General features: G+C 32.9%; 6 protein-coding genes across 7 annotated transcripts; 2 read left to right on the plus strand and 4 right to left on the minus strand.

Annotated features, from left to right (window-relative positions):
* The first annotated feature begins 2,641 nt into the window (after positions 1 to 2,641).
* LOC133308431 (fruit protein pKIWI502) lies at positions 2,642 to 6,271 on the plus strand. Its single transcript, XM_061509052.1, has 5 exons — positions 2,642 to 3,445; positions 3,738 to 3,837; positions 3,922 to 4,017; positions 4,108 to 4,188; positions 5,925 to 6,271. Exons 1-5 carry the CDS (start codon positions 2,892 to 2,894, stop codon positions 5,985 to 5,987), a joined length of 894 nt encoding a protein of 297 aa, XP_061365036.1. The 5' UTR covers positions 2,642 to 2,891; the 3' UTR covers positions 5,988 to 6,271.
* A 1,500-nt stretch (positions 6,272 to 7,771) lies between these two features.
* Positions 7,772 to 12,397, minus strand: LOC133308430 (uncharacterized). Of its 2 annotated transcripts, none has more exons than XM_061509051.1 (3): positions 12,251 to 12,397; positions 12,055 to 12,128; positions 7,772 to 9,380 (listed from the first exon to the last, which is right to left on the minus strand). In XM_061509051.1, the coding sequence occupies exon 3, from the start codon at positions 9,353 to 9,355 to the stop codon at positions 8,339 to 8,341; it is 1,017 nt and encodes a 338-aa protein (XP_061365035.1). In that variant the 5' UTR covers positions 9,356 to 9,380; positions 12,055 to 12,128; positions 12,251 to 12,397; the 3' UTR covers positions 7,772 to 8,338. The 2 variants fall into 2 exon arrangements, with proteins under 2 accessions (XP_061365035.1, XP_061365034.1); XM_061509050.1 differs by having other exon boundaries at positions 7,773 to 9,414.
* Positions 12,398 to 21,056: 8,659 nt separating this feature from the next.
* Positions 21,057 to 29,175, plus strand: LOC133308425 (vacuolar-sorting protein BRO1). The gene is made up of 8 exons (XM_061509038.1): positions 21,057 to 21,805; positions 22,121 to 23,071; positions 23,158 to 23,247; positions 23,813 to 23,881; positions 27,154 to 27,294; positions 27,736 to 27,784; positions 28,089 to 28,192; positions 28,394 to 29,175. The coding sequence occupies exons 1-8, from the start codon at positions 21,122 to 21,124 to the stop codon at positions 28,910 to 28,912; spliced, it is 2,607 nt and encodes an 868-aa protein (XP_061365022.1). The 5' UTR covers positions 21,057 to 21,121; the 3' UTR covers positions 28,913 to 29,175.
* Positions 29,176 to 30,649: 1,474 nt separating this feature from the next.
* LOC133308414 (loganic acid O-methyltransferase-like) lies at positions 30,650 to 36,909 on the minus strand. Its single transcript, XM_061509026.1, has 4 exons — positions 36,817 to 36,909; positions 32,093 to 32,224; positions 31,241 to 31,900; positions 30,650 to 31,009 (listed from the first exon to the last, which is right to left on the minus strand). The coding sequence occupies exons 1-4, from the start codon at positions 36,907 to 36,909 to the stop codon at positions 30,650 to 30,652; spliced, it is 1,245 nt and encodes a 414-aa protein (XP_061365010.1).
* Positions 36,910 to 51,136: 14,227 nt separating this feature from the next.
* LOC133308415 (loganic acid O-methyltransferase-like) lies at positions 51,137 to 52,823 on the minus strand. Its single transcript, XM_061509027.1, has 3 exons — positions 52,731 to 52,823; positions 51,770 to 52,411; positions 51,137 to 51,487 (listed from the first exon to the last, which is right to left on the minus strand). Exons 1-3 carry the CDS (start codon positions 52,821 to 52,823, stop codon positions 51,137 to 51,139), a joined length of 1,086 nt encoding a protein of 361 aa, XP_061365011.1.
* Positions 52,824 to 65,336: 12,513 nt separating this feature from the next.
* On the minus strand, positions 65,337 to 71,270 carry LOC133308416 (loganic acid O-methyltransferase-like). Its single transcript, XM_061509028.1, has 4 exons — positions 71,178 to 71,270; positions 66,785 to 66,916; positions 65,932 to 66,591; positions 65,337 to 65,696 (listed from the first exon to the last, which is right to left on the minus strand). Exons 1-4 carry the CDS (start codon positions 71,268 to 71,270, stop codon positions 65,337 to 65,339), a joined length of 1,245 nt encoding a protein of 414 aa, XP_061365012.1.
* Between the last annotated feature and the right edge of the window lie 819 nt (positions 71,271 to 72,089).

Below are 72,089 nucleotides of genomic sequence, written 5' to 3' on the forward strand. Positions count from 1 at the left end.
TCCTCTTTATAACCAGTCAAATCAATGTCATGAGACTACAATTTCCCAAAACTCGTAAAAAATAAGGAAATATTGTTTTTTATGTTACATATATAAATTATTTCATTTAATACATAAAAAGTTGATAAAAAAATTTTTTTTTTTTTTTTTTTTTTTAGAAATTTATTTCTTTATGTGTTATATAATGAATTTATCTCACACAACATAAAAAATAATATCCCAAAAAATAATAATGGAAAAGTGAAAATCCATTACTTATTAAAACGCACCAACTAATTACATGATGCCTGCTATGCACAGGTAATTCTATATTTTATATTCATACCTTATATTTAAAAGTCATCATGTTTGATTATTAATTTAGGTAATAATATTTCATAATTTATATTTTAAAACTAAAAATTTCAAGTGTGTGTACATAAAATGTTGAAAATAATTTTAATTTGACTGCTTGTTATTAATTTTGTTTAATACTTTTTTCTAATAAAATTGTTATGCTTAATTATTATTTTAGCCAGGTTAATTTATAAAAACATATTTTTTTCTTTTCAATACTTTTTTTTTGTAGGCATTCTTATCAACACGTTTACCCTATATTTAATGGTATTATTTATTATTAATTAAAGGTAATAATAATATAAAATGGTATATATCGGATGATTTATACAAAAAATATTGTATTTTTTCCTTTTTAATTTATATATTTTATTTGATAATTATGAAAATATCATTTTGTTTATACTTTATTTGCTTTCAATTTTCCACTTTCATTTGCTTTAAGAATTATAAAAGTATAATTATCAAAGTAAAAAGAAGATAATGTTTTACTTTATTAATTATATAACCAATCAAATGTATCATCTTTAGGTGCTTCTTAAAAAAAATTATATAATAATCATTTTCCCATCCCCACACATAGGGGCGGAGACAGGGGAGGCTAGGGTGGGAGGCCGCCACCCTCAACCCAAAAAAAAAAATTGAAAAAAAAATTAATGCAGTTTAAGGCTTAACATAGTACTGTTGTTACTGTTAAATGTGCTTCTTTTGGAAGTTATGCATTGATATCCAAGTTGAAATCTATCTCCACTTCACCTAATGTGTGTGTGTTATATGTAATCTTTTCTGCAATTTTATTTTAGTTTCATATGCTATGTTTTGGTTAATGAAAGTTTTGGCCTTTTCGTCACCCTTTTGCTCTTTTTTTTTTTATAACGTTGCTCTCTTTTTATTTGCATGGTTGTGTTTTTCTTTTGTAGTGGTTTCATATAGAGAAAATGAATTTGCATTAACTTAAAAGATTCACTTTTTGGAGTAACGTGGTTGTAGTCTTTTATTTTATTTTATTTAAAAAATGTAGTTAAAAGCATTGTTTTAGTTAAGACACTCTTTTTTTAATTATTGCTTTAAACTACCTTTTATGTCTGTTGGACCGACCAGTAGTACATTTTTTCAATCTTTCAAATGTTATTAAATGTTTATATTTTGGTATGAAATTACCTAAATGAATTCCTACAAGCTCAATAGGTAAGAAAAAATACTGATATTATGCAAGACAAAAAAATTAATTTTCGCCCTCTTCCCCTCCAATTCTGACTCCGCCATTGCCCACACATATATAAAAAAGATTATGTTTCTCATATTGCATGACACAATTTTGTCTCATGCAATACATATAAAAGTAAGTGGAAATGAGTAAAGAAAAAAGAGAAAAAAAATAAAGTGGATCCAACCCACTTTTTATCTGTATATGAGACAAAAATATCTTATGCAAATGAGAAATATATTTTCCATATATAAAAAATAGACAGGTTGAAAATTCATACATTCTTACACGTTTCATATGCCATGAAAGAGAATGATTGTCATGCATATCCTAATTACAATTAGTATATATATATATATATATATATATATATATATATATATATTAAGGCAAAATGATTTCTGCAGCTGCTGTACCTACAGCCAGCAAGGATCCGCGTCCGGATCCTAGGATACAGCACCGGATTTTGAGTTTTTTTTTTAAAAGCCGTGGGGTCCACTTTTTTGTGTCAGCTGTAGATAACACTATCTACGACAGCTGCAGAAATGTTAAGCCCATATATTAATGGGAATTGTTACCTGGTCTTCAATGGCTTGGTTTTGTAAATGTTTTTAGTTTTATAAAATCAATTTATATTCTTAATAATCATTTACAATCAACTAAATATAAAATTAGAAATTTGAGGCAATATTTCTAAAAATATTTTGATTTTTTTTTTTTGTAAATGAAAATATTTTGACTAAATAAATAATTTTTTATAACATTTCTGAAAAAATTCTTTTTTTCAATATATTGCTGGCTTAGTGATTCCCTCTAACTAAATTTGTTTTCCTCTACCCTAAGTATGAGAGCATTTAATATACTCCTATAGCACCATTTTTTTAGTGATCCATTTGTGAAAATAGGGGAGTAAAACTAAGAAGAAAAAAGTAATTGAGATAATTTTTTTTTTTTATTTTTTTTTTTTTTTTTTTTTTTTTTTTTTTTTTTTTTTTTTTTTTTTTTTTTTTTTTTTTTTTTTTTTTTTGAGCTTTTAAGAAAGAGAAGAGAACAACGAGTCTTTGGGTGGTCCTTATTCTTAAAAATATTTTCGCCAAAATATAATGCTGCAGAGTACAGGGAATCTGGTAAGTTTTCTGTACCTACTTGTGTGTCATCACTCATCTGGAGTCATCTTGCAGCTCTATAGGACCTCAAGAAAGCTTGACACGTGGAACTCTGACAAGCCTCAATTCACTAATACGCACCCAAGGCGCATTTTATCATAAACCGCCACTTCCGCCGCCGCTTCCGACTCTGACCAACGCCTCACTTATAACTCACCATACCCAAAAACAAAAAAAATAACATGTTTCTCTCTCTTTTACCCTCACATCACTCCTTTACCCTTCACCCCCATGCGCACTTTAGCCCATCACCACTTCCCATGTCCATCCTACGCCGCCTCAACCTAAACCTTCGCAACTACCACCGCCACCGCCGATTCGCCACCGTTTCCGCCGCCGTACGCCAGGACACCACCGTCTGGACCAACGCCCCGCTCTCCGAGGTCGAGCCGGTCGCTGAGTCCCTCTTCCACGTCACCGTCGACTTGTCCGACGCGCCCGATCTGGCCGCGTCCCACACTCGCGCCGGCCAGTACCTCCAACTCCGAGTCCCCGACGTACCTAAGCCGTCGTTTCTGGCCATAGCGTCGCCGCCGAAGCTCGCTTCCGCGCGTGGCGTGTTCGAGTTCCTCGTGAAGAGCGTGGCGGAGTCCACCGCGGAGGCCCTGTGCGCGTTGAAGAGAGGGGATGTGGTTGAGCTCAGTCAGGTCATGGGAAACGGGTTCGACATCAGTCGGATCGACCCGCCCGAGAAATTCGGTACCGTTCTCGTCTTTGCCACTGGATCCGGAATTAGGTCAGTTCCACTGTTCACCACAATTTGCATTTAATGTTAAAAATGTTTTCTTTTTAAAATTTTACTTCACATTTGATGTTGCTGTTGGTGGTGGACAATAATATGCTAATTATATGTTGCAGATATATAGGTCTAACAAAGCATTGTCTTCTAGTGTGTGTGTGTGTGTGTGTGTGTGTGTGTGTGTGTGTGTGTGTGTTATGTTAACGATAATGCAATGTGCTATTGATCCTAGATTTCCCCTTTACAATCTGTGATATTTTGTGTGAACCATTTACTTACTTGTGTGCAGTCCAATTCGGTCACTTATTGAGTCAGGATTTGGTGCTGGCAAGAGGTCTGATGTGAGATTATATTATGGGGCCAGAAACCTTCAGAGAATGGCTTATCAGGTTAGTTCAGTTGTTTGTTGGCTTTACCATATGAAACCTTGTACTTTTTATTCGAGCTTATTACAATGTTCTTTTGTGTTATAGGATAGATTTAAAGACTGGGAATCTTCTGGTGTGAAGATTGTGCCTGTATTGTCTCAACCAGATGACAGTTGGACTGGAGAAAGTGGCTTTGTACAGGTAATGTGTGTGGGCATGTAGGATTAGATTTTCACATGATTACTTTCACGGGTTATAGATTGTTTTCTCACATGATGATTACCTTCACAGGCTGCGTTTACACGAGAGAAACAAATATCTAACCCTTTGTCAACTGGTGCTGTCCTTTGTGGGCAGAAACAGATGACTGAGGTGCGCTACTATTCACATCAGCTTTAATTGTTTGTCTGCATAATTATGAAAGACATTTATTTTCTAGGTTTTTGTTAACTCGGTCATTTGCCACTGACTTTCTTAGTTAAGTTATAGGAAGAAACCTATGATAGAGAGTGGGAGAAAGATAACAGTGATGGTTGTTTTGAGGAAACCAAACCTCTTTAATCATTAGAATTGGTCTAGTGGTGAGGAGTTTGAGTAATTTGCATGAAGTTATAAGTTTGAACCTTAGTATCACCGTTGTATCTAAAAAAGAAAGAAAGAAAGAAAACTAGTATGTAGACTTCAATTAGAGCCATAACGACTGAATTTAAAACAATCAGATAACTGACACAATGAATTACTCAAAATTCGCGGATATGGTAATCTCCAGAAGTCATGCATCGTGTTCATTACATTCTATTAATTTTATTTTATCTTTCCCTGCCCTCCCCTTTTCTTTTATTTTCAAACTTGGCTAAGGTGTTGTACAACTAATGGATGAGAAAATAAGGTGCGTGAGAGAAGTGGATGAAATATTTTTATTTATCAAGGTAGGATTTGGGTGCATCCGTGCATGCACAATCCTATGTTCCTTTAAACAATTAAAGTGGACTCAAACTCAACTAGGAATTGGTTTTCTATATGGAAGAGTGTATTGTTGCATATCATTATCTGTTAATGTTTGTGTGTGCTTGCATGTCCTTGCGTGAGGGGGAGAGAAATGAGAATGGGAGAATTAAACACTGAAAGAAGAACAAGATGAAGAACACTTGAATATCTCTAGAAAAGCAAAGAGAGATATGGCTTGAGATAAAAGGCCACCCCTCAAAGCCTGAAATCCAAGATAGAAGCAATGCCACCACTCAGTCCAAGATAACAAGATTTTCAAAACAAGTCTTTCAAAGAACTTTGCAAACACTCCAGCTTTATTCATCAAATCCGTCTCCTTCGGTTTACAAGTCCTTCCTATTTATGGGGGAAACAAAAGCAAAAATGCATAGAGATATAAACTATTAATTGACCTTCAAGTGCTTAAATTAAGCAAATAAATAAGAATACTGAAATTAAGCAAATAATCAATAAATCAGGCATTAATGCAGACTTTTGTCTACCTAGGTTGACTGAGAAATAAAAAGCAATTTAATCCTCTTCATTGAACTTAAGTGCTGAAATTTTGACAATTTTTTTTATCCATTAAGGGAGTTAATTAAGCTTAATTTGTACCAAAGCAACTTGAAACCCGATTGAAATTGAGGCTTGAAGTTGGCTAATACGCATAGTTTGGGCTTATAATTTGATCTTCTCCATTGCCATGAGGCTATGGAGCAGTGTCTGTCTAATAAAAAAAAAATCCAAAAAAGAAAAGATAATATCCTTTAAATCCCTACTGATGAGGATGGAGTGATTTTATGTAGTCTATTCCTTTATATATTTAGAAATAATTTCTTTGCAATTATGCAGTGGTAAGATCATATGTATAAAGATTTTTCTTATCCCACTCTTATTAATCGAGGTTTAAAGAAATATTGATTTTTTTATTTTATTTTTATTTATTTACCAGAGAGAGGCTGCTTCAAAGCCTCTTGGCAAAGGGATGTGTCACATTGTTCAAATTAACTTAGCTAGATTTGTTTTCAATGTTTACTGAAACACTTTGTTTGTTGTTTATGTTTTTCTACAATGCTCTGGTTGCGATGCGTGACCTTTTAATACTGATGTTATTGTTGCAGGAAGTTACATCTATTCTTGTTGCTGATGGAGTTTCAGCTGAGAAGATATTGAAGAATTTCTGACCAAAATGGAATTTGGGCAATGTTGTATGATTTTTGAATTATATCGATAATTTTTTATTTATTTTGGTGAAAGAATTATACTCCATAATTATTTGTTCATTGCCGTTGCTGAGGATCAAGCATCTCAGCATGGAATGTACAATAAAAAAACAATTTTGGAATGTAGTCCGATACAAGACAGAAATAATCCGATATAAGACAGAAATAATCCCAGGATTAAAAAAAAAAAAAAAACTTCGAAGGGTTGATCTGCTTTACTCTTTCAAAGCCAATCTTCTTTTGTTCTGGGAATGTCAGTATTATCTCAGCAATGTATTGACTTGCAACGCTTGTTTCAAGATTAATTCACTAAGAAATCAAGATTATTTATTATTTTGATATCAACTTTCAATCATTAATATCAGGCCTTGTATTAATTAAGTTTTTTTAAGCTGAATCAGATTTTAATTTGAATATGGGATTAATGTTTATCAAGTTGGAGATAAAATTATTTTTTATATACACACATAAAAATGTAAAAGGCTTATGTAAAGTCATATAAAGTTTTGAGACAAAAAATATATATGGATTTCACATATTTTTATGTTGATAAAATTATCTCTTACAATATTAGAAACACTAATCTACTTTCGTTTTGGATGTCTTACAGAAAAAATAATTTAACGAGACAAAATAAAATCCAGTGTTAACATATTAAATTTGAACATTATAATGACTGTTATTATTATAATTTTACATACAGGTAATTGTTTCGAGTAATTTAAGCATGTGATTTAATTTTCAATCTTATGATTTAAATATTGAAAAAGTGTTTATCATTATTTTAATATAATTTTGTATCATTTTAATTATTTTAGTACATTTTTGTTGATTTTATATATTCTCATTTTATAATATTCTCTCTTTCTCTCTCCTCCTAATTTTACGAGAAAAAGAGATTTACAACATAAAGTTATATCCTATAAAATAAGAAAAAAAAATATTTGTTATGTTAAATGACACAATTTTGTGTCATTTTAGATGAAATAAAGTTACTTTTTACATTCTCTCTCCTCCGTAAAATTAAAAAGAGAGGAAGTAGAAGAGAGAAAAGATAAAAAAATCACCAATTATGGATCAAAATAACGTCGTTTTATCTAAATTGATATAAAGTTATGTCATTTTAAATATAAAATGATCTGCTCTTAAAATAATAAATATTTTTCCCTTTAAATATAAAATAATTTTAATAAAATAATTATATTTCCCAACAATTATTAATTAGAGTAATAAGGAATTTGTATTCATTAAACAGTAATTTTGACTTGGACAAAATAGATCATGGAGAATTATCCGAGCTCAAGCCAAATTAAGTTGGATAATCAATAAATCCATTCAAAATAATTACATTTTTTAACCAGTTGATAAATTGATGAACCAAATATAAAAAAAAAAATTGAGGTCCGACTAATGATTTCTTTTAACAAATGAATCAAAATTCCAATTCATTTAGCGGAGATTTGTCATTGCTGTATGACACCTAGTGATTTGATGTTTTTTTAGAATAAGATTTTAAGAATTGATGGTCGTATGGCTTCAGTGTTTAATGAGATTCAAATATCTTTATTATTAGAAAAAATTATATTTACAACTTATTTTTGTTAATTTTTAATTTTTTTATTGTTAAATTAAAATCAAATCAATAATTATAAAACTGGTGAAAATTTTGATCCAATATGGTCAGAAAAAATAAATTAAATATAACAAAAAAAACTAAAACGTACTGCACAAAGCAGAAATCCTGCAAAAATTCATCTAACAAAAACTGCCAACACCCATCTAAAAATCTTTCAAGCAAATGTAACCTATTGAAAAATAACGATTCATTTTGGTTAAGAAGTAATTCAGTTAACTTTCCTCATGGCACCGGTAATACGCACCTCCCAGGAATTAGTTAGAAGCTCATGAATGGCCCTAACAATGATTGCGCAAGGAGAGCATCCACCCATCCTTTCGATACCATAGATACTGCTGTTAATGAATCTGACACAAACTACACAGGAGTAACTGTACAGCGCTTAAACGCCTCTTCGTACAAGTAGCAAAACCAGACAAAAGAGAATCTCACACCAGCCCTTTCAAGGAAATTTTATAACTTTCAAATGCATTTGCATATAATAGCTGATGAAGGTTCAGATTAATGCCATTACCTAACAATAACCCAAGCAAAGTTTCCATGGTCAATAGTACTGCTGACAACAATATTAAATCAGACATAAATAATGAAATTGTTCCAACAACTTGAATACCGGATAGTCACTGGCAATTTCAGTAAAGAACAATGAAAAACTGATAACAGAACAGACTCAAAATCAAACAATTTGATCATCATTATTCTCAGACATAGCTCTGCTTTCATGATGACAGCCATCCCTTTTCTCCGTTTCAGTTTTGTCTAATCCCTCCTCATGCTTTCCATTGATTTTTGGTGAGTGCTGGAGTGAGTAATTTTTCTCCTCATCCAAGTGGTGTCTATGTTTGTTGTGACGATGATATTGATGGTGCCGATGATGGTGATGGTGACCAGACTTTTTATGCATTGATCTTTTGTTTTCCTCTTCGGAATTTTCATCCGAGGACTTCCCTAATGATCTGCTTCTTCGGCCATTACTGTGATAATCAGAATCGGATGACCTCAGCTCCACATTATGTGATCGCCGGTTATGTTTATGGTGCCTTCTGTGGCTTTTCTTACGGTGAACATCATCACTTTCATCACTTGACAAGTCAGATTCATTAGATTCAATTTGTCGGTGGCGTTTGTGATGTTTTCCATGAGTTCTCTTCCGAACAGGACTATCTCCTTCATCGCTAGAGAAGTCTGATCCACTAAATTTGGATGGGCGCTGCCGTTTGTGCTGCCTTTTCCTCTTGCTTGCTTCAACAGCACAAGAATCAGAATCACTGGAATCTGATCTTGAACCTCGTTCTCTTAGTTTCTTGCTTTGCTTCTTCTTTCTTCTCCTCTCCTCCTCAGAGCTATTCTCAGATTCATCACTACTAAAATCACCAGACTCTGAGGACCATTTCTTTGTCTTTCGCTTGGTACTTTTTTCTTTCCTTTTCTCATGGTCACCAGAGTCAAAGTGGCAATGTTTCCTGTGCTTCCTATGAGATCTTTTACTTGTCTTTTTACTCTCGTCATCAGTGTCATAATCACTGTCATTATCAGAGCCTGATCTTTTTTTATGCTTTGCAGCCTTCAACTTCCTCTCTTTAGCTTCAGCAGCAGCTTCAAGCTTCTGCTCCCACTTTAAAGGTGCTTCCTTTCTCTCCATAATTTTCTTCTTCTTCTCCTCAACCAGCTGGATGAATCGCTTGGCATCCATTTATATTTAATAACCAACTCAAAAACTGCATTTTGGTAAAATGATGACCGGAAGTGCATCTCACAGAAGAGAAAAAACAAAGTTAGTTCTACAATCAAATCAAGTCATTATATTGAGTCTTTCAAAGGAGTAGACACTCAACTAAAAATACAATATTTTGCACTTTTTCCATGTTATCTATGCAAATATATTTAACCCTTGCTACCAAGACGGAAACAATAATAGCAAGAAAGGTTCACAGAAAAATAACATATTGTGTCCTTTCCCCCTCTTCAGCTGATTAATCTAAAAAGCATTAAATATATGACCCTTCAGTCATCTACACAGCCAGTCATATGAGTTGTTTTAAAATCAAGTGGGGACAGAAGGGTTCAGGGCATATTACTACAAAAAAAGGCCATTGCATATTCAGGATACATTTATTACCAAAATAAAGTCTGCACTCAATAGACAGGCATTGCTCATCTACTACAGTGCAGATGGGGACGAAGGTTGACATTAAAAAGACATGTTGGAAAAAGGAGAGAGGAGATAGAGTCTAAATAATTGATAATAGTTTGATATGAGGTGTGTATGACACAAATCACTAACACTCCTATTTTTTACTTTTGGTGCATAAGGTAGTGCCCAGGAAAACAAAAAACACTCGGTCCTTTTTAAAGCCAACTATGGCTCACCTATTATCCTCCACAAGTGAATTTCTAAATTCAACCGGTGGTTCCTGGAATTCATAGCTTCCTTCCAGTTTTTTATGCAAACCTGGCAAACCGATGGGCACATGTGTTGCCATCACATGGTATGTGTCTACCCTGCAGGTCCCTATTTTTTATACTACAAATGTAGGTTAAGTACTAGTGTAGTACAGCTAGTAACCTAATACAAGCCCACCCCAATAACACTACTAACAAAATAAGACTCCTAAAAACAGTAAAGACCTTATATTCTAACATTGTCAACTTAGTCTTCTTCCAGTCACATTAAAAATGAACTGCAAAACCACAAAAATATAGTTTCTACTTGCAGTGAAAACCATAATAACACCATCTCACAAAATAAGCATACATTTTCCATCAATATTTTGTAGATTCCATGACAAGTAGACGTAGTAGCAAAAATAGTCAAAGAAAAATTGATCTCACTCCCTATGCTTCTCCTCATAAAAAAGAAGATACCACCATTTTCAATTGCTAAAAGCCTAAAACAGGATATTGGAAGAAGATATATCCTTAAATAAGTAGACAAAGTGCAAATGCAAGTTCCCAAGCATTACCACCAAACCATTAGAAGAATCAAAATCAAAAAGCATTCAGCAACATAACAATATATCTTTTTTATAAGGCAAAAGAAAACTGAGACATGGACGCTCCTTGATAGACAAACATCATCTACCCGCGGCTCACTGACAGAAAGCAAGAAAAATCCTGAAGGACTTCAACACTTAAATTGAATGCATAGATCAGTCTAGGTATAAGGTAAAATGAACCTCATACTACAGAAAGTTCCAATAAGAAAAAGGGGGAAAAATGTTTGTCCTTTTAGGATGTGTTAGGGAGTTTGGCAAGGGAAGAAAGGGGATCCGAGAGGGAGGGTGGAGAAGGAAGGAAGGAAAAATGAAGGGTATTTAAGTTGCCTTTGTATGGGAGCTAAAAATATAATAAGGGAGAAAATTGGAGAGTTAATGAGATGTCTTTACAATTTTATCTTTCTTAAAAAACTATTATAATTATTATATTTTATAAATTAAATTAAATTTAAAATTTCTAAAAAAATTATTTATGAAATATTCACATTTAAAAAATGATTCTCCATTCAAAAAATTATTTTCTCTCTATCTAAAATGGTCTGTTTCACATTCTAACTAAGTTAAAATTATTAAAAAAATATGGATTACATATATAAAAGTAAATCACTTATCTCAAAACAATGTAATTGGAAACAACAACAAAATAATTTCATCAAATAAATTCAAATAATTTTAAGAAAGAGAGAAAATAAAAAAAATTGAGAAAGAGAATAAGGGCACATAAGTAATTTTAAGGGTGAGAAAGATATCGAAGGTTTTTACAAATATCCCTTATTCCCTTCCCCATTTTTTAAAACTGGGAAGATATAAGCAAAAACCTTACATTTTTAAAAGACAATCATTTTAGTTAAAGGGTTCAATTTTTCTGCAGTTACTGCAGATAAGTATCTGCAGTAAGTCCAAATACGACGTCGTTTTGGGACAGAAATCATGGTGTTTTTGTAATTTTAATTTATTTCAGGGTTATAATAGTCTTTATATTTATAATTTTTTAAGATTTCAATACCAAAACGACGTCATTTTGAGAATAAATGCAGATAACTTATCTGCATTAACTGCAGAAACATCACTCTCTCTCACAGTAATTTCTAACAAGACTAAAATAGAAAAACAAAATCCTTTCGTAGAACTAAACTCGATGAAACATTATGACCAGTGATCAATATTTGTTCCTTGTCCGGTAATAACTCACAAGAAACCAGAAACACAGCATGATCATGGATGTTGTATAAATGTCAAATTCAGTGGCATTAACAAAATCATAACCGACGTTGGGAATATTACATATGAGATGCTTAAGAGTAAAATATAGCAAATAAATCAAGGATTTAATTAAGAAGATCAAGAATTCAAAGACAGATAGATTTCCCAGGATACCCTCTCCTTCCTTTCTTACCTTATATGTGAAAGAGGCAAAACCCTTAAGCAGCAATCTACCCCAAATCAAATAATAATTAACAGAGATTGAATCTGCATCAAATCAAAAGCCATAAATTCTCCGGACAATTTATAATTTGAAAAACAAAAAATCATAACCGACGAATTGCAAACAAGAAAGAAAGAAAGAAATTGAAGAAGAAATGAGGCAGTACCTGTGAAGGAAGAAGAAGAGGAAGATGAACGAGAAGAGAAGAGAAGCGTCAAGGTTAGGGTTAGGGTTAGGGTTACGGTTGGGGGTAGGGCTTGCCGCTAGCTCCTTCCTTCCAGAAACCTCTGATAACTTCACCAATTGATCTCTTTCTCTTATACACGCTTTCTCGCATCTTGAACCGGACCCGGTTCTTTATACGCGTATGCAACCCGGTTCGTACGTCACCACGTGGACGGCGTCCACGCCATAATATCGACTCTTCAAGTTTAGGTGTTTTATCATGATTTTTTAAACTTAAACTATATAAATATTAAATAATAAATCCAACCAAAGATATAATCCAAGGCAAATAATTATCTCATATTATAACATCAGATAAATAGATCTCATAAGTTATACAAGATTTAAGATTTTTATTTTTTTAAAGCGAAAAAATATGTATTATTTCAAGGATGTAAAGTTGTGTATTTTATGTTATCAAAAAAAAAAAATTGTGTATTTTAAGTGAGAGAAAGAAATAGATTAAGAAAGAGAGTGGATAAAAGAAAATAAAGATGTGAATCTAATTTCTTTATAAAAGTGAATGAACACAAATTACGTGATTTAAAAGGACAAATATATTTCCTTTTTTAAAAGAAAAAATCTGAGTTTGGTTTAGTTCACATTTTTTTTTTTGAAAAATAGATATTTAAGAGAAAGTTAATACAATAATATATTTTAGATTTTAATGTGATCTCTGGCTTTTGGCCTTTGTCCACACCTTCTTCTCCTTGCAGAACCTCCATCGGGAAAACCAGGAGGAGGGCGGGGGCGATGAGCTGATAAGGAAACCTTTCCTCTTGTGCTTAAGGTCATAATGGTTCTGTAAGGGACGATGATGTTGACAAAGGAAATTATAAAAAAAAAAAAATCGACGATGAGAGGAACCAAAAAGGAAAAAACTATGAATAGAGGAATTTGGAAACAGAAGTGATCGTGGATGTGTGCAGTTAGCCCTAGAGAGAGAAAATGAGAGAGCATGAAAAAAAATTAGGATTATAGGAAGTGATTATGAGCAATTACTTTTAAAATTAATATAACAGTGATTAATTTAATAGTAATAGTGCTAAACTTTCCTGATTGTAATCCCCTAATTCTTAATTTTAACTTACAATTTTATGGTTTTATGGTTAAAATGTAAATAGATTTTTCCTGATCTATGATTTTTTATCAGTCAAACCTCTCTCATCCTTCTTATTCCTTATATATTTTTCTTTTCTATTTTTTCTCTCAGTTCTAGTAATTAGTGTAATCAAGGTAATGAAAAATATGACAGTCAGATTTGATTACATATATACCTTTTTTTTAATAAGGTGTTGTTAGCATTACAATATGCATGATTAGATTTGATTGTTTTTTAAGAGTTTAGCTAATCGTAAGTTATTCTAAACATATAACTTATTAATGATTGATTATTTTTGCATGTATTTGATAATTAAACTTTATTGTTTTCTATCCATTAATTACTTATTAATTCTTAATAAATTACAAACATCGCATAGAAATCAATGATTGAGATGAAGAATATAATTTTTTATTCTTCCACCAAAGTCAAAAGATTCTTCCCATGTCAAAATACATAAATAACTTTCAAAATATTTCAAAATAAAAATTATATCTATATCAAGTAAATTTTTTTATTGACGGTCAATAGATAACTAAAGACTTATTTTTCAAAAGCCCCAAAGCAAATTTAAAGTTTCAATGTATCGATTAAAAATAATTTAAATTTTTTTTAAAACTTTCATGTAATAAAACTCAGAAATTAAGATTGATAATTTTTTTAGAGTACTCAATAAAAACATGCATATGGTATATGGTTAGAAAACTCTTATCACGTAGAACAAAAATCCCAAGGTTTTCAAAATCAATGGCAAAAATTTTCAAAACAAAAATTTATCATGAACTTTAGGTTTTATATGCAAATTTAAAATTATTTTAATAAATAAAAAAATTGGGTCTTATAATCACATAGGCATAGCTCTGATATCAAATGAAGAAGATAATTTTCAACCTATGGGTCAAACTCAAGAGCAGGAACGAAAAAAATGTTAATGCATGGAGGATTAGTATAGCTTTAGATATGCGGAGAGTTGTTGCTTAGTAATTTTGAATGTTTCTTAAAAATTATATTATATTTTACCGATTGAGAAAATTATATTAGGTTTTACTTTTTTTATTAATATCATTGAATTTCTTTGTTATTTTTCATTGACTCTTGTAAGTTTGAATATTTGTTAAAAATTTATATAATTTTTTAAAATTTTATAAATCCATATTGTCCTTTCAAATTTTATAAATTTTATTAAAATCTTTCGAAATCCAATCAAATCTTGATTTTAAAAAAGTCTATGAAATTTTTTAAATTCTAAATAGTCTTTTAAATCTATAAGAATTTTTATTTCAAAAAAAATATTTTAAAATCCTAATCAAATATATCCTCCTAAGTCACTAGGATATTTATAGTGGTGAAAAGTTAGAGTAGTTTATATTAAGTTTTGTATATAATTTCCATCGTTTTATAAAAAAAAAAAATTCAAGACACTCGTTAGGGGGCTTTTTGACCCTTATGACCCTTAATTAATAATTAATCACCAAATTGCCCTTCATTCAAAACTATTTCGAAAATTTACCCTCCCCAACAAACATAACACTAATCTGCCCCTGTTTGACCGTTGACCACGAAGCCTACCCGGGTACACCATTACCTACCCGGGTAATTTTTGAAAGTTTTTTATCTACTCGAGTATGTAGGAGTGTACCCGGGTAGAGTTCTTGAATCTGGGAAAATGGTTGAATTATTTACCCGGGTATGGATCAGTGTACCCGGGTAAATCGCATCCAGAAACCCCAATATGTATGGGTTTCGGCCATTGTTGCGAGGTATAGGGTTTTTGAAACCCCAAATCTCTCTCTCTCTTACCCTATCTAATCCGAAACATCACACATATTTCATCTCATCATTTCAGAAAGCTGAATCTTGGTGGGACATTGAGATTACATCTCCACACTCCCATTTTGTGCTCAAAAATCCGAACCAACCTCCAAACCCAAAACCTAGATCTAATTTTTGTGTGAAAGATGAGTTCAAGTCCAAACATGGTTCCTATAGTTATTTACTACAATGGGAGGCATTTTGAAGGTCCGAACGGTGTCCGATTTGAAGGAAAAACAAAAACGATGAAAATCAAAGTGGGCACTACATGCAATGAACTGAAGGAGAGAATTCTTCAAAAAATGGGGTCAGAAGGCATACATTCCATCCACCGCATGATAGCCAGGTTAGAGACTGTAGTGGATATGGATACAATATACTACATTGGAAACGATATAAATGATGATGAAGATGTGGAGTTCGTAACAGATGCGTTTGTTGAATGGAAAGTATTAAAATATATTGAGATATATGTTGAAGTTGATGTTGGACAATCTTCATCTTTACCGGTGCATACAACCACTACTGCACACTGTACCGGTCAAGAAGATACAGTTGAACGATCTTCTGCACCTCCTCAGGTAGCATTGGATGAGGATGAAGAGGATGAAGACGAGGACTATGTGGACAGCGAAGATGAGGGAGAACCTGAAAGTGCTATTCCAGAAGGTGATTCGTCAGACACTGACGTGGACGGTAATTTTGAGGCTGACATGAGCGCCGTAAGTCTCGGTACCCCAGCCTTGTCACCACTTCATGTCGACCCAGTCAGTAGTGGTAAGTTATTAAATTTGAACATTTGCTTTAGACAATTTATTATTTGTGGTGGTATTCATTCAGACAAATGAGAGTTGATCTTTAGATGCAGGGTCTGAGGAGCCATTTTGGAATGAAAGCCAACATTATTCATTCATTAACTGGCGCACCCTAATGACGAGTTGGAGATCCTATATGGCGATGATGACTTGCACGGAGGTTGGAAGTTAGGAGATCCGTTATTTGTGCAACAAGAATTTGGGTCCAAACCAGAATTGCAACATGTTGTGAAGATACATTGTATGAAGGGGCGCAGGACAACCATAGTTGAAAAAAGCGACGAGTCAAGATTTGTTATGAAGTGTAAAAACCATGCTGACGGTTGTCCCTGGTATATGAGGGCAATTAAGCCGAAGAAGGGAGCTAATTGGGTGGTCCGTAAATGGGGTCAAGGTCACACATGCCTAAATCAAGGCCTAGCACAGGATCATAGACAGTTGGATTCAAATGTCATTTGTGCGGCTATAATGAGTATGTATTCTACTGTGTATTTAATGATTCAGATTAATTGGGAATATGGTAAAGTTATTTTTTTTTCCAGATATGTTAAAGGAAGATCCATCCACAAGACCAGCTCTGATACATGAGAGGATACAGGGAACATATGGATACAACATAACGTACAGGAAGGCCTGGAAGGCAAAAATGAAGGCCATCGTTAAGTTGTTTGGTGACTGGGAGAAATCGTACGGATTCTTGCCAAATTGGCTGAAGTATATGATGGAGGTGAATGTGGGTTCTATGTTCAAGCTTGATACAAATCAATGTTTTGATGAACGTCGGGTTTATACAGACAGGGCCGTATTTCAAAGGGTTTTTTGGACATTTCACCAATGCATTGAAGCATTCAAACACTGCAAGCCTATAATTCAAATTGACGGCACTCATCTGTATGGGAAGTACAGAGGTACTCTATTGATTGCAACATCTCAGGATGGAGATGGATTTCTGCTCCCTATTGCCTTTGCTGTTGTTCCTCCAGGTGAGTAAATAATTTTGCTTTGGAGTATGTGAAAGCATGTGACCCTTCTTTGCCACTTCATACTGTAAATAATTTCTGAGCCCATCCCTATTGACTTTGTTGTTGTTCCTCCAGGTGAGAGGTTGGATGATTGGTCCTGGTTTCTTAGCCTTTTACGTTTTCATGTCACACATAGGCATGGTATTTGTCTAATATCCGATCGTCATCGAAGCATCATAAGGGCGGTGAAAGATCACAGAGGGTGGCAGCCTCCATATGCTTATCATGTATTTTGTCTACGTCACATCGGAAGCAACTTCAATACCCGTTTTAGGAATGTGGAATTGAAGAAAACGTTGATGAAATTAGGTAATGTACGGTATAATTACTCACATTTTCAACCATTTGAAGAAAACGTTGATGAAATTCACTAACCAATGCATATGTCATGGTTTTTTGCAGGGTACACATGTTCAAAGATAAATTTCGACATTAGATACAAGGAATTTATCGAGAACAATCCTGAAGTTGTTTCATGGTTGGATGCGATTCCGAAAGAGCAATGGTGCAGGTCGTATGATGAGACAGGACGTAGGTTTGGTCATATGACAACTAACCTATCTGAGTGTGTGAATAAGGTGCTTCGTGGAGCACGAAATCTGCCTATAACTGCATTGGTCAAGATGACATTCAGTAGACTCGTTGAGTATTTCGTCAAGAGACATGAAGGGATTGAAAAAGATATCTCGCAAGGTTGGATAATTTCAAAGAAGGTTGATGCAGCTTTGCAAAAAAATGGTGAATTGGCCGGCACTTATCGTGTGAGGATATATGATAGTGAGCTGTTATTGTTTGAGGTTGAGGATGCCTACAATCAATCTACACACGAGGCGGTGACACCATGAGAGTGGACTTAATCAATCGTACATGTCAGTGTGGTAGGTTTACAGCAAGGAGGTATCCCTGCAGTCATGTATTAGCAGTTTGCAAGGTAGCCAAGCTAAACCATTATGATTATGTGGATCATGTTTTCAAAATTCCAACCATTGCTAAAGTATATGCTGCACACTGGTTTCCTATTGGCAATGAATTGTTGATTCCATCCGTTGTTGGGCCTACTGTAATTCCGGATGCTCAGTTGGTACGTGCAAAAGGAAGACCAAAGTCTTCAAGGATTCAGAATGAGATGGATTGGGTTGAGTCTCAACCCTCTAGCAGTCAGAGCAGATGTAAGCATTGCAAGCAAGTTGGACATAACATTCGTACATGTCCATTGAGACTAAGACAAGCATGATTACGTATTGTTTTTGTGTAGTACTTTGTTTTGTAATGACAATCACTTTACGTATTGTTTTGTTTGCTTGTACCCTAAACTTTATCTTGTATTAGTTATGTATTGTGTTGTTGAAATGTATTGTTGAACTGTATTCTTGTGTTGTTGAAATGTATTGTTGAAATGTATCCGTTAAGTTTAGCGAGTCACTCGTTCCGTATTGTGCAATCCGAATGTCTACCATACCCATTTACCCCTTCCCCGAGTCAGTTAAGGTTATTGTATTACACATCAATTACCAAGATGCAAAAAAAATGGATTGAACAGCACCTGCTGCTGCATCTGCAACTGGTCTACCCGGGTAACTCGTAATGATATACCCGAGTACATCCTACCCGGATAGACCAGTTCGTGGTACCCGAGTAGACCAGTTGCAGAAGCTGTTTTGGCCATATTTTTGCATTTTGGTAATTGTTGTGTAATACCTACATACAATATGACTTGGGGGTGGATTGATACATTACATCAAACTAAATCAATGATATGAAACCCTATGGACACACTAATCCGATGGCGTGTCCTCCCCATTCTCTTCATCCGATTGTGTGTCATCCCCATTGTCATCATCCTCCTCCTCCTCCTCCTGAGTATGGGCACCCTCGCCAATTAAACCCTCCAAGCGTGAAACCCTTGTGTCCAACCGTGCAACCCTTGTGTCCATCTGGTTCCGCCACTTGCTCGTGCTCTGTCTATATCCTCTAAAGTCAGTAGTCAGATCATATATGGATGCCATGACATGATCAAGTGTCCATCCACCATCAGGAGGAGCTGGTGGTCGCCGACTGCGGGTGGGACGTGTCGGTCTGACATCAACCTCAGCAACGCCATCATCATCGTCATCATCATCAAGGCCTACATCATAAACCATGAAAAACACATCTTATAAATACCACATTAAAAAATAAACAACACAAAATTGCATAAACTCATAAAGACCAACACATCACCTGCAGGTGCATCCTCCATCTCAGCATCGTGGTGGAATGGGATCTCAGGTGGTTCTGGTGCCTTCTTCCACGTCCAGATACCCGCTCTGTTCGGTAGGATCCCACACTGCTTCAGGAGCCTCTCACCAAATATAGCATTCCAGCCTCTGGCGGTCTTCAAGGTCTCTGTTGCCATAGGCACTCCAAATCTATGCAGAATCTTCTGCACCAGAAATGCAAAAGGCAATTCAGCCTTCTTTGACTTGGCTGCCTTCCACATCAGTATGCATATGTAATGCCTCCAGTTCACCTGCTGACTGTGAAGGAGGGCCCACAGGATGACAAAGTCCCCTTCCAGCACCTTTGAGTGATTATGCGGGCGCTGGAAAATAATATGTGTCACCACATAATGAAGAATGCGAGCAGAAACTGACAAGTTGCTAACAGGATAATGAGCAAAATGACCGGGCTCAACGTCTGCCCTCCTAGTCTCTGTAACAATGGTCTCCCGGTTATAATCACCAAATATATGATGGTTGTCTCCATCATATAGTGCTGCTCCTGTGACACCATCAAAATCGAACCCCAGTAGCTCCGTCCAGATAGGAGCAGTCATGATGATATCAATCCCGCAGACACGGGAAGTCAGCTCGCCTTGCAAGTAGCCAAGGTTCTGGTAGAAGGCTCTTACCATAACCTCCGAGTATGGGCATCGCATCTCCGCCAGGTGAAGTAAATGTGTCTGCTCAAGAAGCGGCACAATGTCAAAACGCTCTAGGTTGAAGAATGCCGAATCCAGTGATTTCGGTTCGCAGATCTTCCGGGTCATGAAAAACTTCACGAACTTCTCGTGTGAAGGTATGTCATCCTCAAACAAATATCCGAACGTCAAGTCCGGAGCCTGACTCGAAGCAGCCTGGGGCTGAGAGGATGACGACCCATCGTGACGACTCTTGGTTCTTCTCTCAGAATGGGTCGCTGGCAGCTTTGAAACGCGTCGAGAGGTCATTGTGTCACACTATTAAACTGAAAAAATAACCAAAATCAGAAATTAGATACATGTTAGGGTTAGGGTTAGATTCAGGGTTAGGGTTCGGGTTAGGGTAAGCGTATGACATACAAATTGATAAAATAATCCGGACAGAATCAAATGATATAAACGAAAATACAATGAATCAGAACAGAAATCATAACATAATTGAAAAAACTGAAAAAAAAATGCACCTTTGATCGATTTCAATCGGTAGAAGGCAGAGAGGTTGCAAGGTCCGCGAATGATGATCAGAAACAAGACGAATTGGTGCAAGATTATGCCTGAAATCGCTCAAGAAGACACTCCTCCAGCAGCTCTACTCGGGTACCCCTTTTGTGGGTTTTCGAAATGGGGCTGCTGGGGTATTTTAAAACCCTACCGTCGATGTTTACCCGGGTACACTGCTCCATACCCGGGTAAATAATTCAACCATTTTCCCAGATTCAAGAACTCTACCCGGGTACACCCCTACATACTCGGGTAGATAAAAAGTTTCAAAAATTACCCGGGTAGGTAATAGTGTACCCGGGTAGGCTTCGTGGTCAACGGTCAAACATGAGCAGATTGGTGTTATATTTGTTGGGGAGGGTAAATTTTCAAAATAATTTTGAATAAAGAGCAATTTGGTAATTAGTTATTAATTAAGGGTCATAAGCGTCAAAAACCCTCGTTGGCGGCATTGTTGTCATTTGGTACTAACGAAATTAAAAAGCGCGTTCATAATTTCACCGTAACTTAGTCACTAAGCAGCATAGCAAATCAAAGAGAGAAACAGAACCGTTGAAGTTATCGTCTGGTCTGCTCCAGGGTCATTTTGTAATCTTCTATCATGGCCGGGTCGCCGTCGCCTTCCGCCGCGGCCACCACCAACATCATGCTGGCTATCTTCGAGAAGAAGACTAACCCGGTGGATCTGTTTCGCCCTCTCCGCAACTACGTGGTCTTCCACTACTCTGAGGGAGATGCCAGGAACGTCGAAGAGGATCTCGAAATCCTCAAGCAACAACGCTCCGACATAGAGAAGCACTCCGATCCATCCCTCCCTTCTCGGCGCGACCTCTTCCAAAAATACTACAAAACCCTATGCCTTGTGGAGACTCGCTTCCCAATCTCACCTGACCCCGATCATGTCAACAACGTCACCTTCGTCTGGTTCGATGCCTTCAAGCCAAAGCAAAAGGCCTCTCAGCAGAACATTCATCTCGAGAAGGCTTCCGTGCTCTTCAATTTGGGCGCCGTTTACAGCCAGATTGGATTGTCCTATGACCGCAACACCGTCGATGGCCGCCGTCAGGCCTCTCACGCTTTCATAGCCGCTGCAGGGGCGTTTGCTTTCCTGAGGGATAATGCGTCCGTGAAGGCCTCGATTGGGAGTTCCATCACCATTGATCTATCGGTGGAGTGCGCCGGCATGTTGGAGAAGCTGATGCTGGCTCAGGCTCAGGAGTGCGTGTTTGAGAACACCATTGCTAAAGGGAGTACCCCCGGTGTTTGTGCCAAGATCTCTCGGCAGGTCCGCGAGTTTAATTTTCTAATTGGTCATCCTGCTAATGATTTCCATATGATGTTGTAGGGAAAAATTACATATTGTGTTTTGAAGATTGTTGAAGATAACTTATTCATTCTATCTTTTATGAAATTTTCAGAGTTCTGGGAAAATACTAATTTGTTTTATTAACTTTAATAATGAATTGTGAATATGACTCGTTATTTTATTTTATTCAAACGCTGGTAATTGTTTTACTACTTTTATCACTGATTTGTTCTTCTTCTTCTTACATGCATTTTGTTTTTGGCCTAAGAACTAACTTCACTCGAGATTCTATAGGTTGGGCTGTATTATGAGGAAGCTTCAGCTGCACTGAATGTTGCGCCTTTAAGCCAGCATTTTGATAAATCCTGGATAGTTCATGTGCAGTTAAAGGCAGCTCTATTCTATGCAGAAGCTTGTTATAGGTATGGATTAGAGCTACATGAAAAAGAAGATATAGCGGAAGAGATTGCACGACTGAGGAGTGCTGTGAATGTCCTTACTGATGCTAAGAAAAACTCAAAAGGTGCTGCAGCACAAATTTTAGATGCAATTAACAAGTTAGAGGCCAATATTAACCGCAACCTGGAGAGGGCTGTCAAGGAGAATGATAGAGTTTACCTCATGAGAGTTCCTTCTCCTAGTTCCTTACCACCTCTTCCGGCATTTTCTATGGTGAAGCCAATGGCGATGAATGATTTGCTAGATGCAAGTAAAGAGAAGATGTTTGTAGGTCTTGTTCCGGACAGCAGTACCAAGGCCCTCTCTAGGTACACTGACATGGTAGACAATATTATAAGAACACAGGCTGAAAAGTTACAGCAAGCCAGTGAGCTAACCCGAGTTAGGCTTAAGGAAATGGAATTGCCAGATTCTATTCTTGCTTTGGAAGGAAATTTTACTCTACCAACAAATCTCAAAGAAGATGTGGAGGCTGTGCAGATTAGTGGAGGCCCTGCTGGCTTGGAAGCAGAGTTGCAGCAACTTAAGGACCTAAGGAGGGTGAATCAAGAATTGCTGGTCCAGACCGAGGAGTTGTTGCAGAAGGAAGCAAGAGAAGATTCTCAATTTAGAAGTCAATTTGGCACAAAATGGTCTAGGCCTCAGTCAAGCACTTTGACAAAGAACTTGCAGGATAGGCTAAACAGGTTTGCAGGTAACTTGAAACAAGCTGCGGAAAGTGATGTTAGGATTGAGCGTTCAGTAAGAGAACATTCAGCTCTCATGTCAATCCTTGATGCCCGTCCGGTAAATTGTTGTTGTATTTGTTATGACTTACTTGGTGTGGTCAGAATACATTGCTAAGTCGTTGAATCTCCTGTGTCTTTTCTCAGATTGAATCTGCACTTCCAACCTTGGCAAGGCCAATTATGTCTCTTGATCAAAATGAAGATGCTATTGTGGGGTCCCTCAAACAGAGCTTGGTATGTTGTTGTTTTTGGTCTTGTTATTGTTATATTATGATTTCCGAGGAATAAAATCTATAACCATTTCTTGAGTCCATAATTTATATAGCTGTTGTCTATTGATATAAGATGCCGTTTAATTTCTCCATATATATATAGATATGGTGAAAGATAATTCTATTTTGGTATGTCTTGACGTATAATGTTTCAAAGCTAGTTGCGGTGAAGATCTGATTAAGTTGTCAAAATGTGTTTTTGTGGTTAGAATCATCATACTTTCAGCGCAAGTATTTGAAACATGTTATGGCTGGAATTTGGTGGTTTTTGCATCGACAAATATTTGATGTATTTTGTTGACATATTATGCAAAAACATATTTGGGCGGGCTTGTGGTTTTCTTCTTCACTACACTCTTAATTGAATGATCTTATCAATGCTACAAAATTCATGGTCAAAGTTGAGAGGTGAAATTGAATGGATACATCTTTTAATTGTTTGACAGGACTGTAATGTTAAAACTGATTACATTTTTTCATTTTCCTTATTTATGATCTTTATTGATTTTTTGTGCTCACTAATGCAGAGGCAACTAGAGACTCTAGGAGCTCAAAGGGCTGGTCTTGAGGACATGCTCAAAGAGATGAAAAGAAAGGTACACGGGGTAAAGCATTGTTTTTAATCCAGTATGTGTTTTTTTAGGGTAAATAGGGATTACACATGTGCAACACCCAGAAGAGTACTAAACTATTCTATCCACTGACCCCTGTGGGGGATTTTAGTCCATTATGTTTATAATTTTCTTCCATTTTTATCACAAGGAATTAAGAAAATAAGAAACAACAGAGAAATTGCTATTTCCAAGCACTGGTGCAACAAGAATCCAGTGAAGTTACAGTAGTCATAGAGGCTAAGCAGCCTTTACAAGAAACTACAGGTTGCAGGAAAATTGAAGAACTAAGGGTGTGTTTGGTATAGGAGAAATTTTTTGGTGACCGGGAATCATGATTAATGGGAATTCAGTAGAAATTGAGTTTACTTGGAATCTTACGAAAGAGGTGTTTGGTTCGCCAAAATATTACCGGGAATATTGGATAAAAATTACTGATTTCATATTTGGTTTAGAACGAAATATGACTTGGAATATGAGGTTATTTTACAAAAATAACCTCAAACTATTTTTACTTTTGTAATTGATAGATTGGGTCTAGATTTTTATGTGTATTAGGGTATTTTTGTCTCAAAATTTATTGTTGTGCTTTCCCTTTTGCTTGGTATTCTGATTGGTATTCCGAATTACCATATTATTTTTGGTAATCTGAATAGTGACTTTTCTTTATAAATCAAATTACCGGTAATCCTTGGATATTCGGGAATCGTAATTTATTCCTTCTACCAAACGTGGTAATTACATTTACCAAAGAAGGATTACCGGTAATCCTCTTCAAAAACTTGAAACAAACACCCCCTAAAAGGAAAATTGAAGAACTAAAAGGAAAATTAATGAACTGAAATGAAAAGATAACACAGAGCAATTGGAGAGGCTATTGGTCTCTCCCAAGTTCCAATCCCAAGCCCAAAGATTCCGGATGATCAGACCCTTCCATGCTGTCTCTACTTATCCTCCATTCTTCCCTCCATATTCCAATCGCCTAACTGAATTCTGTTGAGCCTCCTATTGGGAATATTCTCTGCCAACAGACTACATGCTGACTCAGCATCATTTTCCAGCCCCTTATATTTATTACGTGAATAAACCTTGAGTGAGCCCGTAATACATCCTCCCAACCTGTTACTTGGCTTAACTGTAACAGTTTTCTTTAGGGTAAATAGGGATTCCTCTGGGGATTTTAGTCCAGATGTTCATAATTTTCTTCCATTTTTATCGTAACGTAATGCATTGCTCTGCACCTTCAAAGCACGGATACGCGAATTTTTTTAAAATTTGCGTGTCGGACACGTGTCCGACACGCTCGGACACGCGGTCAACATTTGGGGACACGCGGTCAACTCTTTGACACGTTCCGACACGCAGTCGACGTTTGGGGACACGCGGTCAACATTTGGGGACACGCTCGGACACGTTTTTTTTGTTTTTAATTTTTTTTAAATCTTAATTTTATTTTGTTAACTAAATATAAAAGAAATAATTTATAAATTAATTTTTTTCTGTTATGAAATTTGTAATTAAAAATTAACAAAGTACGAAAAGTTATTTATATTTATATTTATCTTATGAAATTTAAATATTTGATTGGTTATATGATTTATTATAGACTCTTATATGTATTAAATATAAATTATATTATATATATTAAAATTTTTATTTAATATCAAAACGTGTCCCAACGTGTCGAAATATGACATTTTTTAGAATTAACGTGTCGGCACATTTTTTCTTTGTGTGACGGTAAAAAAAAACATGCGTGTTGTGTGTTGTGTCGTGTCCGTGTCCGTGCATCATAACTTATATCTGAAACCTGTGCTATGTGAGGCTGAGGAGAGTTATTATTATCAATGGTTGCCTTGTTACTTTCATTATGGTTAGTTGTAACCCATCTTTTAAAATTTAAAACTTGCAATGGTTAGGTATATTTCTGACTGTGCTTTTACTTTTATCAATATATTTCGTTCATTCATTGGTGAACTTATGCAGTATAACCTCGTTATTCTTGGATTAAAGCTGCAAAAAATATTAAATTTTAAAATACAAGCAAAAGGAATAGAAAATTTCAGACTGTAAATGCATGTGGAGAGGTACTTAATATTAAGCCCGACTTTACATTTATGTGGAGTTTAGTTCTTTCTGGGCAGAAGCATTATTTTCTTTGTGGATTGTTTTTGTGATGATATTGAGGATTACATAGCTACATGGGATTGACTGGTAATTAATATTCAAAATTGATTTCTTTTACTTTGTGAACAGAACGGGAATTGTGTTCATATATCTTTAGTACAGAAGGCTAATATATAATTAAAGCATATAATGGTTGTGAATGTTAGAGAACTTAAGGGTGTGTTTGGTTTGGGTAAATGGAAACAAAACAAAAACAAGATGGTATTTTTGTAAGTATTAGTTGAAACAGAAAATGGAAACAGAAAACATGTCCATAAACCACATGCACTCTAATATTTTAATAACTTTTGAGCTTATGCCTCCCAAGCTATGTTGCATGGTACAGGTACAGGTACAAGCTTTTGATATGATATGATTCCATACCTAAATATGATAATTTAAAAAATAAAAATAAAAATTAAGATGTGGGTTATGTTATTAAATAAAATATTTATATTTATATATGTAAAAATAAAATAAAATTCATCCACCTAGGACCACTTCCAATTTAAGTCCCTGGTTGTCTGTCCTCTCCCGAGCACCTTTCTCACTCTGCTATTTTTCAGTGTGAGATATGTATATGATACTGATACTCAACTACATTACCAATTTTGGCATATACTTGAATCATAGGTCCGAAGGGTAGAGGACTAAAGACTATTTTCACACCATATATTGTTACCTACAGGATTCATCATTCATAAATTCCTTCTTTCTTCTTATATTAAGTAATTAAAACCTCAAGTTTTTATATCAGATGATTAAAGTGAGGCTCCCCTATACTGTGTGTTATAGGTGTTCTATCATTTGAATACAAGATTCTCTTCAAGTAATGTAAAAAAATGTTGTACTGTAATTAAGAATGAGAAAAAAAAGCCCATGCCAGTTTTCTATGTGTAATTTGCATTTCTGTTAACTTGTTGTGCAAGTCTGCAAGATGAATTAGTGGTTTGGATTTTGTTTTCTTCATTTTAAGGTTTCTAATGCTGTGGATGCAAAGAATTGATGGGAATTTGTTTCGTTGTATTACCATTCATGAAACTATTAAACACACAAGTTATCTTGGCTTATATTTCTATAAACATCTTCAGGATGATATATTACCCAAATTGATGACGTCCACCGGTTCTTATGAGGATCTTTTCAAGAAGGAGATAGCAAAATATGACCATATTTGTGAAGAAATAGCTCAAAATATTGAGGCACAAGAGCAATTGTTGCTGCAGATCCAGGTATCTATTTTTGGGCACCCGTCTAAGAAGAGAAACATGTCCCAACTATCTAGTAGATTTGTTTTTCATTTTTTGGACTACCTTTTCCCACACAGTGGTTATTCTCGTGGGACTATTCTCTTGAGATTCTTGATTTAGAATGCGACCCTAGCTGACTACCACTAATCAATGCCAAACTGCCAAAGTAACTACTAGCAGCAAATGCAAACTACCTATGATTATATTTCATGCTTCTTGAACTAATGCTCACGCCTGTGAAGGCAAAAGTGACTGATTATATGTCTAACAAATTAATCACTATAGAAGCAAGCATGGGGGACATCCCTTTGTTGTTGTATTGCGGGTTGCAGTCTTTCTTTCTTGGTGATGGCTTCTGATAGTTGGTAGATGATGAGAAACTTCAAGAATGTGATTTTGATAATTGTTTGACATTGTTTGCAGGCTCAAAATGATGATTTCTCTGTTATCTTCAATCTTGAAGAATACAAAGGTAGTTCTTGTTCGTTTAGTTGTTTTCCTCATGATTGAATCTGGTTTTTATACTTTATCATTATTTTGACAAGGTTAAGTTTGTTTTCAGATTATGTTTAATAATGTACATAAAATTTCAAGATTAATCAGCAAAAGAAAGTTTTCTCAATTGTTACATTAATTAAGATAAATTTTCAGTTCTTAATTTTCTGTGGCAGTTTTTGGTATGACTCGTTCATTTTATACAAAATGCTCCGCTTTTTTAGTACACACACTTCTGTGTGATAGTTGATCTTTTGATGGTTTCCTTGTTATTATTCCAGCTTCACGTGAAAAATCCTACAAGCAGATTGAAGCTGCCATAGCAAAGTTTCGAGAAATAAAGGACAACATCAATGAAGGGTTAAAATTCTATGTTACTCTGCAGGTAATAACTTATAAACTAGGGCTGGTTTGAATTCTCTTCCGTTAAAACTTACCCGATTTATTAATTATTTTTCCCCAAAGCTTAGCACATTATCATCATTGTTACTTTCTATCATTCCCAGTATTATTTGAATGTGTTTTGAAGATAGTGTTAAAAGCAAATATTTGTTGTGTAGTAATATGCAATTTCGTTGTTCAATAGGATGCAATCACAAATGTAAAGCAGCAGAGCAATGACTTTGTAATGACAAGGAACATCCAGTGCAGGGAAATGATTGAAGATGTTCAGAGACAAGTGGCCGGTCTGAGTTTCCAGGATAACAAAAACACAGGTGCTTTTAACAACAACTACCCTTCAGTGGGAAACCAAAATCAACGATCCAGTACATTAACAGATTCTCGTCCCCAAGCACCTTATTATCAGCCAGCTGAGCAGCCACCAGTCCCTGCCTATGGTCATCCCCCTCCCCCGTATGGTCCTGCACATCAGCCTCCACCACCATACCACATTCCACCAACATCAGCTTCTCCATACCCACCTCCTCCGGTCCATCAGCAGCCACCTGCAAGCCATGAGTATGGCCAACCTGCATATCCTGGATGGCGTGGTTCATACTACAATGCACACGCACAACAACCTGCCTCTGTTCCTCGGCCTCCTTATACCATTCCATCTCCTTATCCTCCGCCTCACCAAAGTGGCTACTATAAGCAGCAATAGTGTTCATCCAATCATCCTGCATATCCAGTCATTCTTTCTGATGTCACTATCCCTTAAATAAATGAGATACAGCTAGATCTAGCCCTTTATCTTAAAGCCTTCGCATAGCGTGAATCTTCTGTTTTTTGGGGTTGTTTTATTTGTATTCTGTTGGTTTGCATTATCATTGGATTGTGAATAGTTTAGCTTAAAAACGTTGTATGTATAAATGCTCAGTCTTTGAGAGGAAATAGAAACTTGCATTATAAAGTTTTTACATTATGCTTATCGATATGCGGGTGAAGGTGTGGGTCTTCCGCGAAGGTGAAAGATTGGAGCAAAGTGAAGATATACGGGTTTAGTGTTATAGATCCTGTCGTGCTATAAGAGATAACTAGTGTAGAGTCCATCATTTTTAAAAGGGTTAAGTTACTCTTATGCAGCATAAGATAGAAAATTTTTCCTACTGACCCTTCGATATCCGTGCTTGCTTTTTCCTTTTTTCTTTTTTCTTTTAAATCAATGGGGTCCACATATATTGAGTCTATGACATAAGATACCTATCACCTACAACATAAGAATAATAATTCCCTTTTTAAAATAAAAGAAAAGAATATGCACCACAAAGAAAAACATTTCTTGTTGCATGAGAAGTGTTTTCTCTTGTTGTGATTGCGAAGTTTTTTTTTTTTTTAATAAGTGTGAGGTGTACCATTAATTGAGTTACAATTACAACATAAGAATTGAATTCTTATGTAACATGAGAAAATCAAAGCTCACATAAGACAATTATGTTCTCCTATTAATGACTTATGGTATAAGTCAGTTGCATCTTGAATTTTTTTTTTTTCCTGTACTATTTTGTAGATTTCACTTATACCACGAGTTACTAATAGGAGAAAAAATTTCTTCGTTAAAAGAAAAAAATGATTACCCTTAAATATATAGAGAGGGTATTCTAACTATCAAAATTTTTTACTACTAGCTTACTACCCATCACATCACCATTAGATCAAAAAGAGAGAATGTTAAAAAGTTTTTGAAGAGAGAGAAAATGCTAATCTAATGGTGATTAGATAAGTAGTAAGTTGGTAGTGAAAAATTTTGGTAGTGAGAATATCTCTCCTCAAATATATATAGTCAAACACGTGATTGATTGCTCGATCTGAGTGTATCCTCAAACAATTATTATAATGCATCAATCGATGCCATGTGATGTAATCCCTGATGAATCCAATGGGAAATTGTTATGTAGCATAGAAAGCAAGTGGAATTGGAAATGTTGTACTTTAAGGCCCCATGCAAAACTTTGGGCAATTTCCATAGGATAGACGTCCTAACAAACATGATGCAGTGTGAAAAACCAGAAGCTTAAATATAAAAGCATACTGCAACAATCTTGTTTACATTTCCCATTGCCATATAATATATTACCATCACTTATTTACACATTAGTGGTGTAAAAGAATGGTATAAATGTATCATTTTCATTGGACAACTAATTAGCAACTAAGAAAAATCTTAATTACAAGGTTAACTCCCAGCAATAATAAAATACTACTTAAACTTTATTGAAACACTAATATAGAGGAACTAATTCTGCAGAGGCGCGGTAAAAATTAAAGGAACAACATATTACAGTTCTCTCAAGACATATCAAGAGTGTTCTTCCACTTATTAAATTCTAAAACTGAAATAAAAGTTCATTGGTTGATGAATAACACATTATTGCTGAAGAGAAGCCAGAACGTGTAGGCCCTAGGCCGTACCTATCAATGCTTTTGACTTGCGCTTGAGAAGAGCATACAACATGACTATTTTTAGCTTCTTTGAATTCATGATATCTGGAAATTCCTTAACTTTCTCAGTGTAGCGATCAAAAAGCTCATCCATATTTCCTCCACCAAAATGCTTCTCAATTAACTCTTCCAGCACTGCTCTGTACGTGGAAACAAAAACTTGTGCACTCGGGATTGCAAAAATATCTTTGATATCTAATGTTTCCATCCACTCCATACTGAAACTACCATTTGTTTCTAGAATTGCCTTCACATTCTTAACAGGTGAGTAAAAGAAAGGCACATTGAAAGAGTCCACTTTTTCTTCACTAATCAGTCCCTGCATTAAAGCCAGCTATGAGGACTAGGTAGAATAATCCAAATTTCAGATTTGGTAAGCATTGAATATCTTTGTGGTTATACATGCTTATTCCAATGCAAAAGCCTATTTAATCCAAATTTCTTAATGGGGAACAAGAAATAAAATTCCATGGAAAATTAGAAAAAGTTATTCATTAAATGGTTTCATTCATAACCTATTTAAGACAGCAAAAGCCAATAGGTTTCTTACCCCTTTAGTCATGTCCACCAGGCAAGATCCCAGAAGTTCAAAAACTCTATTAGGGTCTACTTCTGAATCAAGAATCACGTCTGATGCTACAGGTATTTGAAGTATCATTAGTCCATTTTCCACAAGTTCTTGTTCTCTAGCATGGAGGAAATTTTCCAAGTCCATTTTATACTGGGTTGCATAGGCATCTGCAACCTCCTTGGGAGCATTTGTGCAATGAATCCTCCCTTTGTTCCATGCATTAGAAGTTCTGTCTGTAATTTCTTTGGGCACTGTAGAGAGCCAGTTTAGAGATGAAGAAGAATGGACCAAATGAAGTGTTTCCTTTGGAAATAAGCGTCCACGAAAAGAGCCAGGCACACCAGCTGCAAAATACTTCCTATTTGGTGGAAGATTTTTGAAGAGCGTGTTGAAGTCATTTGTGATTTGGTCATTAAAGAAAACTTGGAGTTCTGAACTTTGAGCAGCAAGACCATGTGATTGGAATTGGTGCTCTATTGCATCTATTATAATTTGCATTGCAAGAAATGTATTTGGTCCTGTAGAGCAACCCATGTCTGCTATACAAATTGAGCTTGTGTGTTCAGCATAGGCTCGGGGATCAAAGCATTTGGCTATCGCCTCCTGGATCAACTTTTTACGAACTTCAATCATATCTTTCTGCAAAAACCATTACATAGCTATAACTGTATACAATTTAGCAAATTGATGCATAGCCAAATGACAATAAAGCAGATGAGTGCATGCCATTTTGTCACCATCTTTATCCATGCTTAAAGTTATTGGTGAGAGAAGAATAAGATGAACATGAAGCAAGGTGTTATCAGCGTATATAATAGCCAATTAATATACTTGAAAGTTGGAGTTTTGAGCATAGCTGTGAGGACCCTCTCCTCCTTTCATGGCATATGATTCATTCCCCATCTCTATTTTAAAATGATGGCTGCTGGTGTTATCTACTTTCACATGCTTTCGTAAGTTTACCTGCAAAATAGAAATACTTTTAAGTTTAACAAGAACTTAAGAAATGGATTTCAAGTGTTAGATATCGAGATTTCTTTAGATATTCACAACTCAAAATTATTGTTATGTAATTTGTGTATTTAATGATTTAAATCAAGTTTAGTTGGTATACAGAACTTGGAAATGGATGATGATCCATCCATGTTTTGAAATGGTGGTTTTGTATATGAACCATACCTGCATTTTCTTGTTCTTTACATATAGCCTGTATCTAGAGCTTTGTCAATCGTAACACGATCTATATAGACACCCATACATGTGATTGATCTAGTTAGATGTAAAAACTATAACTTATTAACTCTTTTTTTTTTGGTAAACTAATTTATTAACAATTAAAGATTACTTACATGAGCTTTTCTCTCCCTACAATCATCGTGACCCAATATATATGAGATTAGTATTTCTCCTTTTGATGAATAAATAATTATGTTATTTAAGTCAAAACTACTGTACTTTATGATGGAAGAAACATAAATCATAATAGAAAAAAATGTGAGAATTTTTTAAATTTAAATATTAAAAAAAACTTTAACTAAAATAATTGTCTTTTAAAAGGATAAATATTTTTCCCATATACATGATAACATACTTATTTTTATGAACTTTTAAATTATATTAATCTAACCGTTAGATAAAAAGTTTTCAAGAAATTATTAAATTTATAAAATTTCATACAATTCAAAAACTAACTGATTGTTTATCATACAACTTTATTTTAACGTATAATATTTTTTTGGTAACAATATAATATGTTATTTAAATATAAGTAAATATATATTATTAAAATATATACTTATTAATATTCAAATTGTTTAAAATTTAGTATATATAGTCATTAAGATAATATCACATACTCAACAGTTGAATTAATTATTTATATATATATATATATATATGAAGAAAGGTAGTATAAATATAATTATTATCAATGTAATTTAAAAAATATTGGTTTAATTTAAAAATTTATAATTTTAAATATAATATATCGTTAAATTAAATTTGGCCCACCTAATATATGAGTCAAACTTGGGCTGTTTGTCTAACCGAAGTTTCAACTAGCCAAAATCAAGCAGAATAGGTTGAGTGAAAATTATTATCTCAAAAGGCTAGTCAGGGGACCCAGCAACATTTTTTTATTTTTTTATTATTAAGAATTTATAAAGATTAAATAATTATTAATACATTATTACGTATGATTTCCATTAATAATTAATTAGTTATTACTTATTAGTGTTGATTGAGAATCATTAATAAAATAATTAATAATCATATTAATATATTAATTAATATTTTAAATTAATTAGTATTTGAATTGAGAGAACTTGGACAAGTGAATATTTTATGATAAAGAGATGGGAAATATTTTTATATTTGCCGGCTCCTTTGTTAATGCGTCATTATGGAGTGGAGGGGCACAGGTTATATATTTAACTATTTAAGGAGGAATTAACTACTCTGATTAGTTATCTTAAATTACAAAACTGCACTTGAAGATTCCATTCGATCCAAAAGTGGATGGAGTGATCTTGTCTTTGATCCCATCAGCCCATAAAATCAGGAGAGTCTATACGACTATAACCAGTGATAAATCAACTCAACCAATATCAAATTGACAAAAATCGATAATTTATTAGCTCAACAAATTATACTTTCTGAGTCAAACAAAAACTTTATGTTAAGTTATAAAGATCTAAGTATAAATTAAAATTGTCTGGACAAGTCGGTCCTCAAATAGCACGAAAGCAAGTTACAAGTCGGAGTTCGAATTTAAGAGTTCCGCAATCAAAAAATGGGTCTGGAGTTACTAGGTTGACCAACACCAACACATAGCAGAAAATAAAATTGTGTAGAGGAGAGAGATAAAGAAAAATATACTCAAATTTTAATGTGAAAAATCTCCTTCAATATGCAGAAGTAAAAATTATGGGATATTAGTTCAGAAAATCTTTCACTCTGTCAAATAGAAAAATTACAAAAGTCAAGCTTTTCTAGTCTTTCACTAAAAGTACAATCAAACTTCACAAACAACGGCGATATTCAAGCTTTCCCAAAGAGATCTAACATTCAAACTTTTTTTTAGAGGTACTAGAATTCTCTAACAAAATCCAACCCATTACAAATTATTTCAAGGAGTTTATATAAGATGAAGAGATACTAGAACTTTTCACCTTCTTTCTGAATAGGTGGTTGGGCCCTTGAGCCCTGCACCATATTTAATAAGGTGCACTCCATCATCAGTGAAGGAACACCACCCAACAAAAAGGAATATTGTTTCTCATTTTATGAGATAATTTATATCATGCAATACAAAAAAGAAAAAAGAAAAACTTACTTATTTTCTTTTTTTCTCATCTTTTTAATGAATTTTATCTATTTTTTATTTTTATGTGTGTTGCATGAGATAAATGATATTATTGTATAACAAACAATATCTCTATAAATAAAACATAGTTAACTTGTTGTCCGTTGACTTTTAAAACATGTCGTCTACTTGATATTTTAGTTATTATTTTATGTAAAGTTTGCAAATATAATCCCTTTCTAACTTTTATGTATATTCTACGCTTGGATATTTCACTCATTGTGAAACGGACAGACTTTCATGTATTAAGTAACATAATGATTATTCTTTATTTTTATTTTTTTATTCATTATAAATGAAAGAAAAATAAAAAAGTGTGTATTAACTACGTAGCAGTACTGTATAATTTTTTTAGATATATATTGTAAAATATTTTTTACTTTTATGAAATGAATATAAATGTTAATTTAGTCATACATAATATTTAAATTTTTATATTTTATTTAAATATCAAAATAATTCAACCTCAATCCGGTCATTAATCATGCTATATATTGGAGCCAAGTGGAGAGCCAAGTTGATGCGCATAGAATTCAAGTCAAACTAAATTTGATTTAGAGCTTTTTGATATTTTTTTAAGCTAAAAACCACTCTTAAGTTAAAGTTAAAAAAAAAATAAACTTAAAAAATAAAGTTAAAAGCTTTTTGATTGATAATTGTATAAAGTTACTTTGGGGTTTTTAAATAATTTATTATTAGGGTAAATTATAAGTGTAAATGATAAATTCATAAATAAAAATTTAAAATAAGGGCATAATTGAAAAATAAATATGAGAATTCTAAAAAGTTGACATATATTTTTAAAAAAGCTCCTCTCGTGAATTTTTAGCTTTTAACTTTTTTCTTTAGTATAAAAAAACACTTTTCAAAATAAGAACATTTATAAAATTATGTTTGGCTTAGCTTATACTTATAAAGAAAAGACAAATTAAAAATAAGAGTTCACAAACAGTTACTTACTTAACTTGTTTGATCAATTTGCACAGCATCAAAATCCTTCCATTAGTTTAAGAATATTTTTGATTAAATAAAAATTATTTATAATAATTATGGGACTAATATTTCTCTTGTTATAAAAGAAAAAATTGTCTCTTACATATACATAAAAATGTGTGAGACTCATGTGAGAAAAAGAGAGATAAAAAAATGGACCCAATACACTATTATGTGTGTATAGAAAATAAAATTATCTCTTAGAAATATTAATTCTAATAATTATTATTTATAAAATGAAATGTAAAGATAAAAATATACAATGAAATTTTGTATACAAAAAAAGAGTTGTATAAAAAAATAAAAATACAATGAAATTTAAGATGTACAGGAAAAATCATGTCACATGATCCAGTGAAACTTGTTATAGACCAGTATAAGTTTCAATCGGTAAAAAAATTTGAAATCCACATTGCACAAGTCGTTTTGCCCCACTTTCTGCACCCTTTATTGTTGATTCAGCATTTTCCTTCCTCCATGTCCATGGAACCGAGGTCTTTTACTTTCCTATAGATAAATAAATAAATAATAATTTTTTATTTATTTAATTTGGGGCATGGCCACCCCTAGTCCCTCCCTGCCCTGTTTATATAAGATGTCATGTTTTTACGGTTTCAATTTTCTCTTACATCAGGAGATAATTATATTATATTACAATTTTACACACACATCCTTTGATGGGATCCACATCTAAAATAATAATATAATTGTTATATGAAAATTGAAGGGACACAAGAAAATAATTCTCCACTAGCTAACACGAGAGTTGTTTTTCCCTATTACTATAAGGTTTGTTTTTTCTGGAGACTGTAGATAAGTTATCTGCAGTAAATCTAATACGATATTGTTTTGGAACGGAAATCTCAGTATTTTTGTAATTTTAATTTATTTCAAAATTATTATAGTCTTTATAATTATAATTTTCTAATCTTTCAATCCCAAAACGACATCATTTTAGAAATAAATGCAGATAACTTATCTTCATTAACTAAATATTTTTCTGTTTACTATATCCATAAATTCAGCTCTTGTACAACATCTTTGACCAACAAAGCCATATACAAGTATATGCAGTTCATCATAATTAATGAAAGTATTTTTCCTTTTAAACTACCAACCAAATTAATGAAAATTGTTAAAGCTTTGTATGCTAATTAAATGAAATTAGAGAAAGTGTACGAGTAAGATATAGATATACCTGAGGGTTTGAATTTTGGGCATAACTGTGAGGGCCCTCTCCTCCCTTCATAGCGAATGAATCAGAAAATGCCTTAACAAATTCATTCTCCATCTTGCTGTAAAGGGGTGCTATATGTATCTGCATGCTTCAAACAATCTTTATCAGACCCAAAAGCAAGGAATAAAAAAATAAAATTCAAAGAGAAGACTGCTAACCCTTCAATGTCTAAGAAGTGTTTCGTCAAACAGGAGCAAGTATGAGTTTGAGGAATCTGAGTTTCTGGACGATGCAAGAAGCTAATGGCATACATATTAATAGGGACTTCATTTAGTGCCATGTTAAAAGACGTTACCTAAAAATCATGAAAAAAAATAAAATTAATAATAATAAATACATGACGTGCGCAGTGAAGCAATTACTTAGAATACATGACGTTATTTATATTTTTGTAAACAGGGTGGGGGTTATTTGGTGGGGGGTGGGGGGGAATGATAGTTAGCCCCAATATGCACTGCTTTTATTTTTTTAATTTTTACTATTACGGTAAAACACCTAGTGGACCTAACCTGTAATCTCTTACCCAAGAAAGATCCAAGTATAGTTGTTTATATCTGGCATAGCGTTCATTAAAAAAAAGGTTGAGATGGCAAGAAGCAAACTGATTTACCAAATTAGCCAAAAGAAAATTAAGTATATATATTTCTGTTACGGTTTTTTTATTTTTGCTATTTTATTAATTTATTTTAAATTATTGTTGTCAATAAAGGTTTATTATGTGACCCAATTATTAGGAATGTGGGAGAAGTGGATCAAATACAATCTTCACTATTAGTAGCAGAACAATTAATGTAGGGGTTATTGTTATTTTGTTAATGTTTTGATTGTCTATTTAAACTTTCCGAAAGGCACTTGTACAAGAGGTTTATTCAATAAATCCATAATTCTATTTGAGGTTACACTTTTTCAATAAAGTCAATTTTCTATTTTTTAATTTATTTATAGGCAACAGTATGGTATCAGAGCCAGACACAAATACTATGCATGGAGGAGAGAATGTAGAGGTGGCAAAACGGGTCGGCCCGCTTCGACCTGTCTCGCCCCGCTGCCATCCCGCCAAAAATGGGTTGGCTCACCCCGCATTTTTATATGGGTTGAAAATCCCAACCGATCCCGTTTTGTGATGGGTTGACGGGTCAACCCGCCTAAAAAATAAAAAAATATAAATTATAAATAAATTATATTTTCTTAATTTCCTAATATTACTTATTTTCATTTCACAATTTTCTTAATTTTTTTTCAATCTCAAACCTAAATGTATATTAATATTTACTCATATATTTTTTAGGAACTTATTTTTGTCTCCATATATGGATAACGTTTGTCATAAATAAAGTTTATCTTCTTTATATTTTTCTAGGAGAGTATTAAGATAAAAAAATTCATATCACAAAAGTTTAGTGACAAATGAAGTACTACCCAATAGTAAAAAACAAAACAAAACAGACCCGCAGGCCAACCCGCCCCGACCCACCACCAATCTATTTTGACCCACTACTAAGTGGGGTGGGTTGAGGTGGGTTGAAATGTACAACCCGCCCCATTTTGGCGGGTTGACCCGTCGGATTCAACCCATATTGTCACCTCTAGGAGAGAGTTGAAAAGATAGAATCTTTTATGAAAAGATTCCAAGAGATGTTGACCTAAATCACCCATCGATTGGATGTACCGGCAACTGCGACTCCTATGGCGTAGAAGACTAATCATTCATCTGGGAGTAATGTAAAAACCTCTCTTATCATGACAGGTTGGAAGTTCCAAAACAGATTAGTTGTTTTATCAGTGACTTAAAGAAATCCATTTGACTCATGTGCAGGCTAACAGGTCCAATACCCTCTCATCTGCTGTTGAGTTGACAAAACTATATGAGGCCCATTGATTAAAAAATTAACGACTAAAATTATGGTAAAATACAAATATGTGTATAACATGAAATTATTAAAATCAATTCTATTAATTCATTGTATACCATATAACTTTCTAATTTGACTATCGTTGACATAGTAAATATCTCAATAAATTCTTAAATTAAGAATTTAAGAATTTATTAATATATTTTATTTAAAAGTGTATTTTTAAATTCTTTAATAATTCAAATTAAGAATGAATATATTAATAAGTTACAAAATCAATTTTAATAAATTATATAAAATTTTGTCAAAAGAGTATTTTTATCTATTTATTTCATATCATAAAATCATATTATTTACCCCAAGTACGGAATAGTTTAGTACACCTTAAATACACAACGAGTTATGAATTCATCAAATTCATATAATTTCCTACCCTTAACAAGATTAATTATTTAATACACAATATATAAAGATAAGATAAAAAATTTCGGTTGATATTATTTTCTACTCTTATGGAGCCCTATTATCATATCATAAAATATTTTAAGATTTAATGCACTAAAATGCAAGACACTCATTGGGGGCAATGCATTAAGGACTTTGTGGGAAATAAAAGGAACTTTGTGCGAATATGACGTGGCAAGGTTGTTTGTGTTTTTTGAATACTTTTATTTAATACAACAAGGTTGTTAAGTATTCTGTTAGTCGAGTCAAGTTAATTAAGAGTCCCTAACTAACCGAGTCATAAATTGTAACGTCATTTTAATTAATAGCCTGCAGGGCATTAAGGACTTTGTGCGAAATAAAAGGGACTTTGTGTGAATATGATGTGGCAAGGTTGTTTGTGTTTTTTGAATACTTTTTTTTTAATACAACAAGGTTGTTAAGTATTCTGTTAGTCGAGTCAAGTTGTTAATTAAGAGTCCCTAACTAACCGAGTCATAAATTGTAATGTCATTTTAATTAATAGTCTGCATTAAGTGTAAACAATAGCAACATGAGCGCAAAAGTTTTTTGTTTTTTATTTTTTTAAGAAAAACTTTATGAATGACCTATTTTTTTCACCCACGGGTCATCGACTTTTTCAAAAAACCGGCAGATTCATTTCGGTTCTTATGCATAAACGATCTACTGAACGACCCGAATCGGTTGCTTAACCGATTCACCGGTTTCCGATTTAATCCAATTCGAGCCACTTTTCACAACACTGCTTAAAAGTGACCTCATTCCTTTGAAATATTATAACAAGTCAAGAAAGTCTAAATAATACAACAAGGCAACACATTGGGAGAAGAGTCAGAATAATCGTTTGGATGGTCTTTTTTTCTTCAAAAACTGTTTTTTTTTTTTTTTTTCTGGAAAAAAAACACTTCTTATTTTTAGTGCGTTTAGATGTTGCTTTTAAAAAAAGCAGAAGTCACATAAAAAGCCAAAAATTTACTTTTTCCATAAGCTAAAAATTTCAACTTCTAAAAAAAGCAAAAGTCACTTTTTTTTTTTCAAAAACTAAATAATTTTATAAAAATATAAATAGTTTTAACTTTTGTAAAAAACACTTCTAAATTAATGAAGAGATAAAAATTACTTTTTGGAGAAGGCAGCTCTAAAATAGTTAAATCCTCCACAAATACTCAACATGGGAGGCTCTAGGGTCATCCGCCCCTAGCTCATTCTTTCATATCAGTTTCTAGCTAAATATATTAAAAGGTTGATGCTAATCTAGATGATTTCCATGAAGGTTCATGACTATATTAAAAGGTTCATGGTGCCTTTCATCAAAAAAAAAAAAGTTCATGGTGCTCATCTATTAGAAGGTTCATGCCTATATTCTCGATTTAAAAGTGTTTCAAACTCTGGTGCTGACGTGCTGTGATATGTTTTGCGGGCTAGTTATTTGCCTACGAGCATTTCTAAACAAATTGCTAGATTAATACTCTATACAACTGAATTTCACATTATTGATTGGAGCAAGGTGAAGTACGGGTTGAGTGTGTTATCGTACAACCCAATATATATATATATATATATATGTGAGGTAGATTCTTTGACACTGGTGTCAAATTTAATTTTGACACCTCAGCTGAGAGTCGTTAGATCAAAAAAGATCAAAGGTGTCACATGCTTGCAAATCAGAGTCGTTGATCTTTTTTGATCTAACGGCTCTCAGGTGAGGTGTCAAAATTGAAATTTGACACCGGTGTCAAAGGATCCTACCTCTCTCTATATATATATGAAAAATATTTGTCCTTTTAAATAACACAACTTTGTCATTTCACTCTCACAAAGAAATGGGACGCATATCTTTTTTTTGGTCCACTCTCTCTCCTCCATGATCTATTTTTTTTCTTTTACATAATTTTACATTCTTTAAAATGATCCACATTTTTCCTATATATATTTCTCTTATGTTGTATAAGAGAAACAAATTTCTTACACACACAAAAGAGGGGTGAGTCTCACTTCTATTTTTTTCCTCTCCTCTTACCTGTGGATCCCTCTTGTAATTTTGTTTCTACGACATGAGATAACTCTTTTCCTACAATGTAAAAAAACTATCCCCCCCCCCCCAACACACACACACATATATATAGTTTTGATTTTTTTTGCAATTTGCAGCCGCTTTACGTGTAGCCGTGATAAATTTTTCATATATATAGGTTAAAGCATTTAATGTGGGGGAATCTTAATCACACAACTGTCATTGTTGCACGTACAACAATTTAGATATGATTATATATATATATATATATATATATATATATATATATATATATATATATATATAGGGGTAAGATAATTTGATATCGATGTCAAACTAAAAAATTAGACACCAAATTTTAACCGTTAATTTCGTAAATCTAAAAGTCATAATTTATTAGGTTACATTTATTAATTAATTACCAATAAATTATGATTATTAGATTGATGAAAATCAACGTTCGAGATTTGGTATCAAACTTTTTAATTTAACATCGATGTTAATTGATTATATATATATATATATATATGTGTGTATGTGTGTGTTCCTCGAAGTAAGGTAACAAATGATATATATAATAATACATTTAAATATATGTAGTCACACATGTAGTTGATTGCATATTCTAAGTGTATTGTCAAACAATTATTATAATGCATCAATCGAGATGCTGTGTGATGTAATGCTTGATGAATTCAATGGGAGGGAGCTCATTTTGTGTACAACTAGTGTATTACCCGTCCATTGAACGGAGAAAAAAATTAACTTATTTGTCTCGTAAAAATTAACGCAACACATAAATATATATTGTTGCATTTTATCTTGTTATGTGGTCATTCAAAAATTACAGAGTTTGACTCAGCTTCTTTCCGTATTTTTCAAAGATGAACTTTCATTTAGAAAGATCAAATTTACAAAATAATAATACATAAATATTTTTTTGCAAAGATTTGTATCGTTAGTATTTGGAATTTTTCAAATTCGTATTTACAAAAATTAAAATCAGAATTAGGAATTTAATTATAAAAGAAGAAGGGTAAAAATTTAATTTAATTATAAAAAAATGTTAGCGGGCTGGTCCTTTGGCCCGAGTCCAGTTTGCAACCTCTAATTGTCAGCATTATATACCAGCATGTAATACGTTTTTATATTTATCCACATAAAAAAATTCTTATAGTTGCATATAAGTTTTTATATTTTATCTCATAAATGAACATTCATTTATTACAATAAGATTTATAAAATAATAATAAATAATTATTTTTTCAAGGATTTGTGTCCTTAGTATTTTGAATTTTACAAATTTCTATTTACAAAAATTGAAACCAGATTTAGGAATTTAAATATAAAAGAAGAAGTATGAAATTTTAATTTAATTATTAAAATAAGTTGGTGGGTCGGCCCAACGGGCCTAGCGCAGTTTGCCATCTCTAACTATCAGCATGTAATAGGTTTTTATATTTATACACAAAAAAATGTTCTTATAGTTACATTTAGGTTTTTATATTTTATCTCAAAGATGGACTTTCATTTATTACAACAAATTTACAAAATGTTAATAAATAATTATTTTTTGCAACGATTTGTGTCGTTAGCATTTGAAATTTTACAAATTTGTATTTATAAAAATTAAAATCAGATTTAGGAATTTAATTATAAAAGAAGAAGATGAAATTTAATTTAATTATAAAAAAGTGTTGGTGTGCTAGCCCTCCGGGCCGAGGCCCAGTTTGCCAAATCTAACTATAAACATGTAATAGGTTTTTATATTTATCTACAAAAAAGGTTCTTATAGTCACATTTAGGTTTTTATATTTTATCTCAAATATGAACTTTCATTTATTACAACCACATTTAAAAAATAATAATAAGTAATTATTTTTTACAAGGATTTGTGTCGTTAGTATTTGGAATTTTACAAATTTATATTTACAAAAATTAAATTCAGATTTATGAATTTAATTATAAAAAAAAGGATGAAATTTTAATTTAATTATAAAAATATGTTGGTGGGCCGGCCCTCCGGGCTGAGCCCAGTTTGCCACATCTAACTATCAGCATGTAATAGATTTTTATATTTATCCACAAAGAAGACTCTTATAGTTGCGTCTAGGTTTTTATATTTTATCTCAGAGATGAACTTTCTTTTATTACAATTAGATTTACAAAATAATAAGAAATAATTATTTTTTTTGCAAGGATTTGTGTCGTTAGTATTTAAAATTTTACAAATTTGTATTTACAAAAATTGAAATCAGATTTAGGAATTTAATTATAAAAGAAGAATAGCGAAATTTTAATTTAATTATAAAAACTTGTTGGCAGGTGGGGTAGGCAGGCCCTCGGGCCAAGCCCAATTTGCAACCTTTAACTATCAACATTTTATGTAAATAATAATTTTTTGCTAGCATTTGTGTCCTTAGTATTTTGAATTTTCAAATTTATATTTTCAAAAATTGAAATCAGATTTAGGAATTTAATTACAAAAGAATAATGAAGAAATTTTAATTTAATTTATAAAAGTAAGTTGGTGGACTGGCCCTCCAGGCCTGGCCCAGTTTGTCACCCCTAACTGCATTTTATATTAGCATGTAATATGTTTTTATATTTATTAACTCACAATCGTTCTTATAGTTGCATCTAGATTACTATATATCTATACTAGTATATTACCCGTGCGATGCACGGGGAAAAAAGATCAAAATTGTTGTCGTCCTCTGTGATTGGTTAATCGCACTGCAAACCTTATACTTACAATAAACTGTGTTGTTATTTTGTTCTATATTTCAGGTGAAAAAAATTACAGCATTGACACAAAACTTTGCAAATATCAACCACAAACAGAAATCTGCTATTCAGATGGATAATTAATTTTGCATACAACTACATCATAATACACTATAATACGTTATAATACACCATGTTAACATGAGAAAGGGATATAAAAAGAAAAATGCGTACAAATCATTGCTAACTATAATTATTATTTGCAAGGATTTGTGTCGTTAGAATTTGAAATTTTACAAATTTGTATTTACCAAAATTAAAATCAGATTTAGGAATTTAATTATAAAAGAATAAGGATAAAATTTTAATTTCATTATAAACATGTGTTTGTGGGTCGGCCCTCCGGGCCGAGTCCAGTTTGTCACCTCTAACTATCAGCATGTAAAAGGTTTTTATACTTATCCACAAAAAAAGATTTTTATAGTTGCGTCTAGGTTTTTATATTTTATCTGAGAAATTAACTTTCATTTACTACAATCATATTTATAAAATAACAATAAATAATTATTTTTTTTGCAAAGATTTGTGTCGTCAGTCTTTGGAATTTCACAAATTTATATTTACAAAAATTGAAATCAGATTTAATAATTTAATTATAAAAGAAGAAGGATAAAATTTCGGTTGAATTATAAAAATATATTGGCAGACCGGCCCTCCGGGCCGAGCCCAACTTTCCACCTCTAACTGTTAGCATTTTATATAAATAATTTTTTTTGCAAGGATTAGTGTCGTTAGTCTTTGTAATTTCACAAATTTGTTTTTATAAAAATTGAGATCAGACTTAGTAATTTAATTATAAAAGAGGAAAGATAAAATTTCAATTGAATTATAAAATTATATTGGCGGGCCGGCCCTCCGGGCCGAGTCCAGTTTTCCACCTCTAGCTGTCAATATTTCACATAAATAATTATTTTTTCAAGTATTTGTGTTAATTACACTCTTGCAATAAAAAAATGAAAATTTAATTTCTTTCTTATGTACTAAATAAAATTTTTCATTTTTATAGTTCTTAAATTTTTTAAAAAAAAAATTACAGAATGACAGACGACATTTTTTATTTAAATTTAAAATTTAAAACTTTTTATATTCATTATACATATTTTTTTATATATATTTTTTCTATTTTAATTTATGATTTTTATATATATTTTTAATTGGTTATACATGTATATTTAAAATTTTTATGTTAAAATTAAAATTTATTTTTTGTAAAGTATAAATTATGCCATTTCTTATTTTTTTCTTTTAAATTTGAAATTTTAAATGATTTTTATCGACTATAAATGTATTTTTATAATTTTAAATATTTTATTGTTTAATCTATAATTTTATATTAAATTTTAATTTATTATATATATCTCTTTTTACACTGCAGAAACATTAAATGCTGAACTATTTTTTCACCTATCAAATTCAAAATTTAAATTTAAAAGTTTGAATTTTAAATATTAAAAAATTTTCTCACTCAAAAGACATAATAATAAATATTATTAATAAACTTAAATTCCTTCACAAAAAGTAGTGGAAAACATGTATTAAAAACCGTGCATATTCTCCAAGTAATAACTTCTAGTTATTCACTCACGACATAGAAAATTGTGTTAATTACACTCTTACATCAAAAGAATAAAAGCTTAATTTATTTCTTATATATTAATTTACATTTTTGTAGTGATTAAATGTTTATAATTTATTTTTTACAAAATGATAGATGTCATTTTTATTTTATTAAAATTTTAAATTTTAAATTTTAAATTTTTTGAATTAATTATAAATATTCTTTAAAAAATTAATTTTTTCGTTTAATTTATAATTTTATATTTTTTTGAATTGGTTATACATATAAATTTAAAATGTTTACGTTAAATATTTTTCATAAAAAAATACTTGTATGAAAATTTCTTATCGTTTTGTATTATTTTTGTACCGAGCGTAACAATTATATATAGATGATGCTATTAGAAATTTATCCATTAGTTACAAATTCTTTTTCAGCAGCAAGACAAAAAACTATTCACAGGCATCGAAGACGTTGAAGAAAAAAAACACAGGCAAGCACTACACAGCATCGAAGACGTTGAATACAGGCAAAAACTATTCACAGTAGTAAGAAAAATCCACCCTGAAAAACGAAAAAAAGAGAATAAGTATACAAAATACAAAACAAACAAAAGAGAATTAGTATACAAAAAGGAAAACGAATTAAGATCATTTGTTTATAAAGGAACCAACAAAAAAAAAACACCAGCTACAAAAACGAACGAAGAAACAAAACATAGGCAAAAACTATTCACAGTAGCAAGAAACCTTCTGCCCTGAAAAATAAAAAAAGAGAATCAATATACAGAACACAAAAGGATCAAAAGAAAATTAGTATACAAAAAATGAAAACGAATTAAGATCATTTGTTTATAAAGGAACAAAAAAAAAATACAACATCAGCTACAAAAATGAACGAAGAAACAAAACACAGGCAAAAACTATTCACAGTAGCAAGAAACCTTCCGCCCTGAAAAAACAAAAAAAGAGAATCAGCATACGGAACACAAAACGATCAAAAGAAAATTAGTATACAAAAAATGAAAACGAATTAAGATCATTTGTTTATAAAGGAACAAAAAAAAATACAACATCAGCTACAAAAAATGAACGAACCTTTCGCCTTGAAAAATGAAAAAAAAGAGAATCAGTATAAAAAACACAAAACAAACAAAAGAGTATAAACAACAATACCTACAAACACAAACGAAGAAACGAATCGGAGGCACTCTCCCATGACGAAAATGAATCAGAGGTTCTTCCTTGATTTGCTGTTAGTGTTCGTCTCTTTGGGCAATTCACACAACTCTCCCCTTTTCTTCTCAGACAACCTCAACTTCATTGTTTTGGAAGACGAAAAGAAGAAAAGAAAGAAGCTATTTTTCTCAAGGAAACAATTAGCAAAAATTGTATACATGACAGAAGAACGAAATAACAATGCACAATGTTTCTTTTTATAGACGACGCAAGCAACAAAAGAAAAGCAATAAGAAATTAAATGAGCTGTCTGTCACCCAAAACTTTCCAAATCTCTTGCCACCATCCATATTTTAAATTCAAAATTTCAAATCATTTCAAAATTCGAATGTTAAATCAGCTGAGTAATAATTCCAATGTAAAAAGCAATTAAATCAGCTGACCAATTCCAATGTGATGGGCAGTGGGACATTCAATGCCTTGTCTGCCACTACAAATGGTCATATATTTTTCGATTTAAAAAAAAATTCGATTTTTACAAGAAATTCTTTTTCCAATTTACCAAAGAAGGAAAATTTTTATATGACATGTAGTGTGAACACAATTTTCAGAAGTAAGCAGGGAGTGACACATCAGCGAAGTTTCCAACATTGAACTCTCCTTTATATATATATATAGATGCTATTAGAAATTTATCCATCGGTTACAAATTCTTTTTCAGCAGGAAGACAAAAAACTATTCACAGGCATCGAAGACGTTAAAGAAAAAAAACACAGGCAAGCACTACACAAGATCGAAGACGTTGAATACATGCAAAAACTATTCACAGTAGCAAGAAACATTCCACCCTGAAAAACGAAAAAAAGAGAATAAGTATACAGAATACAAAACAAACAAAAGAAAATTAGTATACAAAAAATGAAAACGAATTAAGATCATTTGTTTATAAAGGAACAAAAAAAAAATACAACATCAACTATAAAAACGAACAAAGAAATAAAACATAGGCAAAAACTATTCACAGTAGCAAGAAACCTTCCGCCCTGAAAAATAAAAAAAGAGAATCAATATACAGAACACAAAACGATCAAAAGAAAATTAGTATAGAAAAAATGAAAATGAATTAAGATCATTTGTTTATAAAGGAACAAAAAAAATACAACATCAGCTACAAAAACGAACGAAGAACACAGGCAAAAAAATACAACATCAGCTACAAAAACGAACGAAGAAACAAAACACAGGCAAAAACTATTCACAGTAGCAAGAAACCTTCCGCCCTGAAAAAATAAAAAAAGAGAATCAGTATACAGAACACAAAACGATCAAAAGAAAATTAATATACAAAAAATGAAAACGAATTAAGATCATTTGTTTATAAAGGAACCAAAAAAAATAAAAAATTCAACATCAGCTACAAAAACGAACGAAGAAAGAAAACACGGCAAAATCTATTCACTGTAGTAAGAAACTTTCGCCCTGAAAAACAAAACAAAAAAGAGAATCAGTATAAAAAACACAAAACGAACAAAAGAGTATAAACAGCAATACCTACAAACACAAACGAAGAAACGAATCAGAGGCACTATCCCATGACGTAAATGAATCGGAGGTTCTTCCTTGATTGCTGTTAGTGTTTGTCTCTTTGGGCAATTCACACAACTCTCCCCTTTTCTTCTTAGACAACCTCAAATTTCTTGTTTTGGAAGACGAAAAGAAGAAAAGAAAGAAGCTATTTTTCTCAAGGAAACAATTTGCAAAAATTGTATATAGGACAGAAGAATGAAATAACAATGCACAGCGTTTCTTTTTATAGACGATGCAAGCAACAAAAGAAAAACAATCAGAAATTAAATGAGTTGTCTGTCACCCAAAACTTTCCAAATCTCTTCCCACCATCCATATTTTAAATTCAAAATTTCAAATCATTTCAAAATTCAAATTTTAAATCAACTGAGTAATAATTCCAATGTAAAAAGCAATTAAATCAGCTGACCAATTCCAATGTGATGGGCAGTGGGACATTCAATGTCTTGTCTACCACTACAAATGGTCATTTATTTTTCAATTTAAAAAAAATTCAATTTTTAAAAGAATTTTTTTTTCCAATTTACAAAAGAAGGAAAGTTTTTATATGACATGTAGTGTGAACACAATTTTCAGAATTAAGCAGGGAGTGACACATCAGCGAAGTTTCCAACATTGAACTCTCCTTTATATATATATAGATTTTTTACAGTTGCCTTTAAATTCACTCTTTGTGGTCTTTATAACATATATATGAGATAAAAAGTTGGAAAAAATTTGAGTTCGTATATTTAATATTCTATCAAACACTTTATAGTTGAATAGGATAATATCAAAAGATCATTCGTTAATTTAATTACATAATAATAAATATTATTAATAGGCTTAACAAAATATTATTAATAGGTTTAACAATTTTTGATGCAGAAAGTTGTGGTATTATTAATAGGCTTAACAAGGATACCAAAAAGTAGTGTGATATTAATATAGCTATTTGACAACCAAAATTTTAAACTCTTTTTCCCACTTATGAAGTTTAAATTTCAAATTTAAGTTATTTTTTTCAACTATAAATATATTTTTATAATTTTAAGTAGATTTTTTGTTGAATCTATAATCTTATATTAAATTCAAATTTATTATATATGTTATTTTTCCACTGCAGAAACATTAATTGCTGAACTCTTTCCCCACCTATCAAGTTCGAAATTCAAATTTAAAAAGTTTAAATTTTAAATATTAAATATTTTCTCACTCAATAGTTATAATAATAAATTTTACTAATAGCCTTAATAATTTTTCATACAAAAAGTAGTGAAAAGCATCCAGAGAAGGTTGTGCACTTTTTCCATGTAATGGCTTTTAGTTATTCATCCGCGACATAGAAAATTGTGTTAATTATACTCTTGCAATAAAAAAATGAAAGTTTAATTTCTTTCTTATATACTAAATTAAAATTTTCATTTTTATAGTTATTAAATTTATATAATTTTCTTTTACCGAATGATAGATGTCATTTTATTTTTTGTTTAAATTTAAAATTTAAATTCTTTTGTATTAATTTATGATTTTCATATTTTTTTTAAATTGGTTATACATGTATATTCAAAATATGTATGTTAAATATTTAAAAAAAATATTTGTACGAATTTTTTCCCCTTTTTTATTACTTTTTTAAGTTTCAATTTTAATAAATATTTCAATTTAAAATTATTTTAGTTTTTAACTTTTTTCTTTAGTATAAAAAAAACACTTTTCAAAATAAGAACAATTATAAAATTATGTTTGGCTTATACTTATAAAGAAAAGACAAGCTAAAAATAAGAGTTCACAAACAGTTACTTAACTTGTTTGATCAATTTGCACAACATCAAAATTCTTCCTTTAGTTTAAGAATATTTTTGATTAAATAAAAATTATTTATAATAATTATGGGACTAATATTTCTCTTGTTATAGGAGAACAAATTATCTCCTACACACACATAAAAATGTGTGAGACTCATGTGAATTCATGTGAGGAGAAGAAAGATAAAAAAAATGGACCCAATACACTATTATGTGTATGTAAAAAATAAAAATATCTCTTAATAACATTAATTCTATTAAGTGTTAATTATTAAAAATGAAATGAAAAGATAAAAATATATAATAAAATTTAAGATGTACAGGAAAAATCATGTCACATGATCCAGTGAAACTTGTTATAGACCAGTATCATTAATGGGCCGAGCAAGTTTCAATCGGTAAAATTTTTTGAAATCCACATTGCACAAGTCGTTTTGCCCCACTTTCTGCACCCTTTATTGTTGATTCAGCATTTTCCTTCCTCCATGGAACCGAGGTCTTTTACTTTCCTAAAGATAAATAAATAAATAATAATAAATTTTTTTTTTAATTTGGGGGCATGGCCGGCCACCTCTAGTCCCTGCCCTGTTTATATAAAATGTCATGTTTTTACGGTTTCAATTTTCTCTTGCAATAAGAGATAATTATATTATATTACAGTTTTACAGACAAATCCTTTGATAAGACCCACATCTAAAATAATAAAATATGAATAATTGCAAAGTTTGATATGATTTAAGGTTTTACGAGATATTTAGAAAGTATACGTAGCAACAAACTGAATTTCTTAGGACCATAACTGATAGTTGATCTCAAACAACTAAAACTGCTAACCAAACTACAGTATAACGGAAAAAATATGAAAATGAAAGACACTGTATAGAGTAAAAGTTTACCCCAAAACTTCATGAAATACTTATTATTCATAATTCAGCAACTAGTTATGCTAAACTTCATAACCTGAGGCCTTATATTTTATAAATACCAAGATTGTTGCTGAAGCAACACCAGAAAATACTGAGGTTGGTTTCAAACGCAGTATACTGAAGCTTTAGGAATCCTTCCATTCACACTGCAGCTTGCGCTTAAGAAGGACAAAGAGTCCAACTATTTTACGCTTTTGTATATCCATGATTTCCTTGAATTCCATCAGTTTCTTAGCATGTCGATCAAAGAGTTCATCAACAATACCATCTCCAAAATGGTTCTCAATTAGTCCTTCCAATGCAGCTCTATGGAGGGAAGCAGACGAGGGGACTTCTATCTCCAAAACAGCATCCATTATTTCCATTTGCTCGATGCTGAAATCTTCATTACTTTCAAGAATTTTCATCAGATCCTTTCGGGGTGAGAAATATATTGGCAAATTGAAAGTGTCCACCTTTTCTTCATTGATTTTTCCCTGCAATGAATCAGTATAATCACATAGATTACTTTTATTCTTTCTCTCTAGTATGAGTACATGATAGTAGTTTATAGTCAGTGGATAGTAGATTATAGTTTATAGCCCTTAAGATTGTTTGATTGAAGTGGTCTTGCGTTTCAGACTCTAGTTTTGAACTTATTTCCACTCATATTCTTCAACTTTGTTGCAATTTTCAAAAGTACTTTTGTTTCAAAACAATTTGTGCGAAGAGCCAATTCTAGCTCTCTTGATTTTCTAATAGACAGGGCAATTCCTTACCTCCTTGGCCATGTCCAATAAGCAATCTCCCAGAAGTTCAAGATCTTTACCATTAAAAATAACGTCATTTGCAACAGGAATTTGAAGTGCCATTAGCCCATTGCCCACAAGCTCTTGTGCTCTTGCACGGAGGAAAGTTTCCATGTCTTTCTGATACTGACTTGCATAGGCATCCACAACTTCCTTGGGAGCATTCGTGTAATGAATTCTCCCCTTGTTCCAAGCAGTAGAAGTTCTATCTGTAATCACTTTGGGCACCTTAGAGATCCAGTTTAGAGATGCAGATGAATGAACAAAATAAAGGCTCTCCATTGGAAATAATCTTCCATAGAAAGAGCCAGGAACCCCAGCTGCAAAGTACTTTCTGTTGGAAGGAAGATTTTTGAAGAGTGTGTTGAAATCATTTGACACTTGGTCGTTGAAGAAAACTTGTAACTCTGGGACAGCAAGACCATGTGACTGGTATTGGAGCTCTATTGCTTCTACAATGAATTGAACTGCAATAAAGGTATTAGGCCCTGTGGAGCACCCCAAGTCTGCAATGCAAATTGGTTTCTTAGAAGCAGCAGAAATAGTCTTGGGGTCAAATTTGTTGGCTATTGCACTCTGGATTAAGCTTTTGGCAGCTTCAATTCCTACTCTCTGCAGATAACATGTGGTTAATTATATCCCTTCAACATAACTCTCACTATGATTTTAAGTATGGTACAGTGCATAATGCATACAAAACACAAACAATAATTAATCTGCTGAAAATCTATGCTGGTCTAATGAAGAATCAAACTCTACCAGCACTTCAGTTGGAAACAAAATTTAACTTTTTTATTTGCAAATTAATTATGATGTGGACCAATGCATAAAGCAGATCAATAGATTTCAAGATATATGTTGCCGTGTATAGTTGCATTGTATGCTAATTAAATTAAACTAGAGAAAGTGTACGAGTAAGATATAGATATACCTGAAGGTTTGAATTTTGGGCATAACTGTGAGGGCCCTCTCCTCCCTTCATAGCGAATGAATCAGAAAATGCCTTGACAAATTCATTCTCCATCTTGCTGTAAAGGGGTGCTATATGTATCTGCATGCTTCAAACAATCTTTATCAGACCCAAAAGCAAGGAATAAAAAATAAAAAAATAAAATTCAAAGAGAAGACTGCTAACCCTTCAATGTCTAAGAAGTGTTTCGTCAAACAGGAGCAAGTATGAGTTTGAGGAATCTGAGTTTCTGGACGATGCAAGAAGAAGCTAATGGCATACATATTAATAGGGACTTCATTTAGTGCCATGTTAAAAGACGTTACGTAAAAATCATGAAAAAAAAATCAATAATAATAAATACATGACGTGCGCATTGAAGCAATTACTTAGAATACAGACATTTTATGCCGAAACCGCCAACTTGTTCGATTAATTAAAATAAAGGGTGGGGAAAAAAAATGATAGTTAGCCCCAATATGCAGTACTGCTTTTATTTTTTTAATTTTTACTATTACGGTAAAACAGCTAGTGGACCTAACCTGTAATCTCTTACCCAAGAAAGATCCAAGTATAGTTGTTTATATCTGGCATAGCATTCATCAAAATAAAATTAAGAATTAAGTATAGGATGTGTTTGATTATGTTTTGTTTTTTTTTTTTTTTTTTTAAAACTGTTTTGTAAAATAGTTTTTAAGAATTGATTTTCAGAATAAAAAAAGAAAAAAACCAGTTTGATAAATTTGTTCTGGAAACAATTTTAAAGGTTAAAGAATAAAAAAATCTGCTTGGTAAATTTGTTCTTAGAACATGTTTTTAGAACAAAAAAATAAAAAATTCGTTTGATTGTTATTTTTTTAAAATAATTTCTACTATTATATCTAAAAACTTATATGTGTTTTTAAGATAAAAAAAAATTATATTACAAATCTTTTCTAAGACCAATGCAAACCATAACAAACATTTTAAGTTCAATATGTTCCACAAGATTACTATATAAATTACTATCAGTCAATGTATTATAATTGTAACGAACCAAAGTTAATGTAATCAAAGTCCAATATATTTAATAAGCAACACATACAAACATAAGTTAGGGTTTAGTGCCCTAATAAAAAAACCTGCATATTAGAGACACAATAAGTTCAGCACTTTAAGATTGGGGTGTTCAATGAAGTTAATTAGTGTTGCATGCAAGTGAATGAAAGGCTTTTCAAACCATTTACTACTTATTTATTGTGATCAAGCCGATTCTCGGGCTGATCAAGCAGCTTCGCATCCTCAGCAAGCCTTTCCTCAAGCTGGCCAAGCATCAACCACAATTTAAAGAATGATGGGAATTGCTTCAGCCCTTCATCCTGACTCTTGCTGTACCCCCTTTTTCTTTGGCTTTAGCCAATAACATCCTTGCTCTCTCAGGTTCATGGTTTTCAAATTCTAGCTTGAAAGCCGCAAGCCATATTTCATAAGAATTGGGAATGGCAGCATAAGCTTCTTGGAGGATAGCACAAGCTGTGGGCACATCTCCAGCAAGCCACTTCTCTTTGGCACCTATAAGCCAGAGAACTTCAGCCTGTGGTCTGTAGGTAACTGTTTTACGAAGTAATGCATCAAGAGATTCCCTGGTTCCATGACTCTTTTCAAGTTGTGCTGCTTTAAGCCATATGCTCTTCCTTGTTAAGAAGACTGTCAAAGCATGAGCATATATAGCTCTGGCCGTCTCAATAGAACCTTTCTTCTTGCATTCCTCTGCATCAGCAACCCATGTCCTCTTCCTATCTTCTTCTTCAACTCCAATCCCAATTGTATTATGGATAATTGCTTGGCAAGTTATAATTGACCCAACACGTTCAGCTGCCTCTGCTTCCTTCATCCAAGTTACACAAAACAGTCTAAGATTTTTCTTGTAGGTGGTGGCTCATGCTCCGGGCAGGGCTATGGTCATGGTGAAGGCTATGGTCATGGAGAGGGTTACGATTAAGGTGGTGGTAATTAAGGACATGCAGGAATATATAATATGGTTGACTCAAATAAAAGAAAATCTTAGTCTGTTTTGTGTAATAAATAAGTAGTAAATGGTCTTTACCAAAACAATAAACATGTAAGATGGTGGACTCCATCCTTTGTGTTTTAGTGAAGAAAAATCAGTTATGTTTCAATGTGAACCAAGAGGAAAAGAAGGGGATAGGTATTAATTTAGTGTAACACTCTCGAAAATCAGTTATGTCCCGAAAGTCATTGCTATAAGCTAGGTATTAATTTAGTGTAACAATGTGGAACTTAGTTACACTATCGCAAAGGCACCAGAGTCACCCAAGTGAAGTCTTAGTCCTCGTTTGAAATTTAGAAGTGAAACGTGTTAAGTATTCAATAAATCTAAAACACCATGTGCATTCTTAAAGAGCTTAATCCATCATGTTTATGTCTGACAGAAAACTAAAGTTCATCAAAACAATATTGCTTTCTGATGCGTGAGACAAATAAAATTTAAGTGTATCTAGATGAGCATGAAACAAAGCCTGCATCCTTTCTTGCAATCCTTAACCGCTTCACACATTCTACAAACTCATCTCCACCAAGAATGCTTTATCTTTTTTTACCTTACTTTCATTTTACCCCTGACAAAGTTTTGGACTTCCATTTAAACTAATTTGATAAAAATATAATATTATGTTACTCTTGGTTGGACTTGAAAGTTGAATACACTCTGAAGATAAATATGACATTTGTTTAACAAATTTTTTGATTTTTCATTACTACCCATAATTTCTCAGCACCGAAACACATAATAATCAGAAAAGTACAGAAGAAACCACGAGAAAGGAGAGATACCGAAAACACAGTGATGCTGGGACTGGGTGGAGGCCTTGAAATCAACAGAAGAAAAAGGTGCAGCTCTGCTCCATCTTCTTATGTTATATGTATTTCATAAACATAGATGTGTTAATCTCTTTTATCTGCTATTGGGCTCCTTCAGTTTTTGTTGCTTATGTTGCTGGCCCAATTGAAAGGATAAGGCCCACTTTGCAACACAAGTAAAACGCTGTCGTTTTACCTTGTGATGGCAAGTGAGGCACTTAACCTCAGCTGAGCTTACAGTGACCATAACGTGATTTTTTCTGATTCGGCTACCATCCAAAAGAACTCTCTCGAACACACTGTTCGCTAGGGTTTGTGAGTGCATTCATTCTGAGAATAATGAGTGATACACTGAGATTTGATCTATGGTGATTTGGAGAAACTTGTTCATCTCAACAAGACGGTTCTATTGATCGGTGTACTTTTCTGATCGACGGTCGAAGGGTGGAAGCTCAACCTTGTGAGGAAGATCTGTGAAGCTGATGTTGATCAGCTTGGAGATCGTGTGAAAGGAACTACGATTCCTTTGCTGGCTCAAAGATTGGTAAGTCCTCTTCAACCATTTGGTTCTGATTCATAATCTTGATGTGGTTTTTTCAAGATTGTATTTCTTGTTGATCTGTTTTCGTGTTTAGTTTCTTCACATGCTTTAATTTTGTATATTTGAAATTGTATACTGTAAACTCTGGTTCTGAACTTGATTTGAATATAGAGTAAATCTCAGAGGGCGTTTAACCCTCCTTAGGCCCCAGGACGTAGGAAACTCATTAACACTGAGTTTCTGAACCTGTAAAATACTGGTGTCTCCTTTCTTTATGCTTTCTTTATTCTGTCTTGCCATGTTCTTTGCGTTACTGTTTGTGAAAAGTATTCCCAAAATTACAACATCTTCCTTCTCAGTAGCATTATTTATTCACCAAGAGAGAGATCTTTGTTTCAATCTTCTGGTCCAGTGACACACTGTTAAGGTTTTTCGATTTGGATGCTAGTTTTTTTTTCCCTTTCTCGTGGAGAGATTTGTGTCAGAACGGGGAAGAGGAAGATAACACAAACACCATTGAAGGAGGAGAAAGAAAACGAAAGAGGAAGCATTGCTGTGGTCACATTTGCAAAGTTCACATACCAAGAGTAAGAATATAGATTAATCACAGCTTTGCCATTAATTAAAGGGTAATATTAGTCTTATGCAACATGTATATTTTCTTATCTCCTTCCCATACATCGATTGGTGTGTCATTTCTTTTTTTCTTTTTTTTTTTTAACGGGCCCTACCTCAAGTTAAGTGTGTAGGAGATAAAAAAAGAATTTGCTGTCACGTAAGATTACAATTACCCTTAATGAAAACATCTCTTCTTCGTGTTTTTGGTGTTTTCAGAACAAAAAGTAAAAAAAAAAAAAAAAAAACACCTCAAAGGTGTTCTGTAATTTCTGTTTTTAAAATTAAAAATTTAAAAACTGTTTTTAAATTTTTTTACACAAAAAAGCAAGTATCAATCATGTTTTTTTGTTTTTAAAATTAAAAAACAGTTTTACAAAACTGAAATCAATCAGGCCTATATTTCTGTTACAGTTTTTTTATTTTTGCAATTTTATTAATTTTTTAAATTATTATTGTCAATAAAGGGTTATTATTTGACCCAATTATTAGGAATGATGGAGAAGTGAGAGTGAAAGATCAAAGTGAGTAAGAGTTTGAGGGTTGTCAAATATGAGGAAACTCCCTTTTAGTTGGGACAAATAAAGAAATAAGAATTAAGAAGGGGACAAAATAGAAAAAGAGATATGATTGCAAAGAGTAGGGTAGGAGAGTATGGCCTCTCAAGTGTCTAGTATGAGTCCCTTTTAATCTTTCTCTGCTGTGCACTATTTCTGCCACTGCCATGATTGGTAGTTGTTTCTTCCAGTTTTCCATCTCAATTTGCAAGCTCCGTTAGTTGGAGATCTATCACACAATCCAACAATTTTATATGTTGAAAGTTGAAACTTTGATTTACTGAATTCTGTTATCCTGTTATCTATTAAACGCTGAATTCTTGTATTCGGTATAGCGGTGTAGCTTCTAGGCCCATTACAAAAATAATGTTTCTTTCTTTTTGTCTAGCAGTGAAGGCCACCCTAGAATTTACTCCTTGTTAGCAGATTGTGGAAAAGTGAAAGTTGGAGGTGCTTACACATTGAAGTAAGAATTTTTTTCTAGTATATTTTTCTATTTAATTATTTTCTTTTTTTAATGGTGATTGAGGAAATGATTTGTTCATACATATTTTTTTTGATAGTACTGCCAGTGTTGTGACTGTCTGAAGCACTATTCGAAGGCTGAGAGAGCAGATTGAAAGCTGAGAGTAATTTACAATATTCATTTTGTTTTCAAATCCTATGCATAAATTTTGTTGCTAATTTAAAATTTTCACATTATTTTTGAATAGTTTGATGGAGAATAGAACTTTGGAAGGGTTTTGTTAAGTATTTTAGTAATATTATTTCAAATATTCGAATGCTACCATTACGTTTTTGTTGTCTTGCTTCATCTGATGGGGAATGAGTCAGTTTCTGTTTATGCTTCTGCTTCTCGTTCTATTATTACCTTATGTTGCTTTTTTTCTTCTGCATATACATGGAAGTTATATCTATTGATTTTTTTTCTTCACATGGCTTCACTATGTTATATTATTTAAAAAATATTAACCAAGTGCAAGCATAAATATAAACTATGATTGGTGTGCTATAGTGTTGCTTTTGGATAACTAGTATTTAACAATTGTTTTCAAGGAAATGTTAAGAGATCAAACAAATAAATAATAAATTGGCTAACAAATCAAGTGATGGGGCCCAATTCCAAAATTATGATATACACACTTTTCAAATTTGGATAACTAGTATTTAGTGCAGGTTTAAATATGCCAAAATAATAAATAAATTGTAGCAGTGTATGCCCTCTAGAAAATGATGAATTTTGTGGAGGTTACTAAATCCCAATAAATAATACAATATTTGTGGGGGTCTTAAACCTCCAGAAAGTGCAGTATTTGTGGGGGTCTCGAACTTCCAGAAAATATTTCAACAAATTGTGGCACTGCACAAAAAACCCCCATAAACTATGTTGTGGCGAAGGCGGAACTGGGGGTTTGGGTGAATGCCACAAATGTCTTTTGTGGGGGTCAAAAACCTCCACAATATGAAAATATGACCTCCACAAAATGCCTGAATTTTTGTAGTGAGCAGCGAGGCCAGGATCCAGGATGTCAGCAACTAGGAGGTTGATGAGATCACTGTGAGGAGATGATACCATGTAACTTTCTAATTTGACTATCGTTGACATAGTAAATATCTCAATAAATTCTTAAATTAAGAATTTAAGAATTTATTAATATATTTTATTTAAAAGTGTATTTTTAAATTCTTTAATAATTTAAATTAAGAATGAATATATTAATAAGTTAAAAAAAATCAATTTTAATAAATTATATAAAATTTTGTCAAAAGAGTATTTTATCTATTTATTTCATATCATAAAATCATATTATTTACCCCAAGTACGGAATAGTTTAGTACACATTAAATACACAACTAGTTATGAATTCATCAAATTCATATAATTTCCTACCCTTATCAAGATTAATTATTTAATACACAATATATAAAGATAAGATATAAACTTTTTCGGTTGATTATTTTCTACTCTTATGGAGCCCTATTATCATATCATAATATATTTTAAGATGTTAATGCACTAAAATCCAAGCTATGAAGCACCGACACTTTAACCCTGATTTGTCGTGTCCGACACTTTCCGACACTCTTCGACACTCCGACACTTCCGACACTCCAACACGCATTATAGAAATTCAAAAAAAGGTTTAAAGGTTACGTTACGTTGAGTTTTTAGTTCCAACTATTGGATTACGATTACCATTTTATTGAGTTTAATATAAATATTTGGGATATCTTATGTTTTTTTGTAAAATTGATGAATATTATAAGTTTAGTTTCATTTTTTTGTTAAATTATTGAATATTAAATATAATATACACTACATAAATTTCAAATATTATTTAATTTCAAAACGTGTCCTAACGTGTTGAAATCTAACATTTTTTAGAATTAACGTGTCGGAGTGTCGTGTCGTATCGTGTCGGTATCGGTGCTACATAGAATGCAAGACACTCATTGGGGGCATTAAGGACTTTGTGCGAAATAAAGGGGACTTTGTGTGAATATGACGTGGCAAGGTTGTTTGTGTTTTTTGAATACTTTATTTTTAGGGTTTTATTAATCTCTTTTAACATAAGATACTTATCTTATATTGTAGAGAGAAAATAAGTGAGTCCCACCATTACAAGAAAAAAGAAAAAGAAGAAAAAAGTAGGGTGCGAAAATCGAAGTGAGAGAAAATGAGATAAGTTACCTCATGTAAAAGGAGAGTAATTTTTTTCCTTATTTTTAATACAACAAGGTTGTTAAGTATTCTGTTAGTCGAGTCAAGTTGTTAATTAAGAGTCCCTAACTAACCAAGTCGTTGTAAATTGTAACGTCATTTTAATTAATAGCCTGCAATAAGCGTAAACAATAGCAACATAAGCGCGAACTACACATAAATAGTGTAGTTCTAAAGTGACAATATATGAACTGGACAATAGAGCTCCAATTGTTTCTTGAAAATTCTTTACTCTCGTCCTCTATGTGCAACTTTCTAGTTGCATCACGCGTGAAAGCCATATACACTATTTCTCTCTCTTTTCTGTGGTTTGATACTTTCCACGACGGCCATCACCAATCATGCAGGTTATCTTCGAGAAGAAGACTAAGCCGGTGGATATGTGATAGCCTTCTTCGAGGGAAGGGAACCTTTAAAAGCCTTAGTTGGCTGAATTCTCAAATCTCTGTATTCATTCTGAATGCAAATGGGGTTTTTTATACAAAGGTCCTAACAGAAAGATAACATAGCGATAAGATTCCTATGCATGACTCCACTACAGCAAAGCAATAACAGAGATACATCCCTAACAGAATAACAATGCAACAATAACAATTATTATAATGCATCAATCGATGCCATGTGATGTAATGCCTGATGAATCCAATGGGAAATTGTTATGTAGCATCGAAAGCAAGTGGAATTGGAAATATTATACTTCAAGGCCCCTATGCAAAACTTTGGGCAATTTCCATAGGATAGACGTCCTAACAAACACGATGCAATGTGATAAACCATAAGCTTAAATATAAAAGCATACTGCAACAATCTTCTTTACATTTCCCATCGGGCTTTTTGACCCTTTTGCCCCTCATTAAATAATTAATAACCAATTTTCCCCTCCCCCAGAACTATCCACCATCCTGCCCCCATTTAGTCGATTAAGTTGCACTTTTAATCGACTAAATGGGCAAAACTCAGAAATCATGAAACGCGAATTTTAGTCGACTAAAAACTCACCTTAATCGACTACATTCGTTGCACTTTTAGTCGACTAATCCCATTATTTAGTCGACTAAATATCGCGAAAAACCCTATATCCAGACCTTTCTCGGTCTCATTTGCATTATATTCGAAATCAAAACTCCTCTTTCTCTTGTTTGTCAGCTGTGATCCTTCCAATCACCCTTCCATTTCATCCCACCACCTCTAAGGCATAGTAATTGTGAAATCATTGTCATTTCCCTTTATTTCTCAATTGTTTCCCCCAAATCCGAACCCAAAACCCTAAAATCCGATTCCTACCCCCAAAATTCGTGTGAAAGATGAGCTCAAGTCCAAACATGTATGTTACCATGATTTACTATGATGGAAAGCATTATGAAGGCCCCAACGGTGTTCAATTTGAAGGAAAAACGAAAATGTTGAAAATCAAACGGGGCACTACGTACAATGAGCTGAAGGAGAGGATTCACCAAAAATTGGGGCTACACGACAGCCATGGCGTTCAACGGATGATCGCCAGAGTAGAGTCTACAGTTGGTAAGGATGCTATATTCTACATTGGTAATGATATATGTGACGATGAAGATGTGGACTATGTCATAGATGCATTTGTGGACCAAAAATTTCAAAACTTTATTGAGGATTAGACAAAGCTGAACCAATGTTGTGCATGTATTTAAGGTCTTTTGTAAGAGTTCATGTAATTCTGTTGTGAATTTTGATGTTACTTTGTGTTACTGTATAAGTCATTATGTTATTTGACTTTTCATTTCTAAGTCCATTATCTAACATTGGTCCATATTCATAGATTGAAACTCATAACTAATACTAATATTACCAAAAAATGAATTCACCAAGTTTCGGGGAGCGTAAACAAACGGTTTCAAGCAATACGTACCCAATCGTATACGAATCCTGTACAATACAATTTTGTACCTGAAAGTGTGTTCCCCGAGTCATTATATGCGTGTACATTAGTATTCGATCTGTTCCGTGCCAAAAAAATGCGTGCAAAACAGAATGAGGTGTCAAAACCAGTTATTTAGTCGAGCAACCTGTGCTGGTTTTGTCGACTACACAATTTAGTCGACTAAACCAGTACAGGTTGCTCGACTAAATAACTGGTTTTGACACCCCATTCTGTTTTGCACGCATTTTTTTGGCACGGAACCGATCGAATATCAATGTACACGCATATAATGACTTGGGGAACACACTTTCAGGTACAAAATTGTATTGTGGCGGTTATAAACCATGAATGTACATGTATTGCAGAAATCTTGGTTTAGGGTACCCGAAACTTGTGTTCTTCATTTAACTCTCTTATGAGCACCTGTTCTGAATTTCGTTGGACATTTTAGACCCGTTGGACTGTGATTAGACACAAATTGAAAACAAGAATGTAAAATTTCCATGTTCCTTCATTTGGTAAACAAGAAAAATGACATAATTACGTAAACGATTCACAACATGATGGGAACATTAAATAGTTCAGCTCATAACCATAATATTACATAAACTACAAATGTCAAATATGAAGACCGAAGTAAATTACATAACAACACACACTACAAACGTAAAGTAAAAAACACAAACCCTAAATCTAATCCTCCTCCTCCTCGGACGCCATCTCCTCGTCATCCTCGTCTGACACATCAGTCCCCTGTCCTGCAACATCCTCAACCTGCTATTTTCCTCGTCCAAGCTCTAGACGAGCAAGCCTATCTTCAACACCCTTGAATCGTCCCTGTATATGTCTAAATCTTTCATTCCCTTTCTGCACGTGACTCTTCCTCCATTTTTTGTGTTTCAGCGCCATTTTTCCTATTTTCTTCAGTGTGGCGTTTATGCCCTTCATGACATCACGCAATGAAAACCCACCCTCAGGCTCAGCTATCTCCTGCTGGTCACCCTCATCATCATCGTCATCATCATCCTCCACCTCAGGCTCAACCATGTCTACAACTGGAGCAACATCAGGAACCTCAACATCAGCCGCACCTGTGAACTGCCACACTCATCTTTGGGGGTTCTTTGTCATCTTGCACTGCTCCAGTAGACGTTTTCCAAACTTGTGATTATACCCTGTGGTCTTCTTCAAGGTCACACTACCCATGGGAACATCAAAATGCTCCAATATCCTCTGAACAAGACAAGCAAATGGAAGTGCACCCTTGTGTTTGGCCTTATACATCATCCAACAGATGTAGTGCCTCCAGTTCACCGAAGTACCATGTCGGATAGCCTACATGATGGGAATGTCATGCTCCAACACCCTGGAATGATTGAACGCTCGCGGAAACAGAATGTGGGTGATGACATAGTGTAGTATGCGGGACTCCACAGTAAGCAACCCGACCGTATAGGAAATGTGCTGCCCACAGACTCTTCTCTGCTCCTGCACGGCATCACCTCGTGTATATCCTGGAAGTATGGTCTCGCTGTCTGCGTTATATTCCACAGTCTGCGCAGAATCAAAGTCATACCCCAGTAACTCCAACCATACCGGAGCCGTCATGATGATCTCCACCCCGCAGACCCTAGACCTCAGCTCACCCTGTACGTAGCTGAGGTTATGGTAGAAGGCCCGTACATGCAGCTCAGAATATGAACACGACAGTTCAGCCAAGGTCCTAAGATGTGATTCCTCTAACCACCTCACAATGTTAAAACCTTCTTGTTCAAAAAAGGCTGTATCAAGTGATTTGGCCCCACATATCGGTCGATTAACAAAGTCACGGACAAATGATTCATGAACCACGGGGTCATTCTCGAACAAGTATCCGAATGGGAGGTCGACAGGAGCGGCCTCTTCCTCTTGTGGCCTTGACGAAGACGGACGGTCTTGTCGTAGCTTCTGTCGTCTCTCATTTCCAGTGCTAGACGATCTTCTACGACCAGCCATGGGAACAACTGTACCTACAATGCAAGTGGAAACAATATCAATGAACAATAACAATATCAAAAAATTTAAAATTCAATATAAAAAACAAAACCTTATCATAAAATAAAACAGAAAACAAACCCTATACCTAACCCTAAAACAGAAACCCAATCAAAAATAGCACCCCAAACCCTAACCCTAACCCTAAAACAGAAACCCTAACCCTGGCACATCACAAAAAATCACTCCTAGCCCCTAACATAAAAACATCAACCCTAACACTACAACCCAAACAAAACAGCAACATAAACCCCAACCCTAACCCTAACCCTAACCCTAACCCTAAGCCTAAACATCAACCCTAACCCTCACCCTCACAACAAACTTAACACCCTACCCCTAACCTAAATCCACAAAACCGCAAACAGAAATCAAATGCATGGAGAAAACAAACAAAAAAACCTAAACCTAAAACCAAATGCACGTCAGAATACGTTACCTAAATATCGATTTCGCAAGTGTGAACCAAGGATGCTTCAATCGCACCTTCAAGGGTTGAGATTCGGACTTGGTTGGAGAGAGGGGACGGAATGGAGCGATTTAGTCGATTAGGGTTTGAAAATAACCCCCTTTGCGAAATGGGGTTTTTTTAAAAAACCTGATCTGCGATATTTAGTCGACTAAATAATGGGCTTAGTCGACTAAAAGTGCAACGAATGTAGTCGATTAAGGTGAGTTTTTAGTCGACTAAAATTCGCGTTTCATGATTTCTGAGTTTTGCCCATTTAGTCGATTAAAAGTGCAACTTAATCGACTAAATGGGGCAGGATGATGGATAGTTCTGGGGGAGGGATAAATTGGTTATTAATTATTTAATGAGGGGCAAAAGGGTCAAAAAGCATTTCCCATCGCCATATAATATATTATCATCACTTATTTACACATTAGTGGTGTAAAAGAATGGTATAAATGTATCATTTTCATTTGACAACTAAATAGCAACTAAGAAAAATCTTAATTACAAGGTTAACTCCCAGCAATAATACAATGGAAAATAATTATCTCATGTTGCATGAGATAATTATTTCATGCAACAGAGATAAAATAGTGGGATCCACTATTTTTTTTTCTTTTTCTGAAAAAGCAGTAGACCCCACAATCTTATCTCGGTTGCATGAGATAATTATCTCATGCAACATGAAATTAATAGATCCCTAATACAATACTACTTAAACTCTATTGAAACACTAATATAGAGGAACTAATTCTGTAGAGCCTCGATAAAAATTAAAGGAACAACATATTACAGTTCTCTCAGGACATGTCACGAGTGTTCTTCCCCTTATTAAATTCTAAAACTGAAATAAAAGTTCATTGGTTGATGAGTAACACATTGTTGCTTAAGAGAAGCCAGAACGTGTAGGCCCTAGGCCATACCTATCGATGCTTTTGACTTGCGCTTGAGAAGAGCATACAACATGACTATTTTTAGCTTCTTTGAATTCATGATATCTGGAAATTCCTTAACTTTCTCAGTGTAGCGAGCAAAAAGCTCATCAATATTTCCTCCACCAAAATGCTTCTCAATTAACTCTTCCAGCACTGCTCTGTAGGTGGAAACAAAAACTTGTGCACTTGGGATTACAAAAATATCTTTGATATCTAATGTTTCCATCCACTCCATACTAAAACTACCATTTGTTTCTAGAATTGCCTTCACATTCTTAACAGGTGAGTAAAAGAAAGGCACATTGAAAGAGTCCACTTTTTCTTCACTAATCAGTCCCTGCATTAAAGCCAGCCATCAGGACTAGATAGAATAATCCAAAATTCAAATTTGGTAAGCATTGAATATCTTTGTGGTTATACATGCTTATTCCAATGCAAAAGCCTATTTAATCCAAATTTCTTGATTAATGAGGAACAAGAAATAAAATCCCATGAAAAATTAGAAAAAGTTATTCATTAATTGGTTTCATTCATAACCTATTTAAGACAGCAAAAGGCAATAGGTTTCTTACCCCTTTGGTCATGTCTACCAGGCAAGATCCCAGAAGTTCAAAAACTCTATTAGGGTCTACTTCTGAATCAAGAATCACGTCTGATGCTACAGGAATTTGAAGTATCATTAGTCCATTTTCCACAAGTTCATGTGCTCTAGCATGGAGGAAATTTTCCAAGTCCATTTTATACTGGGTTGAATAGGCATCTGCAACCTCCTTGGGAGCATTTGTGCAATGAATCCTCCTTTTGTTCCATGCATTAGAAGTTCTGTCTGTAATTTCTTTGGGCACTGTAGAGAGCCAGTTTAGAGATGAAGAAGAATGGACCAAATGAAGTGTTTCCTTTGGAAATAAGCGTCCACGAAAAGAGCCAGGCACACCAGCTGCAAAATACTTCCTATTTGGTGGAAGATTTTTGAAGAGCGTGTTGAAGTCATTTGTGACATGGTCATTAAAGAAAACTTGGAGTTCTGAACTTTGAGCAGCAAGACCATGTGATTGGAATTGGTGCTCTATTGCATCTATTATAATTTGCATTGCAAGAAATGTATTTGGTCCTGTAGAGCAACCCATGTCTGCTATACAAATTGAGCTTGTGTGTTCAACATAGGCTCTGGGATCAAAGCATTTGGCTATCGCATCTTGGATCAACTTTTTACGAACTTCAATTGTATCTCTCTGCAAAAACCATTATATAGCTATTAACTATATACAATTTAGAAGATTGATGCATAGCCAAGTGATAATTAAGCAGATGAGTGCATGTCATTTTGTCACCATCTTTATCCATGCTTAAAGTTATTGGTGACAGAAGAATAAGATGAACATGAAGCAAGGTGTTATCAGCGTATATAATAGCCAATTAATATACCTGAAAGTTGGAGTTTTGAGCATAGCTGTGAGGACCCTCTCCTCCTTTCATTGCATATGATTCATTCCCCATCTCTATTTTAAAATGCTGGCCGCTGGTGTTATCTACTTTCACATGCTTTCGTAAGTTTCCCTGCAAAATAGAAATACTTTTAAGATTAACAAGAACTTAAGAAATGGATTTCAAGTGTTAGGTATCGAGACTTCTTTAGATATTCACAACTCAAAACTATTGTTATGTAAGGTGTGTATTTAATGATTTAAATCAAGTTTAGTTGGCATACAGAACTTGGAAATGGATGATGATCCATCCATGTTTTGAAATGGTGGTTTTGTATAGGGATGTGCAAAATAACCAAAAAAAATTGAACCGAACCAAACCGCCTTTACAATAATCGGTTTTTAATAAACAGTTCATGAACAGAACCGATTTTTAAAGAACCAGTTCATGAACCGAACCAGTTTTTAGAACCAGTTTAAGAACTAAACCATTTTGAACCGAACCGAATCGTTTCTGAACCGAACCATTTTCAAACCGAACCAAATTGATTTTTATAACCATAATTTTTAAATTTTAATTTTTTTTTTCTTTTCAAAAGAGGGTCGACCCGAACCGGTTCCGAACCGAACCGTTTTCAACCGAATCAAACCACTTCTGAATCGAAACAGTTTTGAACCGAACTGAACTACTTCCGAACTGAACCATTTAAACCAATTCGGTTCTATTTTTCAAAAAACCCGATTCGGTTCGACCCATGCACATTCCTGGTTTTGTATATGAACCGTACCTGCATTTTCTTGTTCTTTACATATAGCCTGTAACCAGAGCTTCGTCAATTCTAACACGATCTATATAGACACCCGTACATGTGATTGATCTAGTTAGATGTAAAAACTATAACTTATTAACATTTTTTTTTTTGTAAACTAATTTATCAACAATTAAAGATTACTTACATGACTACACCAAAAAAAAGATTACTTACATGAGCTTTTCTCTCCCTGCAATCATTGTGACCCAATATATATGAGATTAGTATTTCTCCTTTTGAAGAATAAAGAATTATGTTATTTTAGTCAAAACTATTGTACTTTCTCTGGGAGAAATATAAATCATAATACAAAAAAATGCGAGATTTTTTTAAATTTAAATATTAAATAAAAAATAATAATTTTAACTAAAATGACTGTCTTTTAAAAGGAAAAATATTTTCTCTCAAATATATTATAACATACTTATTTTTATGAACTTTAAATTATATTAATCTAACCGTTAGATAAAAAGTTTTCAAGAAATTATTAAATTTATAAATTTTCATACAATTCAAAAACTAACTGATTGTTTATCATACAACTTTATTTTAACGTATAATATGTTTTTTTGTAACAATATAATATGTTATTTAAATATAAGTAAATATATATTATGAAAATATATACTTATTAATATTCAAATTGTTTAAAATTTAGTATATATAGTCATAAAGATAATATCACATACTCAATAGTTGAATTAATTAGTTATATATATATGAAAAAGTATTTCTACAGCCACTTTAGATAAGGTTATCTATATTCACCATTTTTAACTATGTTCTCCCGGGCGAACATAGTTATAACATTAAAGTTGTTTTTTTTTCTCTCCACGTCAGTAAACAAGTTCTGAAAAGTAATTGATGAGAGAGAAAAAAAAGCAACTTTACTGTTATAACTATGTTCTCCCGGGAGAACATAGTTAAAAATGGTGGCTGTAGATAACCTTATCTAAAATGGCTGCAGAAATATTTACCACATATACATATATATATATATGTATATATATATATATAGGGGTAAACATTTCTACAGCAACTTTAGATAAGCTTATCTACAACTGCCATTTTTAACTATATTCTCCCGGGAGAATATAGTTATAACGTTAAAGTTGCTCTTTTCTCTCTTTCCACGTCAGCAAAAAAGTTCTGAAAAGTAAATGAGGAGAGAGAAAAGAGCAACTTTAACGTTATAACTATATTCTCCTGGGAGAATATAGTTAAAAATGACAGCGGTAGATAAGCTTATCTAAAGTTGCTGTAGAAATACTTTTACCATATATATATATATATATATATATATATATATATATATATATATATATATATATATATATATATAGGGCTTAACATTTCTCAAGCTGCCGGAGATAACTTTATCTCCGGCTACTAAATCATAACCGTACAAAGATAGATCAATGGTGATAAAGGAAGAGAGAGAAACAGGGAATCATAACCATTCAAAGGTGAATCAATAAATATAAGAAAATAAATAATCAAAACGACGTAGTTTTGGGGTGACCGGAGATAAACTTATCTCAAGCAGATTGAGAAATGTTTTTCCCATATATATATATATATATATATATATATATATATATATATATATGGGATAGATCTAAATTATCTGTTATTTATCTGAGCTTTATGTTAACATTTTAACATGTGTTAGAAGCATGCATGATTGTAGGATGAGAAATGAAAGTCTAGAACTTGTTCAGCTGTTATATATATATATATATATATATATATATATATATATATATATATATATATATATATATGGCAAAAGTATTTTTACAGCCATCAATTTTAACTATGTTCTCTCGGGAGAACATAGTTATAACATTAAAGTTGTTTTTTTCTCTTTCTCCACGTCAGCAAACAAGTTCTGAAAAGTAACTGAGGAGAGAGAAAAAAAAGCAACTTTAATATTATAACTATGTTCTCCCGTGAGAATATAGTTAAAAATGATGGTTGTAGATAACCTTATCTAAAGTGACTGTTCAAATGTTTACTCCATATATATATATATATATATATATATATATATATATATATATATATTAAGAAAGGTAGTATAAATATAATTATTATCAATGTAATTTAAAAAATATTGGTTTAATTTAAAAATTATAAATTTTAAAATATAATATATCGTTAAATTAAATTTGACCCACCTAATATATGAGTCAAACTTGGGCTGTTTGTCTAACCTAAGTTTCAACTAGCTAGCCAAAATTTAGCAGAATAGGTTGATTGAAAATTATTATCTGTAGTCAGGGGACCCAGCAACATTTTTTTATTTTTTAATTATTAAGAATTTATAAAGATTAAATAATTATTAATACATTATTACGTATGATTTCCATTAATAATTAATTAGTTATTACTTATTAGTATTGATTCAGAATCATTAATAAAATAATTAATAATCTTATTAATATATTAATTAATATTTTCAATTAATTAGTATTTGAAGTGAGAGAAACTGCACTTGAAGATTCCATTTGATCCAAAAGCGGATGGAGTGGGATCTTGTCTTTGATCCCATCAGCCCATAAAATCAGGAGAGTCTATACGACTATAACCAGTGATAAATCAGCTCAACCGATATCAAATTGACAAAAATCGATAATTTATTAGCTCAACAAATTATACTTTTTGAGTCAAACAAAAACTTTATGTTAAGTTATAAAGATCTAAGTATAAAATAAAAGTGTGGGGACAAGTCGGTCCCTCACATATATAGCACGAAAGCTAAGTTATAAATCGGAGCTCAAATTTAAGAGTTCGTCAATCAAAGATCGGTATGGAGTCACTAGGTTGACCAACACCAACACATAGCAGAAAATAAAATTGTGTCGAGGAGAGAGATAAAGAAAAATATAGTCAAATTTTAATGTGAAAAACCTATTTCAACGTGAAGAAGTAAAAATTACGGGATATTAGTTTAGAAAATCTTTCACTATGTCAAATAGAAAAATTACAAGAGTCAAATTTTTCTAGTCTTTCACTAAACGTACAATCAAACTTCACCAACAATGGTGATATTTAAGCCTTTCCTAAAGAGGTGTAACATTCAAACTTCTTTTTTAGAGGTAGTAGAATTATTCTCTAACAAAATCCAACCTATTACAAATTATTTCAAGGGATTTATATAAGGTGAAGAGGTACTAGAACTCTTCCAAAATCTTCCAAAATGATGAGGTGGTTGGGCAGCCTTGAGCCCTGCACCATATTTAATAAGGTGTACTCCATCATTAGTGAAGAAACACCACTCAATAAAAGAGAATATTGTTTCTCATTTTATGAGATAATTTATATCATGTAATACAAAAAAGAAGAAGGTAAAACAATAATTAATCTGCTGAAAATCTTTGCTGGTCTAATGAAGAATGAAACTCTACCAGCACTTGGGTTGGAAACAAAATTTAACTTTTTTATTTGCAAATTAATTATGATGTGGACCAATGCATAAAGCAGATCAATATATTTTAAGTTATATGTTACCGTGTATAGTGGCATTGTATGCTAATTAAATGAAATTAGAGAAAGTGTACGAGTAAGATATAGATATACCTGAGGGTTTGAATTTTGGGCATAACTGTGAGGGCCCTCTCCTCCCTTCATAGCGAATGAATCAGAAAATGCCTTAACAAATTCATTCTCCATCTTGCTGTAAAGGGGTGCTATATGTATCTGCATGCTTCAAACAATCTTTATCAGACCTAAAAGCAAGGAATAAATAAATAAATAAATAAAATTCAAAGAGAAGACTGCTAACCCTTCAATGTCTAAGAAGTGTTTCGTCAAACAGGAGCAAGTATGAGTTTGAGGAATCTGAGTTTCTGGATGATGCAAGAAGAAGCTAATGGCATACATATTAATAGGGACTTCATTTAGTGCCATGTTAAAAGACGTAAAAGTCATGAAAAAAAAATTAATAATAATAAATACATGACGTGCGCATTGAAGCAATTACTTAGAATACAGACATTTTATGCCGAAACCGCCAACTTGTTCGATCAATTAAAATAAAGGGTGGGGATGTTATTTCGTGGGGGAAAAAATGATAGTTAGCCCAATATGCAATGCTTTTATTTTTTTAATTTGTACTATTACGGTAAAACAGCTAGTGGACGTAACCTGTGATCTCTTACCCAAGAAAGATCCAAGTATAGTTGTTTATATCTGGCATAGCATTCATCAAAATAAAAGGTTGAGATGACAAGAAGCAAACTGATTTACCAAATTAGCCAAAAGAAAATTAAGTATATATATTTCTGTTACGGTTTTTTTATTTTTTCTATTTTACTAATTTATTTTAAATTGTTGTTGTCAATAAAGAGTTATTATTTGACCCAATTGTTAGGAATACGGGAGAAGTGGATCAGATAGAATCTTCTGACTATTAGTAGCAAAACAATTAATATAGGGGTTATTGTTATGGGTTTTATAAGAGTTATGTTGTAGGAAAAATGATTGTGTTAT

The sequence above is a fragment of the Gastrolobium bilobum genome, unplaced genomic scaffold (assembly GCF_033153095.1).
Source record: "Gastrolobium bilobum isolate Gb01-03AN ecotype WA unplaced genomic scaffold, APGP_CSIRO_Gbil_v1 utg8372, whole genome shotgun sequence".
Classification (NCBI taxonomy): Eukaryota; Viridiplantae; Streptophyta; class Magnoliopsida; order Fabales; family Fabaceae; genus Gastrolobium; species Gastrolobium bilobum.

What these genes read in the sequence shown, in the direction of transcription:
- LOC133308431 (XM_061509052.1), top strand. Translation starts at nt 2,892, where the DNA reads ATGTTTCTCTCTCTTTTACCCTCACATCACTCCTTTACCCTTCACCCC. An exon ending in TTCAGAGAATGGCTTATCAG is followed by an intron (nt 3,838 to 3,921) that starts GTTAGTTCAGTT and finishes TTTGTGTTATAG; the next exon opens with GATAGATTTAAAGACTGGGA. An exon ending in GGCAGAAACAGATGACTGAG is followed by an intron (nt 4,189 to 5,924) that starts GTGCGCTACTAT and finishes TTATTGTTGCAG; the next exon opens with GAAGTTACATCTATTCTTGT.
- LOC133308430 (XM_061509051.1), bottom strand. Translation starts at nt 9,355, where the DNA reads ATGGATGCCAAGCGATTCATCCAGCTGGTTGAGGAGAAGAAGAAGAAA.
- LOC133308425 (XM_061509038.1), top strand. Translation starts at nt 21,122, where the DNA reads ATGGCCGGGTCGCCGTCGCCTTCCGCCGCGGCCACCACCAACATCATG. An exon ending in GTGCCAAGATCTCTCGGCAG is followed by an intron (nt 21,806 to 22,120) that starts GTCCGCGAGTTT and finishes GAGATTCTATAG; the next exon opens with GTTGGGCTGTATTATGAGGA. An exon ending in CAATCCTTGATGCCCGTCCG is followed by an intron (nt 23,072 to 23,157) that starts GTAAATTGTTGT and finishes GTCTTTTCTCAG; the next exon opens with ATTGAATCTGCACTTCCAAC.
- LOC133308414 (XM_061509026.1), bottom strand. Translation starts at nt 36,909, where the DNA reads ATGGAGAATGAATTTGTTAAGGCATTTTCTGATTCATTCGCTATGAAG. An exon ending in CCCAAAATTCAAACCCTCAG is followed by an intron (nt 32,225 to 36,816) that starts GTATATCTATAT and finishes TCTATTTTGCAG; the next exon opens with GTAAACTTACGAAAGCATGT. An exon ending in TGGTGGACATGACTAAAGGG is followed by an intron (nt 31,010 to 31,240) that starts GTAAGAAACCTA and finishes GCTTTAATGCAG; the next exon opens with GGACTGATTAGTGAAGAAAA.
- LOC133308415 (XM_061509027.1), bottom strand. Translation starts at nt 52,823, where the DNA reads ATGGAGAATGAATTTGTCAAGGCATTTTCTGATTCATTCGCTATGAAG. An exon ending in CCCAAAATTCAAACCTTCAG is followed by an intron (nt 52,412 to 52,730) that starts GTATATCTATAT and finishes TGTTATCTGCAG; the next exon opens with AGAGTAGGAATTGAAGCTGC. An exon ending in TATTGGACATGGCCAAGGAG is followed by an intron (nt 51,488 to 51,769) that starts GTAAGGAATTGC and finishes GATTCATTGCAG; the next exon opens with GGAAAAATCAATGAAGAAAA.
- LOC133308416 (XM_061509028.1), bottom strand. Translation starts at nt 71,270, where the DNA reads ATGGAGAATGAATTTGTTAAGGCATTTTCTGATTCATTCGCTATGAAG. An exon ending in CCCAAAATTCAAACCCTCAG is followed by an intron (nt 66,917 to 71,177) that starts GTATATCTATAT and finishes TCTATTTTGCAG; the next exon opens with GGAAACTTACGAAAGCATGT. An exon ending in TGGTAGACATGACCAAAGGG is followed by an intron (nt 65,697 to 65,931) that starts GTAAGAAACCTA and finishes GCTTTAATGCAG; the next exon opens with GGACTGATTAGTGAAGAAAA.